Genomic DNA, 72089 nt, shown 5'->3' with positions numbered 1-72089 from the left:
ATCTCAAACCAAACTATAACCTTAACATGCTCAGTCAGCCCTATGGAATTACATGAGATCACATGGAGAAAGCGAAGTCCACTCTCATTTTAGCAATGGTATTTACATGTCTTCACCTAACAACTGCTTTTTATCGGCAAAGAAACAGATTGATGAGGAAAATATTAACAATATACTCCACAATTTAGGAGCTTACTAATTATGCTATAAATATTTGATTGCCTCACAAACTTTGTATGAAACAAAATAGACCAAGTAAGAGTGTAAAGATCTAGTAAGGAGGTCTGCATGAAAAGACATGTAGTAAAATTTCACTGTAAAATTTCCTTGAGAAGCATAAGGCAATTATTGGAAACTACTGAACAGAGGAAACATGAGGAGCTACTATTCACTGTCTCATAACAAGAGAAGGTGGGGGTTATTCTATGACATTGACAGTCAATAAATGCAAAACAGATAAATGAGTGACTCACTGGCATTAAACAGTAAGCCTTCAGCATGTGGAATTAATTTCCATAGGAAATCTATATTAAACTGAAGCACAATTGGCAGCATTGCTACAGCCATGTTGAGAGGACTGATGTACTAAAAACTACTTTTTGTTTCCAAAATGTGTTTAATATGTGTCTGTGTACTCACATACAACTTACAGCTATGCTAACTGGATCAATAGACTCCTATATCCTCTGTTAGTTGAATCAATGAGAAGGTATTTGGTATACACCAGAAAAAACTTTGGAAATTTGATACAATGGCCTACATGAAAATTTATTTTTGCCCTTATAACTGTACTTGTCTATGCCTTTTTTTTTTTTTCTCTTCCGTATTTTCCAGTTTTTTGCCTTTTAAATCAGGATCAAGAAGAGAACAATGCTGGAGATTTTCATGTTGGCTGGCTTGTACTGTTTAGCAAGTTTTTGTTTGTGTACTGAAGGAAGGGTTGGGGAATACATCACTTTATTCCTGTTATTTCCAAGACTGCTTTAGTAGCATTTGGCTGGTTGATCTTGCTGCATTTGTGTGGATAGTGGAGTGGTATGTAAGACAAGAAAAAAAAAGTTGGTAGCTGTAGAACAAATCTCCATTGATTTTAAAGGAGAATAAAAGAGAAGAGTAACCTAACACAAAGCAAATGTTGCTTGTAGTGCAGTAAAATCCAGACAAAATCTGAAATGCTCCATAAAAAGGGAGACAACATGTTTACCAATTGTTATTCCTGTGACATGGATCATTGTTTTGTTTTATTGTGTAACCTGTAATATATTACAGTGCCCATCAATCTAGTAACATCTATTATTCATATGATAGATGCATATATATTTTATATGTTAGCCAAACAGGATGAACAAATACAGCCTGACCAAGCTAGTACTCTGACTGACAAGTGCTCGGGTCTAGTGGAAAATAGGTATGAAGAGATGAAATTCCAGCACTCTTAACATTGCAGTTTGTGCCTTTATCTGCTTTTAAAAGGAGATACCAGGTTTTGTCCTAAATCTTGGGCAATGCAGAGAAGAGGATTTGAAGAACACAGGAGGTTCAGGGAATTGGATTGTTGACTAAATATTCTTTATATCTTCGAAAATGAATATAGATATGTATGTTCCAGGAATGTATGTCTATATGGAGTTTTTATACCCATTAGAAGCTGGAGTGGTGGATATTAAAGTACTGGGAAAGAGTAAGGTTAGTAGGTTGCAATGCAAGGATATGGAATATGGGTATAGAAGATATCCTCACAAAGACAGTGGAAATTCTGGGAATTACCAGAAAAAAAAGTATGCAGTGATATTTCCATTATTATAAAACCTTGTTCCTTGTTATGAATTGACCCTGTTTTTCCTGCTGAAACAGGGAAAAGTTGTCTTCCAATTTCCACGTTTCCTTTCATATATTGCACTTCAATTGTTGTCCACTGTTGGTGTCTTGCTTGGAACATGATCATCCTGCCAGGTGTGTGCATGCACAACTCTGCATGCACAGAGGGACACTGCCAGCCCATCCCTGCCCTGGTGACCTGATGATCTCTGTGTGTTTGAGTGCATAGTCAAGATCAGGAAACAAAAAAGAAATAGTATGCTTTAAAAAGAAGGAAGGATAAAAGCAGAATTTCAAAGCACTGGAGATTCTGCAGGTTCCATGGTGACAGTGCCCACCTGGAAACCTGTGCTGCAAATCCTGTGTTTCTGCTGGCCATTCAGCCCTTCCCTGTGTCATGGTGGGCAGTGGACAATGTGTGAGATGAGACAGAGAACAGTGGAAGCTTCAAACTGCTGTCAGGACTCCCTGAAGAGGAAGGAAAACTCTTCACATCAGAAAAAACTTTTCTCTATGATTTCTGCTATTTCCAGTTGTTTCAGGTCTGGGTGCATAAGCCTTCCAGTGTGATGCACTGGAAGGATCTAACATACACAAGTCTACCTAGGCAGAAAGAATATACATATTATGTGGGTTTCACACCAGCTCACTCTGGGATTGTCCCTGGGCAATAAATTTTTTGATTGGAAGACAGAGGCACACATGAATCACCCAGATACCATCTTTGCTTCCTGCCCTTCACACCCTATCTTACTGCGTATTTCCCACATTTGTCACTAACCATAATCATATTTTGGTGTGGGTCTTGCAACTCATTTAGCCCTATGCATGTTTAAATATGCTTGTCTAACTCTCCATATAGGAAGAAAATGGTTAAAAAAAGGACTTTTAGCATATATGTCACATTATTTAGTTATATAAGAATGTCATCCTGCAAAAGTGGCCCAGAGTCCACCAAGTCCAACAGGTGCCCCCAGATGGCTTCAGAAAAAGATGCAAGAAACATGACCTTTGAGGCAGTGCAGAGCATGGGCTGAGTTATCACTTTGTTACCAAAGTTTGGCTGTGTGATTTTAATGGGTAATGGCCATGAATTGTAATTGGCCACTGCCAATTACACCACCTGGAAGAGGCTGTTAAAGAAACCAGAGAGTGTCCTTTGGAACTAAAAGTAAGAACGACTGGCCAGCCATCCCTGTAGCAATTCCTTTGTGGGTCAGGATGGTATTTGGGTTTGTATTTAACTGTATTGGTTAAAAATGTAATGAACGAATTTAGCTTTTTTATTCTGGACGCTGTGCAAGCAGTTTCTAGAAAGAGACAGAGCCTGCAAGATTACGATAGTGCTCACGTGGCTTTTTGAGTGGGCAGCTGAAACGTTTTAAGTAACCAAAAATAATAGTAGGGGACATATGATAGTTTTTTGTTATGTTTTCTATTCCGTAGGACTGTCTTTAGATAGTTATTCATGCTGAAATTCATTACTTTCATGACTCACAAATACATTTTATGACTATCTAACAGCTTGTCTGCATACTGGAACACAACCATACAAATATCAGCACACAAGCATTTGCAAAATTAATTTAATTAGTATTCTGTCAGCTCTGGAGCTTAACTACTGTGAATAGGTGTTGCACAGGCAGTATAGTTTAATGGTTCCTGGAGTATTTTAACTCAGGACTCCATAACATACTTCTTCAGCCTTTATGCTTGTGGAAAGAGGGTCACAAAATCTTTCAAGCTGCCCAGCTGTTAAATGGTATGCTTATATTTAGGTAGCCTAGCTAAAATTGGTAGGATGCATTGAAGTATTTGGATGAAAGCTGCTCTACAGTGTAAGCATAAAGTATTATTATTAGAAACATTATTACATTATCAGCAGTGTGACTTACAATGAAAACTCAGGAACTTCTGGCTTTAGGAGATGTGTTTTTTTTTCTTTAACAGAAGTATTCAAGAAATATAAAGCAGACAAAATAAGGACATAGGTGTAAAACAACAGTGATGTTAACTTTATTAAAAAGCTTCATTGTGGTATCAGGCAGGAAGTGAAACTGCTTTCAAACTGCAAATATTTCTCAATCATTTCATGCACCAGCAATCTTTGTAATAGGTTTTCTGTTGTTTTTTGCAAAATGTTCAGATGAGCAGATAAAAGTTCAGACTCAAGGGGAAAGGCAGTCATTTTTCTTGGATTTCACTAGCCATGTATTTCACTTCGTGTTTCAAAGTGACCTTAGAGTGTGTCTCAAAGAGCAGATGTGCATGCTGAAGGTTTGAGCCCTAACTATTTTTATAGGGTCATTCCTTTTTATAAACCAGCAGAGCTGTATGCTGGCAGCCTTCTAACCGGCTTTGGGTGTTGACTCATGCTTAGTGAGAGTTCAGTCAGAGGCAGCTGAAGTAGAAACGGCTCCCAGCTCCCCTCCCTCCCCACCCTGTGCCTTGCCATGAGCTGGTGGGATGTGATGTGTGCCTGCACCCTGGCCAGGGAGCTGAGAGCTTGCTGTCCTCCTGTGGGCTTCTGCTGACTTCAGGCTGTAAACCCTGCTGGCTCAAGAGGGGATGGATACTTGTTCTGCTAAAGCCTCCCTGGGATGGTGGCTTCCAAAAGAGGGACTGAGATGACAGCTGGCAATGGTGAATGCTTCATCCATCCCAGTTAAATCTTCTAGTGAGTGTGCACCAACACTTTTAGGTTTTGTGCTACTTATAACTACTTTTCTGCCTCTGAGTATCATGTTATGTTCATCCCAGAGGGTCAAGTACAAAAGTATTGAGCACTTAGAGACACTAAATACCCTTACTGAGTGAATTAATGGGCCTTGTGAGTACTTGGCAATGGGACTGCTCAAAAAAAAAAAAAAAAAACTTTCATTAAACTCTTGCTTGACAGAAGAACAGTTATTTCATTAAAAACAGAAAGCTAGAAAACTGAAACTGCAGCTATCATATTCATTTCTGCACCTGGGTCAGATGCAGAAGGTCAGATGCAGACTAAGTGCTAATTAGGTATCTCTTGACTCAGTAATTCTTGCTAAAAGTGCTGTGTGTGGGGCATCTAGAAGAGCAACAGGTGTTGTGGTAGATTTTACTTGTCTAATCTTGTAGTTTCTAGACGCCATGACCCCAGCCTTTGCATCTTTTCAACCAGCAATGGTTTATTCTTGTACGAAAATAGAAATAAAAAGGACATGAAATTTAAAATTTCCAAGGTAATCCCACTTCACAGTGTTCAAAAGTGATCTAGTTTGAGCACTTATTGTGTTAATTTCAGTCAAATGTTTGTCTAAATTTTGAAAAATTGAAATCTTGGTAAATTGAGAGAAGAGAAAGTGTTTTAGAAAATCTTTGCAGACCTGTTCTGAAGATGAAAACACCTTAATTTTTGCAAGAAAATATATGTTAACCACGTCTACCAGGTCTAGATAATGGTCTGGGATTTAGGAGAACTGGATTCAGTTCTCTGTTCATTGTATGGTTTTCAACATACCACTTAGTTTTCCAGTGCCTCACTTCTGAGTCTGTAAAACAGGGGTGCTGTATTTGCCTTGCAGAGGCGTTGCAGAGATGAGTACTTTGAAGAGTGTGATGTTACTGTGTTATAGGACAGTGAAAAGTTTGAAGCCTATACTTTTGTTGTTTCCTAGATTCCTATTCTTAACATTTTGCTTTGCCAAACAGGGGAAAATCACAAAGCTCTCCAAAATCATAGCAATCTGCTGTTCCTGCTCTGTTTGCTTGTTCCAAAGCCTGTAAAGTTTTATTAGAATCTTTGCAGTGACTTCATATTCTTTGTGTTGGACTTTAATGACCTTGGGACCCATATGGACCAGTGCATTTATTGTTGTGTGCTGAATGTCCTCACATTTCAGAGGCTGATCTCAAGACTGCTGAGAGCTTGCCAAAGTCTTTCATTAGATACTATATGCTTGTTTGATATTGACAGATTTCACAAGTGTGACATTAACAGGAATAAAAGCATTAGTACCTAGAACAGGTTGCTGCATTTGCTCTGCTTGCTCCTCAAAACTTTTAGGCAGGTAATGATAGTAAAGCCAAATGATGCTGTGCTGGAGGGTAAACAGGCCCCTCAATATCATAGGCAACTCATAAAGACACAGAACTAAAACAGCTAAAGGGATGGGATAGAGCCTCTCCAAGCATTACAGGGAATGGGTGTCTGCAGGATGTGGTCTGGATGTTCCAGGAGCCTTGATTCATTATCATTAGTGCACTGTTTGCACAGCATTTGTAAATGTTGTAGAAAGGTTTATAAACAAGTGTCAGATAAGAGAATTACTTGATGAAATCTCCAGTCACACAAACTGCAAATAGATGGGCACTGATGATGATGATAAGCTGAATGATTTCTAACACAATTTAAAGGAGCTGCAAGGGGGTGGTGTGGTTTGAATCTGAATGAGTTAATCTGCTCCAAATGGTTCAGTTCTTAAATCTGTGTATGGTGGAGCAGGCAGAAAATTTTAAGATCATAAGATCATTCAGGTTAGAAGGGACCTTAGAAAGCCTGATGTGAAACCTTTTGCTCAAAATGGGGTCAACTAAAAGATCAGACCAGGTTGCTCTGGACTTTGTCCGGTCAGGTACTGAAAGCCCCCAGGAATGAAGATTGCATAACCTCTTTGGACATCCTGTAACCCTGCTTGATTTCAAAGACTTTTATTGTGAAAAAAATATTTTCCTCAAATCCAGTCTGAACCCTGCTTGCAACTTATGTTCGCTGCCCTCCCACTATATACCACTGTGAAGAACATGCCTCCATCTCCTTGCTGGTTATCCTCATAAACCCTGGGGGGTTGCTGTTTTTCTAAACACAAAACATCTCTTCAAGCTGGACAAGGCCACCTCCCTCAGCCCCTGTACATTGGGCAAGTGCTCCAGGGCTGGTGGACTTCTGCTGAACTCACTGTGGTTTATTGATAAGTTGTTTTGCAGTCATACAGATTTACAGGAAGTCACCTAATTCCTTCAAAAGCAAAAACTTCTATTGGAAATGTGTGTTTCCCCTGTAGAAAACTTTTCCAGTTCAGATGTGGCCCCAGCAGCCAGCTGATGGGCTGTGGGGCTCCTGGCCTTGCTGGCTCTGCAGTGCTGCAGCCACAGTTGGGGCAGATTGTCAGCTGGCATTGCCAAGGGTCTCAGTCTGTTCCAGCACTGCTGAAGTATTACCCTGGAGTTTCCAAAATGAGATACTGTGTACTTTTAGGGAGGAGAATTTCCAAAAACACAACATTTTCTTCTCTGAATTGATTTCCCTGTTAGTTCCCCTTTTTCCTTCCCCCTCCAAGCAATTTTCTTCAGAATCGACTTTATGTAAGGCACAGGCTGAACCGACAGATCCTTTTTTTTTTTTTTAAATTATCCAGAGGATTGTGGGAAATGGGCAGGAGACCCCGTCATTAGTAAGGTGTTTGTTTAACAGAACAAAACTATTTCCCTCTTTACTGTAGACTTCAGATTCTGAACAATTATTAACTTGTTGCCTTCCCTCTTCCTTCCTTCCTTTTCTCTTTATAGTTGGACCTGAGGTTTTGTTTCTCTCTTATCTGCTGCTTTCAACATGTTAAAAGTAAATTTTTGTGGGATTGCAGAGGCAGAAAGCAAGGGATGTTCTAGAAGGGAGGCTGAAGAAACGATAATATAAGTAATTTATTTCTTATTAGTAATTGTACCATTATAGATATAATCTTAATTTTGCATGTTAGGCAAACTCAGGGTGCGTAAGCAAACTTGAGAAGACATTGTGCTGCTAGTCCTGATGCACCTTTTCAATTATGTGCTTTCCTCCTCTTAACCTCCCTTCTCTATCACCCAGCCAACATCCATGTGGACTTGGAGGTGACTGCCTGAGGTGGGCGACGTCATCAAAAAAGCTATAGATTTCTGCCTGGCACAGTGTTGTATTAAGAAAGTGAGGCAAAAGGGCCAGTAAATTTTATTCATCCACTGAAGGTGCCTCACCGTGTGAAGCTGAGCTGGTGGACTTCTGAGCCACAGGAGGCTGTAAATTTGAATGCCATGCTGGATTGAAAAGGGCCTAGAAAACGTTATGAACAGTTGTAACATTTGAAGTAATAATACAGGCTTAATTAAATCTCATATTTGAGCACATTGGCTAGTCTCTGTAGGGATCAGGAAGGATTTTCCCTTATCCATATACAGCATTTTTTAATTGGTAAGGTGCATTATGGGGTTATTGTATTTCTTGAAATCCGAGGCAGTGATTAAATGCTTCTGCTAGAGTGGGATGCTGGACATGAACGGTTGGCCTGGTGTGGCATTGCAGATTTGGTCTTCCTTTGGATTGTTGGTTGTTTTCCCTTGTGATTTGCTTTTTGATTCTTGTAATATTTGACATTTTTCTAGCTCCCGAAATGAAGGTAATGTCAATGAGGATCTTGGCTACCACTAGGATACTAACTTTTTAACCTATCTTATCAGTACAATAAAGGTTGGAAGCACGACCCAAACCTCTGAAATAGAAGAAAGCTCAGGCCATCTTTTACTGTATTGTATAATGTATTGGTTGCTAATACTGTATTTGCATATTCCAGCTTAGAGCAACTACGTAATCCATAAATTTTTTCTATAGAGAAAACAAATTAATCAGGTGTAAAAGCACTTCTGACCTTTGAAGTGCTCTGGGAGATGAATAAGAAGGTGTTTTTTATGCTTGTGTGTTTGTCATCCCTGCAGTAGTTGTGACTACAAAACTATTTCTACACAGACATCCAGTGTTTGTGTAGCTGGGAGCCTGGAAAGATTTAGTCTTCTGAGAGGGTTGAGAAGAGTATCTAAGCCAAAGCTAGATGTTCATGTGTGCCTGCTTAACTCCTGCCTTTTATGTGACCCAGCTTCCTGGAGACTGACATAGCTGCAAAGGTCTCCTACATTCTTGAAGTCCTAAGCATGCACTTCATGCATGCATGCTGAAGTAATCATGCAAAGGGCAGAGGCACCCGAAATGGTGGTGCAGGGCAGATGTGAGATGTCAGATCTTGACCAGGATGTGTCTGCAGATGTATTCTGTTATCCTGGTGGGAAATGCCAGGGGTAGCAGCTCAGAGCTTTGTACCACTGAGTATAAAATGCATAACGCAGGCACACTACGTGTTTCTGACTGCTGTGTGCAGATGAGCAACCTAGTAGAGTTCTGTAATGGAAGAGCATCCACCAGTTGTACCCATCTGCTGACCTTTCTCAGTGGGAAAGGTCATTTTACTGGGGCTGGAGAGTGTGGAAGAGACTCAGAGAAAACTTGACCAGCCTGTTCTGTCTTGCCTGATTGAAGAAGGCACATTAAAAACAACCCAATTCCTATGCTATATTTCTATAGAGAGGCCAAGATTACTTTAATTAAAAGACCTCTCTCTAAAATACTTTATAAAAGATTTATAAACCATTAAGACTGCTATTAATTGTCACTGATCACTGTTTACAATGAAGTAGGAGTGAAATTATATATGGTACTGACCATTTCTTAAACAAGGAAGGGCCATCCCTACCCTAAATTGCTTACAGTTATTGCCCAGAATACGTATTGAGGGATGCAAGGAGTATGAAACTGATCCCCAGTGAGTTTAGTGTGGAAGTTTCTGATAATGTTTTAATAATACTCATGCAAGAATTTAGCTTTCTTCTCAATAATTAATGCTTGTGAAAAGTTTAATATGTATTGATTTGGTATGTTGTGATACTGGCACATGAGCAGAATAATGAGTTATATATGCATGGAAGGGTTTTCACCTGCGTGTTGACTTTTAATTCTTTTTATAAATGCTGAACAATAAGGTTTATTTTAATTAGAAGAAGAAGATGGGTTATTCCTCCAGAGTGATTTTGGTTAAAAATTTAATTTGTGTTGTGTTAATTTCCTCTTAACTGTTTGCAAGAAAATGACATGGTGAAACATGGCCCTGTGCAAAAATGAAAAGCAAATTATGTCTGCAGTATATGAAAAAATTCTTTGCAAAATTTCAGAAGCCTGTCTGGTGAGCATATGCATCTGTGTATTGGTCAAATTATATGCTTTTAAATGAAAGTAAGTGAAGAAAAATTACTAATGACACCCAGAGCAAATGCAAAATGGTTTCAGTTTCTTGAACGGGGCACCAAGATGTGAATCATCATATTTTCACTGTCAGAAAAACCTGAGTGGTTTTTCCTCAGGGCAACAAAGGTACATGTCAACTGTCTGAATAAGAAATCTCAGTGAAGGCAACACACATTAGTTTTACCATGAGGTAAACTCCCTCAGGTCAACCCCAGGCAGGGTACAATACTCATCTTGGCAAGTCACCTCATGGTAAAACTTGTAGTGCCTCATTGTCACTGTTATTTTACCTCGACATGCATGTTGGCTACCCTGAGGTAAAAATGCTGCCTCTTTATCAGCAGGCACCAGCCCTCAGTGTAAGTGCAGGCCAACACCATGCTCCTTGGCAGTCCCCAGGTGTGACAGTCAGCCTGTGCCTTTGCCTACCCCATCTCTTTTAGCATCTCCAGCACTCTTCACGCCTCAGAGGAAGTCCAGCGTCTCTCATGAATTTACTTCAACCCACTTCACCAAATCTGTTACATAAAAACTTCTCAGGCTGGCAGGGGGACCCTGTTAACTAGTTCTAGAAAATTGTAATAATATTGAAAATCATCATGTAGTGTGTATTCTGCAGCCCTGAATATGGCACTGAGACCTCCCTGCACCATGTTTTTCCCCTGGGGGGGTCTCTCCAGGCTCCTCTACTATCTACTGTTTCTTCAAACATTTCTGCTGGTTGCAGGTTTGCCTTCGTGTGCTCAGTGTATCCCCTCTTCCATCTCTACCAGAAAATAGGGCCTCCTTATCTCTCTCTCTCATCTCTCTCTCATTTGCTGAAGGTCCCTTATTTGTTCATGTGCTAGGAGCTGGGAATATAATTTTCCTTCCCACCAGTCTTATCTCCCAGGCAAAGCAAAATGAAGTAAATTATTCAGTTGACTACATTTTACCTGTAATGCGTTGAGAAGCAGATGGTTAATAGCCATTGTTATTTTTCTTTTCAGTATATAAACCATTGCAGGGGGAAATAAAGGTATTGGTTTGACTGGGGTGAGGCAAGGGATTGCATGCATCCTGCACTTTTCTCTTTGGGTGAGCGGGTTGTCATCAAAATCATATGGTCTTTGCTTTGATTTGTAGAACTTTTCCTGAACATTGGGCTTGCCTGGAGATGACATTGAAAAGTTCCCTTATTACAGGCAGACAGCTGAATGCCCTCAAGCTGAAAGTAAGACCTTGCTTGACTTAGAAAATGAATGTCATTTTTCTGGTATTGTTATTGAAGGTAGTGTTATACTCCTGTGTATCTGAACACGGCAGCAGTTACAGCATGGGTAAGTGCTTATAATCAGCTGTGATAGTGTTTATTTTAGAAGTCAAGTGAATCACTAGAAACCTCCTTGCTTAATGATTTTATTGGGGAAAATGATTGTCTTGCAGCTGTGTAAACTCACAAACAACCAGAAAATTATGTGGGACCAAGTTATCACAACACCTTAGATGCATTCTGTGTTGTAGGTATAGAGGTCTTCTTAGCTTAGCAGGTTGTATTTGAGAGTACTATTTGTCAATTATTCTTTTTGATTTCTGTCCTAGTTTGCCTTCCTCTAGTGAGGAATTGTGTTTTCCCATCTCTTCTTCCCAACAACTTAAAATGTCTAGTATTCTGATATACCTCTGTCAACACTCTACATTCCTGTTAACTTCAACATTGTCTTCTCCTATCAGGAAGCTGTAGCAGCAAAGGGCCACAGTATTCATGTGTGTTTGACTCCCTAGATTTGATTCTAAGCTCTGCTAAACCCACCCAAGGTCAAACTCTTGATTTATTTGAGAGTTCAAACTTCTTATCCCAAGTCCTGTGAGTGATCTGTTCATGTGGGTGGCCTGTGTGCTAAAAGGTTGGGCCTTGCATTTTTCTAGCCAAGTCACATGTGGGCCTCTGGAATCTCAGAAATTTTCCACTTGACAGAAGAAGGGGACTTCAGAAGCACTGCTATAACTACTTAGAAAGATAGGCTAAGAAAATATTTCAGTATGCTGATACCCTACTCTCCTTCTCACTTTTGCAAAAATGGTGGCATATTTCTTTAAAACTGCAGTTTGGCATAGTTGTGGGTATAGGCTGGTTTTGACCAGGATTTGCTTGTCTGTCTGCAGAAGTGGCACGAGGGCTCAGAAAGCTGCAAGATCCAACATCAGTTACATCGGTATGTTTTATCTTCATTGAATTTTAAATTGGTCCTGATGTCATGATGAGAGCTTCCTGAGCTTCAGGATGCTGTGAAAAAATGCAGCTCCTCAGAAAACAGCATGTTAAAGGTTCAGCAGATGTGTCAAAGATGTATCTTTGGAGTTCCTGTGTTTAAGATGCAAGTCACCGGTTTTGACTAAGTACAGGTTTACACTATTAGAGAATGGTCTCAGCAGAGGCAAATTACCATTTACAGGTTTCCTTTGCCTTTAAGGTGAATATTTTCAGTTTTTCCCAAGTAGATATGAGCTTACAGTTCTTTCACACAAATGACTTAACTGTGAAGTCTTCTGTAAGCAATATGGTGGGTCATTAATGGCCTGCAGAGGAGGCAGTAAGTGGCGACAAGTATCTGCAGGTGAAAGCCAAGTAGATAAATATAAGGTACTTTGGAACCTGTTTCCTTATCTAACCTTTTAAGGTTGTCATTAACAGTTTCCTGTTTATCCTTCAGTTGAAATCTCTGCTCACCTTGAAGAAGCCGATTGTTCGATGGGAAGACTCATTAGGAGCTGTATCTTGCTCCATCTCAGCAATCGGGCATACGCTCTGAGATTTTATTCCCAGTTCAGGATTAGAAGGCTGCTTTAAGTAACAAAGTGTTCCTGAAGTCTTTTGTCTTTGGTTATCAGAATTTACTTGCTTTAAAGATAAATGTTGTGTAGTTCTAATTTTTTTTTTGTGTATATCTTTTTTTGGGGCCATTTTGAGACTGAAACCAAGAGGTATCTCAGGGGGGTTATGGTTAGCTCATGCTATGCAGAATTACACGCAGTAGGAAATCTGGGGATTTCTCTCTCTTGCTTCAGTGACTCCAGCAGCTTGCCCAGCAATCCTATAGCGACACGTTGTAAGGATCATGGTTTTGGAGCAAAGCCAACACTAGTGTTAGCAAGCAGAATTCCTTATTACTCCACTTTTTTTTTTTTTTTTTTTTTTTTTTCCTGTTGGCCCAACACAAGCAGAAAAAGTAACATGTCTGAACCTGTTTCCCTGTCTGTTCTGGTGGTTACCCACTTTCTTCTCCCTGGGTTCAGGGAAAGTGGAGAAAAAAGGTTTGCCTTTGCCCAGCAGCACTGCAGGTGTCTGTCCCTCTGAAACAGTCCCAGTGGTGTGGGCGTGCTGGAAAGAAAAATCCCCAGTGACTTCACCCAGCTTGGCTTGTGGTGGTTACTCACAATGAGGTAACATTTTTTTTTTCTAATTTTTTTCTTCCTTTTCTTTTTTTTTTTTTTTTTTTTTAAGCTCTGCATGTTTAATGTCACATCTGAGTTTTTGCATATGAGTGAAACTGCAGCTCCGGGACGATTCAGGGAGTTTTCTCTGCAGAGTAATTTTGGTGAGTAAACACAGATAAGAGGAAGCTGGGTTAATCCAATAACTCCTCCCTCAAGGGCAGGTGCAGCAATGTGGCTCAAGGTACAGAACAGAGGAAATGCCTTGTTGACACAGGTGATCAGAGTAAAGTGGCCAAAATTGATATAATGATATGAGTTTGCAATGCAAAGCTCTGCTTTCTCAGGGCTGCTATTTGCAGCCCTCCATATCACATCTCTGGTCTTTCACCTCTGTTTGGTCAGGCATCCTTTTGTGGGTGACTTCCTAGCTCCTCTTCATGATTTCTCAGTAGCTGCATTGCTACAGTGTAGCTTGGACTGTGTTGTGTTAACCTGAGAGGATTATTAAAATAAACTCTGAGTCATATTTGAGCTGTACATGGGATAAGATGGTTATCAAGGTTTATTTATTCTTATAATTAGGTCTCTTAAATATTGCCTCATTATATATCTTCAGTGACTGTTGGAAAAGTCCTCAGGGGACTAGGGCTTGTTTGTTTTCAAGGGAAATTCACGTGATAAATACAGAAACTTGCAACTCTGTTTAGGGTTTTTTTTATTAATGACAACTAATAAATTTTTCTTTAATCCTAGGTTCTTGTCCTGATTTCTCTCCAGCCTTTCCACTGCTATTACAGCTCTGGTATCCTATAGCAAGTAAGAACATAACATTACAACAGTTCACACGTGGGAGATGGAGGAACTGCATTAAGAGCCCATCAGATAGGAAAGTAAGAGGCTGCTTAGGTTTGTATGGAGCCACTTCCAAGTTTGGCAAACTAGGCTGGAGTGCCTTGGCCCAGGCTGAACTCTGCACTGCTAGGTTTGTAATGGCTCTAAGCAATTCTTTTCTACCCTGTCTTTAAATGTTTATCACCCAGGGGTTCAGGCATGGCCTGCTTTGTTTCTGTGTTATTCCTCCCCTTTCTCCATGCTTAAGGGGCAGCCTGGGAAATTGCAGCATATGCTTTCCCCTGCTCTGCAGTAGCCTGAGCTTTCATGTTGCCAGTCCTTTGCCCTCCATTGCTCACATGGCTGTCAGCTGGCTCACATCCATCTCTCAGTGCCTCTATCTGATAAGATTGGTGCTGTTTAGATACATTTTGGGAAGTGTCTGAAAATATCCAAGGAGATGTAATTCTTTTTTCAGTCATCTTTTCTTCTAATCTCAGTCAGGAAATCTTGATCTTCAAATTCTGCTTCTCCAGCAGTCACCACCACTTTTGCCTCCTCCTATCTCTCCCTTCATTTCCCCTTCAAAAACAGGAATAACTGGCTTAATGCTCCTACTTAGAGCTCGTGGTCCAATGGGCATGTGGAATACCACACATTAAGTAGGAACTGCTCTGAGGAAAAAAGAAAGGATGTTGCTGGCCCTTTGAGGGAGACCTCTGCCTTTCTGCTTTCCTCTGGTGAATTATCTCTAACTGCCACAAGTTTTAGGTGAGGTGGTTATATAGAACTAACTGCATAATATGATCTCTCCAATGATAGCTTTTACAGTCAAAGGTTGCAAGGTTTTTTCTGTTTCTTTCTTCATTTCTTCTTTATATTCTCCAGTTCATTTTCATTTGCTAATACTGGAATATCTAAGAGGTATTTTCATAAAAACTGGTGAATCTGGAATGCTCACAAATTTTAGTAGAAATGCCTTTTTATTTTTCTGCAATGCTGTGTGCATACATTATTTGATGCTTGTCAGTATTCTCCTCAGTTCAAGAATTTCAACCAGGTAGTCAGGGACAAGGAGGAAATAACATGTGGTAGAAATGATCACTCTTATATCAGGAGCAATGAGTTGTGAGCAAAGACCATGAGGCTGGGACTTGTTTCTCTGCATGTTTTGATGGATTGATCTGTGATTAATCTGCAAACAAGAAGAAAAAGGGGATAATTAACAACAAACATAAAATTTGTTGTTAATAAAATTTGGAATAAATAATCTGATGAATCAGAGGCATAGATTAACTGTATTTTACATTTAGGGACTATTTGGAAAGGTTAAATCTAGGAGGAGTTCTGGAATAGGCTGCATCAGCAAACTGGTACATTATTTACTCTGGCAAGGTTTTCAGTGGTAGGGAAGGCTATTCCAGGAGGTGTTAGTCTGGGCATGGTCAGCACTGGCTCAGAGTTTGTGTAAAATGCAGATTCAGGAGATTACTGGGCATGGAAGCAGACTTTAGGAGTTGTAAGGCGCCTCGGAACATCAGCCCAGTAGACTACTGGATCTGCTGAGACATTCTGTTCTCCTCTCTGGAAAAGAGGAATTGGCTCATTCTGTGGAATGACTAACAAATTGTCCCTGAGGACTGGCCAGTTAGGTAGGAAAATGTTATTTACCTTAAAAAAACCACAACGTTTTTACGCATATTCAAGATGCTAATAATAAACCACCAGTGGAGCTCTGCCCTTTGCTCATAGCTGTGGTCATTGCTTCTCCACAGTATGACTGAGTGCTAGCATTTGTCATTTCACCCAAACTACTCATACACTAAAACTAATAATCTGGCCATCACATCTCTCCTGGGAGGTTTGGACGTGAATCATAGAAGAGGGTTTGGGTCTGTGCCACAAGTCATGGGAATTGTGGAAGGAAATTATTATATGCTAGATTTGTTTTATAGTAAACCACATACTGTCCTAGAATTAGATCCCTATTTGAAAATATATTTTCAAGAGCCAATTCAAAGAATCCTAACTCTGATTAAATTCCTCTCATACTTGGAAAGTTTGTCCCAAACATAATTTAGGTTTTAGTTTTACTTCGTTTACAATTTTTTTTCCTTTCTTATACATTTTCTCTTTTGATTCAGGCTTGTTTTATCACATGAAAAAGCCTGCCTTGATTCCTTGAGTGGCCGGTCAGTACTTTTCTTTTTTTACTTATTTCTCTTCTCTTTTAGATAGCTAAAAATATTTGGCAGAACATCCTCACTTCAATTCTGGTCCATACATTTTTTTTCTCCTGCAGAATCTCACAGGTGAGGTGAGGGTTATGAATGTCTTTCTGGAGATGGCAGACAGTTGGGTTAGACCCCATTTAAAGCTGGGTTTTAGTAAATGCTGCCCCAGGAGCTAAGTGCATTCAGTACAATACACACATAAGCCAGACAAAGATCCAGTGAACTCAGCTGCAGCAGAACATTCATTTGCTATCTGGTTGTCCACTCTGAGTAACTCAGTGGTGGAAAAAGTAGACTGATAAACCCAGTGCACAGACTGTAGCAATTTCCCTGGCATGCCTTAAAAGCAATCAGAAACTTCTACCCCTAAAATATCTAACCCCCCAAAAACCCCCAAACCCCAGGCATAACCCCCAAACACTGCGGAAAGGAAAGCAAAACTTCTGAAGAGAAACTGGTTTAATTCTGCCAGAAGTGTGTTGTCTGCAATATCTCAGGTCAGGTCTTCTGCAGGAAACCAAAATAGTTGGTGGGAAGCACTCTTAAACCAACCTTGTAGAATCCACATGACATTCTATTATTTTGTAGAACTTGCTTTTATATATGAAAAATAATTAAAAGGAGAATACAATTAAATGGAAATTAACTAAGGCTAGATAGATTTACCATAGGCAGTGATGATATCTGGAGTTTAACAAAAACCAACCTGTCATGCACATCTAAATGGTATTTTGAGATATATACTGAGCTTAAAAGAACTAGTATTTCAATTGAAAAGAATAAAAGATACTATTTTGGAGTTTATTCTTTTCTGAGGCAGAGCTGAAGGGTGAAACCAAGCTTTTCCATACAGATGTATGAGACAGAATTCATACTCCACCAAATGAGACCTTTATGCTTCCACCTGCATATTATGGCTCTAATAAACACGTTATCAGCTCATGAAAATGATGGTAAACAGGTGACTGGAGGATTTGATAAGTCAGCAGCAAAGATTAACAGATTTTTCTCAGGGAAAAGGTACGAGAGATTCCTTTATTTAAAACAATTGCAGCATGTGAATTGACTGTACTTAAATCATTACTGGCAATTAGTATGTGTCAGAAAGGTTGCAGCTGGCTCCAATTACAAGGTAGAACTTTTAGAAGCTGAACTTAATTGTATGTGTGATAGTGAGAGGCTGAGCAAATGCATACCAGGGTAAATTTGCTCTCAGAAAGGAGGGCAAGATCTTATGAACTGGGACATGATTATGGTAACTAGCCCTTGTTCCTGCCTCCTAGGAAATAGATCTTGAAGGGGGAAATTGATGGGAACACAGCAGTTCACCTTGCTGAGCTTCTTTGGGTGGCAGGAGAGCTTAAAAGCTATATGTAACTTGTCCCACTGTGGTAGGTTTGCCCAGTTTAAACTCTTGCCAGTCATATCCAGTTTGGGCTGTATAATCAACGCACTTGGCTCAAGGCCAGCAACCTGCCCCTTCAATGGCACTGCAGCTGTAGGCAGGGAGTGATTTGCAGACTGCCTGGGTATTTTGATGGGCACTCCTTCTTGTATGATTGTCATATGTGAAAAACTCTTTCCTTCTATGATGGCAGTATGTTGCACTCTGTGGTATAAAGACTCTTGGATTTATAGCTGTGTGCTTGGGATGTTTCTGCTGTAGGCACAATTATCAGGATCTCTCTTAGCTGGGTTACAGGCTATGGCCATGTGCCTTCTCCCTGGTCATGGACCAAGGTGACCTTTTTGTCATTTCACTTCTCTTTCTGGTTGTGTATGTGTTTCTTGTCATGTGGCAAAAGAGTGATGTTTTGAATAGAAGAATAGTATGTGTCTGATCATATGTTAAGAGTTGGGATTACAGCATGTTGACTGCTTTTCATACTTCCATAGAATTGATGTGATCCACCTTGCCAGAGAAATTTATCTTTAGGCTCTTGAAGTTGTACCAATGATTGGTATCTCCTGATGAGCCATATTGCTTTGCCCAGCTCCTGTGCCCTGTTAAAGCCTTAAAGAATAGAAGATAAGTATTAATATTCCCATTTAGGGGTTGAGTACTGCATGTAAACCTAATGTGGATCCTTGTGTCAAGATGATGCCCTCAGGTGGAGCCTAGGCTTACTGCTGGCTTCTGGAGGGGCTTGTGTGCATATAGTGGAAGAAGGGAGAGCATGGAAATAATTCTATCTTTTTGTCTCTTTCCTTCTGTCTCTTGTATGTCTGCTGGAGGAGAGAGGCTTAACCTTTGTCATCTGTGTACCAGTGACTTTTAGCTTCTGTTCTCCAATGAAAAGGTGTATCCAGACTACTATATTTTTGAAAGTTTTTTTATAACAATTTCAAAAGGTTGTTACTACTTCATCTGAACTTATTAATGAACTGTGGTGTGACTGTATTTGTGTCTCCCTGTTCATTAGCCAGCACACAGTGCCTGTGTGGGCAGAAGCCTTTCTGCAGTGTGCCTGGGCTTGGGCTGATGCACAGGCTCAGGCACCCTATCAGTTCCTTGTATTGCTCATAAACCATGGCTGAGCAGCGGGACAGCCACCATGAAACTCATTAGAGCTGCTATTTTGGGAAAGTGGGGTGATGTTTCACATAACATGTGCTAATGTGCAAAGGCTGCCATGCTTGTAAAACTAAACTGGAACTTTGTTGGAGAAGCATTAAGCAGTCCAGCAGTGAACACAGACCAAGTTTCAAGTAATTCTGCTGAAGTCTTCCCTGTGACCGCTTTTCTACTTAGATCCAACTTCCACAAATGTTGCTCTAATCTTGATAATATGTTTTAAATCCCCAGCTCTTTCTCTGGGATTTTGAGATGAAAATAGTAATCAGGTAGCAACTGGGAGCTGGGGAAAGAGAATCTGGGATTCCCCAACTCTCCCTATGTTATTGTAGTTTTCTTTGTATCAGCATCAACAAAGGTGCTTGCTGTGTAGTCAGCTAAGGTAGTTCTGTGGAGGTAATATAATTTTTGTGTGTGAGACCTTTGCAAGCAAACATTGCTCTCTCCATATGATTTGTTTAAAAACAGCACACCCATTTTTGATACAAGTATATGGTGCCTCTACAAGAAATAATTTGTCATAGGTTTTGTAGTTAATGATCTGTTCTGCCACATTTATTAGAGTTCACAGGGTGCCCACAGTGCTGTGGGGCCTGTGGATGCAGTTCCTAAGCAGCACTGTGCTGCAAATTTGTAATTTTCATAATGCAAGGGCACATCCAGCATCACTTCAGTTGGGCTGTGTGTTCTTTGTTGCTGTCAGTTCCTGAGCACAGAATTGCCAACACAGGAGATGACCTTCCAAAAGAAACTTTGAATATGTTAAAACAACGTATGGTACATCCCGTTCCACTTTGTCTCAGTGTCTCAAGGCAAAGGCCTGTTCTGTGAGTGAGAGGAATGCCATCGTGTTCAGTGGTGTGCAGCTTGCTGGGAAATTTGGAGGTGAACTGTTTTATCCATTATTGATGCTAAACCTGATATTTTATTCTGTTTAATTGTACTCAAAGATATGAACTTCTGCATTACCAGGCCCAGACAGGAGCTGTAGAATATGGGAAAAATAAGGAATAATGCTTGTTGGCACTGCATTCCTTCTCACAGCCTCTTTGGAGACCACTGCTCAGGGCAGGGCTGTCTGAGATATTGCAGGGCCATGTGGCTGTTCTGTTGTCACCTCTCCAAGAGTGCCCTGCTGGCATTGTCTTAGGCCTGTGAGCTGCCTTGAGCCTCTTTGGTAGATTGAGTGTCGCAAGCTCTGTGTAGACCCTGCAGCTCTTGACACACACCAGAGACAGCTCCTTTTATTTTTTTTTAAATGAAAGCAGAGATGCTCATCTAGTAAAGTAATTGCTGGGAGGTTTTTGCCTTCTAAGAAACAAAGTATTTCTGTTCTTAATGCAAATTTAAACAAAATGCAATACTGCTCTTAGTGGAAACTGCCATGGGGTATGCAAGAAAGTTCATGTCATGAGAAAACCAGGCTGCTAATGGGCTGTCCTGGGTCTTGCTGGCCACATCTTCTCTTTGAGAACTCCAAGAACTGCAGAGATGTCTTTCAGTTATGCTTCCACAGCTGAATACTCTGCTTACTTTGTGGGAACAACCTCCATGTTAGGCAATTCACTGTGAAGAATGAATGCTGCAAATAGATTCCTCTTCCTTGAAGTGGATTTACTTCATGTGAGAAGGTTCTTGGGGAGTAAAGTTTTGGGGAAGTAAATCCAACCTCACAGACGGGATATATTCTTTCATAATTTGTTCTCTCACTGCTCAAGTGTTAGAACTTAGGAGATGAACAAGAGACTTAGAAATACAACATTAGAGTACTTAATAAGGAAAGTCTCTGTCTTTCTTTAGTGTTGAATTTTTCTTCAATGTTTTCTTTTGTCTTTAGTTATTATAGTCATATCACTTACCAGCATTGCCTGTATAGATGTCTTAGGGATTTTGGTGTGACCTGGGGCTTGGGAGGAGGAATTTTGTGGTCCTGTTAGTTGCTCTATGTTCTGGGGCATAGCATTTTGGCATTCAGGACTCCTGTACAGGATGCCATAAAACAGCTCTAGGAGTAATTACAAAGAGAGGTGTAGTGACATATGAGAAAGGCAAATATATAAAATCACTTCTAAGTTCTTTGATTAAAAGCACTGTCTAACTGTAAATTATATTTATTATTATTATTGTTTTCAATTATAATTCATTTATGGTTCTGGACAGTGTAAACCAACAAGAGAGCTTTGCTTCCCTTCAACAATCCTAGTTCTGTGAAGTTACTCTCAGCTTCAGAGACTCAAATTTCCTTACATGGCTTTTCTTCCTCTCTCTCACCTACTCCCAACTGAGACTGTCTAAAATGACTATTTCTAACAGTTTTCATTATATACATGGTTATAGCTTATGGGTGGGGAAAAAAAGGCTTTAGAACATGGTGTCGTTGAACTGCAGTTCTCTGAGAAATGAGAGCTCTGGTGACAAGGCCTGAGGACCCTGATGCTCTGGGAACAACACTGGCTATTGCAGAACTTGGGATGAAAATGGGAAGCCAGCAATACTTGAGGTCACCTTATTATCTTTTTTTTTTCTCCTCGGAACTGATTCTTACTTGAAAAGAACTGTCCTTGTGTTTCCATTTTACTTTCAATAACCTGCCCTCTTGTCTCCCCCAATGCCTCAAGCTGTGCTAGCATGGAGATCACTTATGGCCCAGGTAGCATTTTGAAAGTCATGGGATATGTTCTTCTTCCTTAAAAATCTGTCTAGTGAAAAAGCACTTCCTTATTTTTACAGGCATTTTTGTTGTTCCCCTGTGTGGGAGGCAGTCCCTATTTTGTTTCTTCCACTGCCATTCTCATCTCCCATATTTCCTTCACAATGTCTTCTCTATGTTTGGGCATCAATAGCTGGGCTTCACCCTCCTCAGGGCTCTGACTGCTGGGGATTTGCCTTAACAGCCAGTCCTTTTGTAGCAGGGCTTTTTCTAAGACCTCTCACTCCACTGGGACAAGCTGTCAGCCCACACAGCTTGTCATGAGCAAGGCAATATTTGAAGGTTTTACTTAACTCACTTGCACATTTTCTTCACAGATTAGTATTTTTTTAGACTCTATTATGTTGTTTTAATTGAGTCTTGCCACTAAAACAAATGAACATTGTGTCACCACATCTCAGTTCCTTTATACAGCCGTGGCTAAGAGAGTTTGGAGATGGTGCTACCTGCAGAAATGTTGAAGTCAATGCTATGTATAATCATGATGAATTACACTCAAACTACTCCTTACATAAATCTGGTCACACCAGAACATGAACTGTGGGAAGTGTGTAACGTTAATGTATACTCATTACATTCCTCCTTTCACAGGCTCCAAGGCTGTCAGGTTGGCCATGGGCTGGGAAACTTGAAGTAATGAGGAGCATTTTACTAGAAAGCATTGCAGTTCTTCATTGGAAGGGGGATGTCCTTTAAGAAACAGGGCTTTTGTGGTGGACAATGGCTGTTGAAGAGTAATGAGTTCTATGTTTGTTTTTTTTTTTATTGGTGGCAAAGAAGCTTGTCCCATTTCACAAGTTTATTGAAACAGGCAGGAGTTTAAAAACCCTAACACCTTGAAAACTCAAATTTATAGTGTAGCTTTCTACTCTCTTTGAAACCAAAGACAGATTTCCTACTGATTTTATCAGGAGCAATATAAAGGTCTGCAAAGATAAGTAATGTTCTTTCTCTCTTATGTGAAAAATTGTCATTGGGTTCCTCCCTGGATAGTTTTGGCTGTATCATTGCAAACATACACCAAGGACTGAATGTGGCCTCGCAATGAAAAACATTTTGTTTATTCAATTTGCAAACCTCAGAATAAAGGCCCTGCTGGCCATGAAATGGGAAGGAGGAATACTGAGCAGGCAGCCATGCAAGGTGGGGTGATTCCTTCCATGAATAGAGGCCATCCAGAGGAGGAAGTCAGTACCCAGAGAGATAATTTTGAGCTGCAGTGTCTCATGTTTGCCCTTACATCTGTCACATGGCTTGTCCTCAGAGTTGCTGAGTGATAAGTGCCCTGAAAAATCCTTTTCTCTATTGCAGGGGAACTAGTGTGGATTCAGTCATCTACCTTAACTCCCAGATCTGAAACTTCTGCTGAGAAGCTTTGTTGGTTTGGGTGAAAGATGTCATTGAGTGTTTTTCAGAGAAGAGTGGCACTTTAACAGCCAGCTCAAAAGGAGGGAATTTCCTCTCCAGGCAGAATGAGCAGGCAGGTCTTTTGTTGATCACAAAGTCTGTGGTTTATTTAACTGGTTTTTTTTTTTTTTTTGTATGCTGAATGCCCTAGCTGGTGATAGGGCTACCAGGCTCCACTGCCAGCAGCATACTGTGGCACTAGGGCTTATATCTGACTTCCTACAGCTGCAAATGCTGACAGCACTAATATTTCACAGTGCCTGGGACACAACCACTGGGATGGAGAGAGTCTTTTAACCGAATTCATGCAGTGAGAGAGTCTAAGGAAGAGTGGCTTTCTGCAGAAGGGAAAGCTGCTCCTAGGAGAACTGCCCCCTGCTTTTAGGCTACAAAGCCCACTCTTATTGCTGAGTCCATGCTTGGTTTCTTATGCCCCAATGTGTTCCTTTCCTGACTGATTTTTTTTACTTTGTATCTTCCACTTGAATGTGACTTGGCAGAGCAATTCATGTCTCTGTTACCTTCAGACTAAATTCCTGCAAAGGAGGATGAGGATGGAGGCAAGTTTGACTTAGCTTGTGCAAAGAGCCCTATGTTAGTTAACACCATTCTTGATTTAGTACAGCTGAGCCTTCAAGGACAGATCCTGCTCATGAAAGCTCCTGTTGAATCCTTTTTGTCCTGTGGTCCATACAGCTGTATTGGCATGAAGTTACCTTCCTGCCTTTGACTTCAGTCATGGCTTGCTGGTCAGCCTTCTCTTGTTATGTTAATTGTAGACTCTGGGCCCCACCGTGCTGGAGATTGTTCTGCTGAGGTTTGGTTTTGAGAAATGCTGTCCACTCATAACTGGAGCTAAATCAAAGAACATAGTTGTACAGAAAGAGAGAGGATTTTTAATCCTGTATACATATAAATAATATTTTCAATTATGAATAAACACGGATAATTCTAGTATATTGATAAGCTTCAGCTTTTAATACTGTTTTGTTCCTTGGCTTTCAAGTTTTGTCTCCAGTCACGAATAGGTATTTTCACTGCTGAGACACTTCGGCTGCTTTCTGTTGTGAGCTCTCTCTTAGTGATTCACTTAGGTCTCCTCAGTTGGTTTGCTCAAGGTGGTGTAGCTGTTTTTATCCTTGAGAATAACACACAGGTCATGGATGATATAGATAACAAAACAGACACTGTTTAAAGAAACAGTTCTGAGAGCCAATGTTGTTAATAATCCTTGATCTCCGCTGACTGCTTATAAACTTGACAGTCTGCTTCAAGGGTAGACTGTTGGTATTTTCAGTCTTTACTAAAAGGCAGCCGTATGGTGGGATATATACTGAGATATCACTAGGATCAGAATTATTAAACTGTATTACAATCTCACCTGGGATCACATCTGAGATTTCACAGTCAACGCAGGACTCAGATCAGTAGCTGTTGAAGCTATAGTTGGCAGTCACACAAAAAACAAAGAATTTGAGATTGGGGTCAAAGTTGGTGACATGACTATTGCTAATGATGATAGATATGTCAGGGATTTACAGATATTTTGTTTTTTATTTAAAGGTAGGTCTAGATAGAAAGACTTTTTCTGAGTTTTAATTGTTCCTTGTGGTAATTGTATTAAACTCAGTTCTACAAGGTAAATTGGCATGGGAGAACCCAGGCAGATGAGAAACATAAGCAGAGCAAAGCAAATACACATCCTATTACAAGACCATATGGGCAGATTACGTGCTATCTAAATGTGGGGTGTGCACCCTTGCTGAAGTTCTGCCACAGCCCAACCAGTCCACCGTGATGGATCCTTAGTGCTGGGAAGTAAAAAAGTCCTCTTGTGCACTTTAGTGAAACTGCATCTGTAGGACAGGCTGTACTTATGTGCATGTTGGAAAAATGAGGTAAAGAAAGGAAAAGGGGTATAAACATAGAAAAATGTGTACGTTTGTTTTCAACACAACATGAGACATGTAGCACTTTCAGTGGACTGCATGACTCTAGGCTCAGTTCAAATCCTGAAATTCCAAGACAGGAGAATTTCTTTTGAACTCACCAAGAGAGAGAGACTCAATTTTGTGTGCATTTGAAGTTGATTTCAGATGTGATCCTTGCAATAAAAGCACTTGATGGATGACTGATCTGTGATGTGCTCAAGGGTATCTCTTTCTGCGGCATAAGTTAATGGGCCTAGCCAGCACATACAATGCTTGTTGTTCCTAAATCAGAACATATATGCAAGGATGGAAATGAAGCTTTAGTGTAGGGAAGTCAAACACAGTCTCAGGCTTTTCCCATAGGCATGAACCAATCTCTTGGTGCCTTTCCCTTTCTAATTTTAGTGATAGAGATGAATTCCTGCTTTTGCAGGAATTTATAATTGTGGTTGGTTTCCTCACTTAGAACTTGCATGGCTTGTTTAAACAACATTGCAGGTCTGAAGTTCTTTTGCAGCATCTTAGGAGGGCACTAAAGCTGTATAAAACAGACTAGGCCTGACCCCAGGGAAATTAAGACATGGGTTCAAAAGGTCTTATTCACTCATTTTTTCTGCAACCCAAGGACAGCAATTGTATTTTGCACCTGAAGTACTAGTTTGTCCAAGGCAAAAATTGCCCCCAAATTTTGCTTTCATGCCTTTTCATGCTTTTCTATGGCTCTGAAAGGATCTACAGGGTTTTTCCACAACTCTTCTCTGAAAAGATGCCTTTGTTTTTCCTATCACTGCCATAAATGCGTTCCTGTGGATCCTGGGATAAAGACAAGGATTGTACTTCTGAATGTGGAACATTCTTACGTAAATACTTCCCTTACAACACACTAGGTTAAAGATAACATGATGTTAATTGCCTGTTGCTTTAATATCATTGTGGGAAAACTGATATATTTCTGAAATTTTCTAAAGCATATTGCAGAAAGTCAGTACAGGTTTAATCCCGTGGTCTGACCAGACTGTCAGTGTGCCCATGAGCAGGTTATTTGGTCTCTGGGTAACTCTATTTCTTATAACTGGCAGAAGAACTCTTCTCTAATGTTATTTTATGCTGGGGTAAGAAGTGCATTAAAGACTATAAAATCCATGTAGTCTGCAGTGGTCAAACCATATAAGCCATTAAGGTAGATGTTAAAATATTTGAATACACAATCTGGCCAGAAGAGCCTGGGCTCTCCATTGCAGCCATGCTTTGACTGTCTGTGCCAGAATGCTGTACTGCCTTGTGTGTTACTGTTAATCAGCATTTCCCTTCTTGAAAGGATTTGTTGGAGAGCACCATTTTACTCCATCTCAGACAATGCAGGCTGACTGAAATATCTGGGAATGCTCATTGCAGACAGTAAGCTTTGAGGTGATGATAATGCCTCGTAAGGGACCCCCTAGCCAGAAGATCCTGCTGGTGCCCGGGTGTTAACTGAAGATGGTCAGGGCTTCTGTGGTGTCCTAGATCAACACATTTCATAGTAGTTCTCTGCATACACTATCTTGCATCAGATCTGTCTCGTTAAATCAATAGAATTATTTAAATAAATTATTTTTATTAATTTATTATATGAAAAAATTTAGAGCAAATTCCTTTGATGTCTGATATCCTAATCACACCCGTAGGGCATTAGCAAGCACAAGGCACATCTGAGTGTCTCTAATTCCCTAGTGGTGTGATTATATCTCATAATATTCACAACCCCCTGGAGCTTCTTTACTGGTATAAATAAATCAATTATTTAAGTCAAATACTTTGATCATTAGAAGCTGCCAGTGAGTGCTTGAATGCCTGAGCTGTGCAATTCACCAGGAATGATCTCACTTCTCAAAATGCTGAGCAGCCGAGCTGAGTGCTACCGGCACTTCATTTCAATCTGCTTTATAAATTAGATTAGAAGTCAGTTTCCAATGCTTCATCCTGATAGCAAGGAAGGGAGAACTTTACAGGGGTAGAATTACTGCCAACGGATCCTTTTATCATTTAACACTGCTGTCATAGGTTAAATGTGAGCTACTGTTCATATTAACTAATAGCTATTATACTGAAAACTGACACAGGGATTCCTGCTAATGCACCATGAACCTGGTTCACACACACTGCATCATATTAACTATTATTTGCACATATGGATGGAAAGAAGTTTTGAGTCACTTGGGATATATGGCAAATTAGCATTTTATATCATATTAATGAAGTGCTAATTGCTCCTTGCAACCTTTTTTTGTGCAAATTGAATGGGTCCTATTTGCATTGTCATCTAACTGCTGTATTACCTTGCAGCACTTTCATTAGGATGAGGCAGCACAGAGTTCATCAAGGAAAAATATTAGTAATTGTGAGATAATTAGTTATGAAACTGATATTGTTTAAAGTAGACTGGAAATACTGCAGTTAACTTTGGTTTAGCTTGGAAATATTTTTATTAATAGGTTTTATAAAATATCTTTCATTTTACATACATTAAACTGACATTTTTACAGACAGAGGTTCCTGCTTCAATATTTTATTTTTCAGTTCCTGTTTGTCAAGGTGCTTCACATCTTCTAATGAAACATGAAACATAGCAAAAAATAATAAATAAGGGAGGAGTTTATTGCTGGTCTCTAAATGAATTCCAAGTCTGGAGCTCTTTGAAATTGCAAAATAAGAAAATATCTCTAAAGATATTCAATTTACACGTGTCTGTGAGTCTGATCAAGCAGCAGCCAATAAAACAATTTAAAAAATGTTGAAGATGTTACAGTCATAATAATTTACAGAATCTTGTTAACTATCACAGATACTATTCTCCGTAAGTGTAAAATATAGTAAAAGTATAGTATGTGATATTTTCAGCCAGTACAGGTATTTTGGAGACGAGAGACAGGTGGAAAAGATGAGGTAAAATTGAAAGGTAATTTCATGTTAACTTGAGGATGTTTCCATGATTGGGGAGGAAGCATGATTAATTTCTGAAGCCTCTGTGGGAAAGGCACCCAGACAAAATGACATAAATCTCCATTAGAGGATTTAAATGCTTTTGCCAAGAAAAAAGTGAGCTGAACTTTAGGTACAGCCCTTTGCCAGTCAATTCATCCAGATTTAGGGCCTGCACCTTTTCTTTTTCAATGAAGTATTGGGTATGGACAGATTGCTAGTTACAGCCGAAGGCGGTGTGACAGCTTTATTGCTGTTGCATGGGCAGCTTGTTGTCTTTGATTGGGAAATAGGCTGTGGACTTCCAGAAAGGTATGTACAAAGAAATGCTTCCAGATATTTGTAGTATTAAAACAAAGGTTGTTATTAATACTGATTGACTAATACTTTCATCCTCTCTCTTTTGGCTGTGTATACTATGCATTTGTGTAAATGTAGACTTTTGTGTTTATCAAAAAGAGAATCTCATCTTAAGAGACAACTGAATGAAGAAACTGTGCATAGTACAGTCTGTCAGAGTATATTCACAAGAGTCTGCAGGGACTGAGGAGTCACACCTCAAACAGACATCCTGAGCATGGAAATAATTGCACAGGACCTTGTCCCAGGCAGGCATGAAGCAATGCAGCACGGAAAGATTTTCTTGCTGATCTATGCTTAAGACTTTTTCCAAACAAGCACAAGCAGCTCAGCAGATTTTTCAGACCTAAAATGTGGATAGGGAAATTTGCAAATTTGTTTTTGCGAATTTAAAAATAAAGTCATCCTGGCTTACCTGATGTAAAAAATGTGGATCATCTGGATTTCAGTTGTATTCTGCCTACTTGAGGACTTGAAATACTTGATTATGGTACTACTTGCATCCAGTTTATACTCAACCAAAGGAACTGTATAAGTGAACAAAACAAAACTGTCTTTATGACTTTGCAAAATGCTTTCCAACCTGTCTACATAAGCTGACTTGCTTAAGTCTCTATGGTAAAAAATTTTTTCTCCCTCTTTTTTTTTTTTCCTTAAAATACTTTGTAGTTCTTGCTATGGCATTCTGTGAGACTTCAGTAGATAGTTTTGATAACAAAAATATTATTTTATTGGTAAAGTCTGAGTGCATCAGCAAAGTCTTACCTGACAACACTGCACAAGCTTGCTGCATTGTGTATGTCAGAGTTAAAGTTTTAATGGACTGGTGAGTTATCACAACAAATGTGGACCCTGTGGGGAATTGTTTATTGTGTGTAAGACGATGAGGAGATCATGGGTGTGGGCAGGAGAAAAGGGCAATGTGGCAACCTCAAGAATTTTATGGGTTTATTTTAAACAAACAACTGCAGTAATATAGGAGGTTATCAGGAGCCTCAGGAGATTCAAGAGCAAAGCTCTGGTAGAGAGATAGAGGAATCAGATGCACAAACATTCTTCTCTGCTGACAGGTAGGACTGCTCTGGTATATTCCTCTGCTAGTCCAAATGAATCTGGAAGAGGAGCTGAGCAGAAAAGGGAACTTTTGGTAAATGAGGAAGGCTGCTTCTTGCTTCACAGGCTACTTCCTGTTACATGCTCATCTCTTTTCCAGGCATAGCTGACAGGAGTTCTTGCTGAGCTCCTGAAGCTGACACTGGGCTATGCAGCTGTTAAGATCTAGTTAGAGTGTAAGCCTAACTTAAGCTCATGGCTACCAAAAGGCAGTAATGTTTGACACAGTGTTTGGTGACCTGTGAGAAATGAATTCAACTTCACTATGATTCCCTGCAGTTACTTAGCCTGATTAGAAAATCACTCCCAATTTCCTTAGTTGGCACAGATATTTTCTTTTTTTTTTTTTTTTTTTTTTTTTTTTGCTGTGCCTTTGCCCTATGGAGGCAAAGTGCTCTGATCGTGAAGCAAAGCCAGCAAGTGTGTGCCAAGGAGGGGGGACTTCAGGTCAGGCTTGGAGACACCTTGTTGCAATGGCATGGAAGAGACTTAATTTCTGTTGCTGAGATGTGTATCTCTTATTTGTCTTAAAAAGGAAAAAAAAAAAAAAAAGAAAAGGAACACTTCCTTCTATGGGCTGATGAGTAAGAAGCTTTTCAGACACCTAAAATGAGTAATGTGAAAAATTAATAGTTTGGAGTCCAAAGCAAAGTTTGTGTGACCTCAGAAAGGGAGGGATAGAGAGAGTCTTCAAGGGAATGACAAGAATCTAAAAATATTGATTTCAATTTGCCATGGGAGGGAGCAGGAGAAACAAGCCATTGGAACAAGTTCCTGAAGCTTCCCACTAGCTGGAATGTTGAACAGCAGAGTGAAAACAAACATTTCTGTAAGTTTTGCCTTCTCAGAAAGGATTAAGTCCAGTTCCTCTTGTCTTACACTCTGTCACTGGCAGCCTCTGGTCTCTTTGAAACACCAAAGAAGGCAGAACTTTCAGTGTTGGCGGTTTGTGGAAAAAAAGAGAAAAGCTATGGAGGATGTTTCACTTTGGGCAGGGTTTTAAGGCTGCAGCAAGATCCAGCCTGTGCACTTGTGGAGGGCTGTGCTCAACCTCTGGGACTGGAGGAAGACAAGGGTACAGTCATGCTCCATGTTCATCAGAGCTCTTCTAGGAGTGCCTGCATCAGTGCCTGAATCTGCCTTTCCCCAGACTCAGAGTCCTCAACTCAGATTTCATGAGGCCACATGATTTGATTCTGCATATTGTGTGATTTCAGACCAATTGCTGTCTCAGGAATGCTGCTCCTGGATCAGTAGGCCCCAAACCCCTGCCCCAGATGGCCCACATTTCCCTTGACAGGGAAGAGCACAGTGTGCACGTATGTCTCCAACTGGCCAGACAAGAAGGAAGCTTTGATTTTTGACAAGACGTTTGCCTCTTTAGTAGGGGTCCAAGCAAAATCACAATCTCTATTGCTTCGTATCTTTAAGAAGAATGCAATAACTAAAGCAAAATGATAAATTGAAATTTGGAAATGGAACTGGCTTAAAATCAATGTATCTGAAGGTGGCTGGGCTATTAACATGAGATGAACTTTCTTGTGACCTATATGCATGCAAAGATTGACACCAATACAGGATCAAAAGAGCTTATGAAAGGCTACAGTACATGAGAGGAAATTGAAAATGTGTAGGTTGTCGATCTCAAGAGTGGCCTTTATTAGTTATTGTACATAATAAGTATTGTGTCAGAAATGAAAGGGATTAACTCTCACCCAAGGTACTGCACCTGAGCAAATATTGTCTTGCCTGGGTGAAATTTGTGCCAACACAAAGAAGACTTGGTATGAGGCTATGCACTGCTTAAGTCTCACTTAAGTCTTCAAACTGAGGATTATGCTGGAGTTTAGTGGTACAAAAATACAAGGACAATTTTCAGCCCTTATATTGCTACAGCGTATATCCCTGGGGCTTCTGGACTAGTGTAGAGTCTCACCAGGAGATATCAGAGCTGTTGGAAAGTGCTTTATCTGCTAACTGGCCACTTTCCAGATTTGGGAAGTCTTCATGTCACTGAATTGAAACTCTGAAAGGCTGTTAGAGAGAAACTAAATGGATAAGTGAGTTTTAATGGCTGAATGTTTTATTCTCTGCCATGTTTTCCAATAGCTCAAATGCTTTGGTCTATGTGAGCAAACAGAAGAATATTTTGCTGAAGTCAGTATGTTTTTCTGTGAAACACTGTAAATTTTGTAACAGCAGTTGACAGTTTGTTGTTGGAAGTATGAATAGAAAACTCAAAGTTTCAGAATAAAAGTAACAAATATTTTCAGGCCAGAAGAATAAAATTCTGTATCTGGAGAGCTAAGGAAATATTTTTCATACTGAATCCTTCTGTCTAGATATGCTTCCAGCAGATGTTACTCACCTTTCAAGCACACTCTTGCACCTGGACCCAGTTTGCACACCTCTTGCTAAATATTTTCTGGTTTGTGGAAGAATGGTGAAATGGTTTCACAAGAATGCAGACCATTGAGTTGACACCCGTTCCCATATTTAATTGCCTGTCTTTAGTGATAAGGCATGCCTATGTAAGCTGGACTGTAACCACCAGAGGGGATAGGAGTAGGATATAATCTTGTACATACGCTATTTCAGAAAAACATTTCCTAGGATTTTTTTTTTTTTTGTGTGTGTGATTCCCATATTTATTATGTCTGTCCTTTATCCTGCCACAACATAGGCTGAGAGGCAAAGAAATAGGGAACCTCATGGTGTCTTTCTGTAAAGCTGTCTCTCCTGTGTATTAACCTGTTTTCAGGGAGGTCTTGTAGCGATACCTCTGGTTTTTTTCATGTATGTTCCAAGACATGGAGATCACTAACGGGGTGCGAGAGACTTTGGGACACTGTCATAAGGAACTGTTCCTTCTGAGTGGATGTTGCTGCACTGACAATGGAATATTTTTGAGGGGCTTGTGTCACCCCCACTACTCTCCTTACAGCTTACACATAATGAGAAATGCTTCTCTTCCCTACCAAACTGATCCCTGAGCCCTTCCTGTTCCTGTATGGCTATCTTACTAGAGTTGCTGATTAGTCTGAAGGATCATTTTATGCAGTTTTGGGGTTTCCTTACCTTTTTTTTTTTCTTAAATTCTTTGTAACCCAAATATATTCTGATCTGATATTATTAGATTAATTTATGCTGTTTCTCTATTAATTTGGTATTACACATATAATTGTAAGCACTGTATTTTTTATGTTGCATTGGTGTAGTGGTTGTGTTCTGAGCAGAAGGTGATTAGTGATCTGAGGAATTCAGGCCAATGCTTCTGTAGGTAAAATGATCACACACGAATAGAACTGCTCTGCATGCCAGGAGCCCTATAATGCTTCTCTGGCATTTGAGGAGGCCATAGGGTGGTATGAGCTCCTCTGTCCTTCATCTAATACTTGTCCAGTGTAAGAACACTGGAAAGCAGATCATTGTCCTCACAGGATCCCTGTGAGGTTGGCAATACTGCTGTCGCTATTCTGCAGATGAGGAAATTTTTGGCAGAGAGAATTGAATGACATAGCCAGCATCCCTCTAACATACACCAGATAGTGATCTATAGAGGGATGAATTTGGTGTTGTCTTTTTACCTTCTTCCCAGTTTTCCCAGAAGTCTTTGTATTCTTCTGGATTTCTGTTGTAGTCAGAATTGTTCTGTTATCTGCTCCAAATTAATTTCTGTGACTTTCCATGATTTCCCAAATAAAAATATTGGATTGCATTTGTGTCATGTTTACAATGTATATGGAGGAGAGGAGAAATCTCAGAGGAGTTAGATCATGGATGTTCAAGCTTGCATTTGCATTGTTCTGTCACTGTGAGTAAGCACAGAGCAAGCAAGAACCTTTCTGTGCTAGGTGAATTTCTAGGGAGTCTTTCTTTTCAATAGTCAGCAAAAAAAATGGAAAACAGGATGATTCTACCTTGGTATGTTTTTGATATATCAAGACAAAAGTAAAGAAATATCAATTTCTTTATTATTAGGGGCAAAAATGTATTTAGATTTTTGGTTTGACCCATTTGATCCCACATGGAGGAGAAAGAGAAGGGGAGACAGAAATCAAAAGTATTTCTGTCTTAATAATTTCTAGATAAACATCACCAGTGAGCTTATTAGTATGGCATTTTCAGTGGAAATACAGTATTTCAACTGGACAAAATGCAAGAATGTTTTATCTTGTGGAATTTTGCACTCAGGAATGGAACAATCCTTCATACTGCCACGGCTGCCTCAGCTCCTAATATGGATTTAGCAAGTAGCTCAAGAATACCCATCAAAATCCAAAGACGCAGTTGTTATGGCGGTTTTTCAAAACCTTAAAGGGGTATACCAAAAATGTTAGAAAAAAAAATTGCTGTAGAAATTATTGGTTTCAAAATAGGAGGGATCCTGCATTTTCACAGAGTTACTTGACATTTGTGTTGATTTCTCTCGAAGCAGGTTTTGCCTTGAATACACTACTAAATTTGATTATGTTGTGTTTTGTGTGCACTGAGCCCAAGCAAAAGCCTTCTGTCATAATGTTAGTGCCATTTTGCTCTTAGAGATTGTAGCTTTAAGCTTGATACTTTCTTGTAATGACACTACTCTTATTCACCCTTGTTTTGAAGTTCTTTTGATATAAAGTGTGTTTTCTGAATGAATGGGTTTGCTCCTTGTTTATAATTCAAATTGCTGAAGCCTATTTTCACTGGATTTTCAATTATACAACATTTAATTCCAGAGTTCATTTGCTTTGAGAAGAATCCTCAGAAGGCTTTTAAATAACAGGGTACCACTTTTTGTTCAGGAAGTCTCTGAGTCACAAAGGGCTGCAGGAGACTTTGCTGAGGAGGTATCACTGTGTGCTTACCCTGATATCACACTGTTTCCTAAGTTTGTGTAATTGCTTAGTAATGCAGGCATGATAGATATGTGGTCTTACCTGGTACAGCTCCTTTATATCCCTATACACACAAAATGTGTGTATGTCTTCATTCCTCATGTCTTTTCTGGATCTCACTTTCTGCATTTCTTATTATATATCCAGAAATCACTTACAAAAGGGTAAACATTTAGGGTGATATCCTAGCAGAAGTCCCAGACTGTGGCTGTATAGATTCACTGGGCAGGGCCAGGAACAGTGGCATTGGTGACCTGTGGAGTTGGGTGTTAGCACACTCTGGGGCATGGTTCTGCCCATGCCAGCCAGCGCTCTCTGCAACTGGGCCTGGAGATGGGTCAAGGCAGCAGAATGAGCCAGAGACTCTTCCAAGCAGGCAGATATGGATGAGAACTCCTCTTTGGGGAGTGAGCAGGGACAGAGTTTAGCCATATGGACATGGGCTGTGCCATAAAACTTGTGCTCAGGGGCAGGGAATTGGCCCTGAACTGCTGTATTTTCTATTCCAAGGCAGGCCTGTTGATTTCTGTGCCACAGTGCCAGGCCCTAAGACAGAATGCATTTACAGCTCTCTGTATACAGGACGTAATTTTAATGCTTGGCTCCTGCTGCAAAAAATGTCACAGCAAACTTCAAGAGGATTGTTTATGTCCCTAGAACCTTAAGCTGGAATAATGACTCTAATTTATTTATGCACATTTTGACAGCTTGTTATGTTTTATTCCGTAAAGCTAAATGTGGTCTCAGCACCTTGGAGTTATTGCTACCAAGTAATGATGCCAGGGAGAATAGGGATTTTTGTCTTTGAGCAGGGAAGATCTTGTCTACTCTGTAAGGATTTAAAACTACTGTCCTTGTGTCTGTCTGTGTGTTTGAGAAGGTACAGTGAAACTGAGGGGTGATGTGTCCTAGCTGCATAACTGAGTGGGAACGGATCGACTCTACATCAACACTGAATGCTTGAATAACCCAGAAACCAATGACCTTCGTGTGGGAGCTGTCACACTCAGCAAGAGATGGGGAGCTCTCTGAGTAGAGACCTGTAAATGCTTACTTGCTCTGTAATGTGACTCAGTTTGTTTTAGATCTTCTGAATGGTACAGATTGGCTACCCCCTTAAGAGAAATTCAAGCTCTTTCTCTATGGAGGTCTGAAAGACAAACCCCCTTCTAGTCTGAAAGGGTTGTATAATTTCTGGGTGTCTTTTATGTATCCATAGTATTTTCAATGTCTAATATAATGCTTTAAGTTTGATAATATATTGACAGCCAATCAGGGTGTTCATTGGAGCATTGAATAGTTTTGTAAACAAGCAGAATATGTTATTAGTCTGTAGAAGGCTGCTTTGATGAGGAGTTTAAATGAAAACAAAACAAAAAAAACCAGTAAAACCAGAACAGAGGTCACTGGATTCTGTGTGATTTTGAGTTTCTTTTCCTGTTGTACATAGCAATATCTATACTATTAAAGAAAACTGTGAGGAACATCCACAAGCACCACATTGTCTACAATTAAGTGTTAGAAGAGTCCCTGGCAGGCTTTAGACCTGGACCAACTAGATTTCTCAAATAAGTTACAGATACCATTCAGGGATGAGCTCCAACCCAGAACCCATACTGAACAGGTACCTGACCATCTTGTCTTGGAGGTAAAGAGGGTTAAATAATATGAGTAGGAAATGTTGCAGACAGTAGTTGTAATCCCAAAGAACTGTCCCTGGCTTGTTCAATTTTCTAGTGCAGGTACAGATAATGCAAGCTTACTTCTATAGCATATGCATTGGGACGCCGGGTTGAAATGGGAAAAGGGAAGAAGAGTATGTTTGACCTAATCCAAGATATGTGGGGATGACAGAAATCACATTAACATGGACTCTTAATTCCTTCCTGAATATATTCTGTTGTCTCTTAACAGTAGTAGCACAAGAAAAATAACATTCATGATGGGCAGTGTAGATCCCTGGAGTCTCAGTAGGGACTGCTGAGAGACAAGGCTGTAAATATGTTGTGATGGACTGAAAAGGAAAAGGTATCACTCTAAGGGGGAGCTCAAAGTGTAAGTGTTGGCTCATGTTCACTAACCTGGGTGACAGGGCAGACTGATTATTGCCTTTGGACTTTAGTCTGTGTTTTAATGCAATTTTTTTTATACTTTTTCTTAATGGACTAGTCCAACAGCACAGTTTCCAGGGCCGAGTTCATTTATAGACCACATGGAGAGCATGAATAGTTACTGCTTCAGAAACAATAGGGGGATGTTACTCTGCTGCTGATACAGAAGCACTGATGAGAATTATCCTATTACCATTCAGTTACTAACTCCTTAATCAAAGCTTTAACTAGGTTTATAATCCAAGAGAAAGAGCTGTGGCCACACTGGGATTCAGATGCACAGTCATTCACCATCAAATTCTAGTGGTAGAAGTTTGGTTTTCTCACTCCTGCCCTGAGGAAATGATCAAAGTCAATCTGACAACTGACTGTCTCTGCAGTCCAAGGAAGGAGATCTGCCTGAACATGGAGAGTGAGCTGAATTCCCACTTTTTTTTTGGGTTGGCATTTCATATCAGGTTTGAATCTCGTATTGTGTATGTCTCTCAGGGATGATGAGTTTATCAGGATGGCACTTGCATATAGTTCTGTGATCACTATGACAGTTCCCTGCTCTCTAAAGTAATTTCCTGAAAAAATAATGTGAAAATCACCAGTGTTAGTCAGTGATTTTTAAGTAATCAAATGCAGCTGAAAAGATAGATATACAAGAACTTGGGCCAAATCTTGGCTATAACCTTATGTCTGAGCTGTGTAGAGTATGGCATATCCACTGTCCTTTTTGTGAGAAGGTAGAAATGGGTTCCATTTCCTGAAATTGTTGCCATTCCTGTTAGCAGAGGCAGAACTTGGAGATCATTGAAGAAATGAGCCATTGGGAGTCTGATGTAGGTTAAATTCTACCATCACTGAAGTCTGCTGTTGTCATCCACAGGCATTTTTCATTGTGGTATTTTAGCCTTGGCTCCTAGTCCTGGCCTAAAGTACCTGGGTTTTTTGTTCTGAAGTGGCTGGTCCTGACTCATAGTGAAGAATGCACAGCCTATGTCTTGCTCTGGACTCTGTTTCATCTTGTAAAATACACATAGTTAATCTCTGTCCTGTCCTCTTTTCAAACAGAAGACACTGGCAACAAGGAGTAGTTGATGGAGTTCCTGACAGCAGATGTTTTAGTTTGACTGCTATAGGGGTTTTCGATATACTAGCATGATCTTATTTCTTGTCTGTGAATTCATGTGAAAATGAATTATGGAGCTGAGGGCTGGATTGCATTAGGAAGTTGCTGTGCTTTAAATTAATTCTCTCTACAGTCAAATGGGACCTTTGGATGTTTGGAAAGTCCAACCACCAAATGCTTTCCTGTTTTATATTCTATGGATGAGAGTTCTCATCTTCATTCCTGCTCCAGAGAAATTGACCCATAGGATGAGGAGGTGGTTCGTTTTCTGTCACATAAGCAAATACATTGTGTTGTGGCAAACTTGAAATCTCATCTTCTTTTCTAACTTTCCTGTTGATTTTACAGCTAGACAGGTAAAAATAGGCTGCTTTCTAGATACTCCTAGTCTTCAAATTGTGTTCATGGGTATTCTGAGCTAAAGCCCACAATAACTCTTAGCATTTCGCAGTGTATGGACAAATGGAAGTAGGAGATTGTGACTCTTTATGACTTTTATAAGGAGTTGGCACAAGGTTATACAGTTTAATTTGGGCTATATTTTGCTAGCTTTTGCACATATGGAATAGCATCTTTCTCTGCAATAATCATACCTATATAATTCTGTCAGAATCTGTCCTACCAGCTGGAGTGAGCTATTTCATACTGTATCTGATATTGTTTCCTTTTTATCTGCTGAGGCAGAGAGCTTTGCTGTATATCCTGATATCCCATGGCTCCCCTTTTGGAGCTCTGTTCACACATCTTGATTCCATCTGTACTCTTGAAGAGGCCCACTAGGTGGAACATGTATCTGTCAAGCACATGTCCTTTCTGGACAGCAGCCCTTTACGGGTCACGCCTTGAAACATCGCTAATTTGATTTCAAAGGGAGCTATTACAAAATGCCTTTTGTGTTGTTGGGCCTCAGGAGAAGGACCTCAGTTGGACACAGTGAAACACTGCAACTACTTTAGCTGTGGTGTTCCTCGTTGGAACAGATATAAGAATCAGTCACGTCTTTGTCTTGGAGTGCTGCACCTCTTCAGAAGTCCCCTGATGTGAGAGGGAATGGCTGAATGTGTGTTAAAAGGTCCAGGGGACAGAATCTTAGTGATCCACAGCATCCATCAGATGCTCTTGAACAACCTCAGGAAATGAGTGGAAATCTGACTCTTGTTTGACTGTCCTGAGTCCCGAGAATTGCGCAGTGGGTGCAGAGGGTTGACGTACACATCTGTGCACTCCCTGGCAGTGCTTTGAAGATCTGTGTTGCAGCCTGTGGCTTTTTATGATGCAGTCATGTGCATTTTTAAGACTTAGAATTAGACACCTTTGTGCTTGAAGTTAAGCATGACTGTGACTCATTCAGCTGTCACTCTTACAGACTTGGTGTGAGAACCATATGGAAGGGAAGAAGTATCCCAGACCCAAGATGCAAGTTTATGGATTGCAAGACAGGAGGCCAAACACTGAAACAGTATCTAACAAAAGTGAGTACTTGGTAAAAAATTCCACTTCTAGCTGGTCAAATTTCCAACATAAATTAAACCATTTTCTTGAAGTAGTGGCTTTTCCCACTGGTAAGCTGTGAATCTTCCCCCACAGCTAATTCACTATTTTCAGTTAGTTACAGTCGCTCATTGGCTGCACAATCTCTGAGCACATTAGAGCCATAGTAGTAGTCTGTCTGGCATTTGTAAACAGGCAACACTTGGGACTTCGTAATACTCTAATTCAATGCACTAGTGTGCCAAAATAAAGGTCATTTCAATTTCATATTATGTCACACAGTTTTGAAGTGACATGTGTTTAATGATTTTTCTCCAGTAAATGAATGATAGCAAATATTAAACTAATACACTTTGATGATATGCCCACAAAAAAGGCAAAATCTTTTCAAAAACATTAAACTAATATTTTGCCAGAAAAAAACTCCACAACCCATAACAAAGATTCAAACTCCTACTCAAAGCTTCTGCAATGAAGAAAATCAGACGTCTTGGCCCTTTCCAGATGACAGTTTGCACAAGTTTCACTGTAATTTACTTATATGTGTCCATCACTGCAGAGTGAGGCTGATCGTTTGATAGAGGTAGAAGAGCACGAAGGTTGCAGTTTGAGCTTGTCACAGAAGCTGTATCACAAAGTTCATAACAGGACCACTAAAGGAGTAGAAAACCCAGTCCTTATGTGTATGAAGCCTACAATTGTGCATAGACATGTTTAAAGTCTTCTCATTTAGCAAAGCCTTCTTGTCTTCCAACTCTGCATAGTATTCCGGGTAGTTTCTCTCTGCCATCTTTCTAGCAGGTTATGGGCTCAAATAGGCACAAACTGGAGCACAGGAGGTGCTGTCAGAACATCAGGAAACACTTTTTCATGGTGAGTGTAGTCACTCACAGATTTCCCAGGAGGGCTGTGAAGTCTCCATCCTTGAGGTATTCAAAAGCTATCTTGACATGGTCCTGGACAACTTGCTTCAGGTAGCCCTTCTTGAGCAAGTTGGTTGGGTCAGATGACTCCCAGAGGTCCCTTCCAATGCCAACCATTCTATGACTGATTCTGTGGCTGCTTGATCTGGGCTGCTGACATGTTGTTATTCAAAGGCCTAAAGGCATTGAACAAAATCTGTTATCCAGTCTTGGTTTGGGAATGTTGCTTTTGGTGTTAGCAGTTGGTTGTGTGCCACTTTTAAGAAACAATTCCTTCAGCGCCGAGAACTGTTTTGATTCTTGGTGGTGTAGCTTTTGAGTGTGCAGGAGGAAAGGTTGTATTGAGGCTTCTCCTAGGAGGAAGTGTGAAGATTCCAGGAAGTAGGATGAACATTAGTGAATGGCTGGTAGTGTGAACACTGGGGGTGTACACCTCACAGCAGTTTCTAACAAAGCCTTTATCAGCTGGTGCTTGCAAAAGTTGATTCTTAATATTCTTTGTTGTGTTTAGTAGTCAGAGAATGAACTGTCTCTTGAGCTGGTCATACACCAAGTCGTGTCTTCTGTTTGGTCACTACTACCGTTGAAATAAAACTGATGACAAACTGTAGACCAAGATGTCAATACTGATTGCAAAATAAATTACCTGTCCCCTTGAACTCCTGTCTGACCTCACTGAGCAATAGGATTAGGAAGACATCAGGGAAAATTTGTTATTAGGCTGCAGTCCTAGGATGAGACAGCTAAATTAATCCCAATTAATTTCCTTTGGTGACACATTTTTATGAATGGCACTTTAGGTACTCAAACAGCAAAAAGTCTGCAATGTTGCATACAGATAATAAACCTTCCTGTGTTGTTCAACTGATCAATTGTGTTTTTGGGTCAGTGGTTATGTGACATTATTTAATAGAGGACAGCTAAGTCCATATAAATAATAATTTAAAAAATAGAAAGAGATTGTGTATTTGCTGTGTTGAGTCCACTGGGCCAATGATGAAACTTAATAATACAACCATTCCTTACCACTCTTAATTGTTCTTACAACCTGTCCTAAAATGTTTTACTGTCAATAATCATGACAAATATAATATGATATTCCTATTTTTCCAGTGCATGAGCATTAGCACTTGCATGAGCTACGATGATGATAATATTTGGCTTAAAAATTATTTTAATAAATTTTGAATTGTTTCTAGTCATATCAAATTCAATGCCAGAAGATAAACAAAACAGTTTCAGGAATACTTTTGATGCTGTGCTTAATGCATTCATAGTAATAGGAAACCAAAGTTGTTATCTTTTGAATGGAACTGCAAAATATCTTAAGACAACAAAATACTATGTCTTTTTGTTACTTTTTGACTGATACAATCCTAAAAAAGTTGGTAGGAGTCCTCTTGAGCAGTGATAGCCGGATAGCGCTGCACTTCTCTTCCTTTGCCATGATTTCTGTATAGGTGCACACACACCATATCACTGGTTTTAATTGTGTCTGTTGTCTGTCAGGGTAAGTTAAGCTTCAGATCCTGTTTTCCATTCCAGGTTCTGTCACGGTGCCTCTGTGCTGGGAACTGTGGCTGCTCAGCCCCCGGCACTGGTGCCGGCATGGAGAGGCGAGGAGCAGTGCGAGAGCCAGGCCAGGGGTGTCAGAGCCAGTGGCAGCCTGGCGCTGTGGGCTCGGGAACGCTCCCCGGGACTGCAGCTGTGCTGCAGGACCGAACGCAGGTTGGGTTGCGGATGTGCAGTAATGCTTCATGCACTGCTGTGCTGCCAGAGCATCATGTCTCGTGTTTCATAAGAGAATTGCATGCAGTTTTCAGGCCTTCATGACTTGTGTTTTATCCCAAGACCCATCTCTTTTTGAAAAGACATTTAAAAGGTTCTAATATGTATGTGGGTAGGAGTCTGTTCCTAGTAGGAGGAAAATTTTTCAGACCTTGCATACAAATTTTTGGAAAGAGGGAGCACACTGTTACATAAACTTGGAGCATGAGAAATGTGAATATGCTCTTTAATGATGCATTTGCTCGAATAAGTGATCACAATGAAACAATGCATCTTAATTGTTTTCTATAGAGTAATCTTGCAGTCCTACAAGAAATAATAAGAACACCATGAAAGCAGTTTCCAAACTGTATTGTTGAAGTTTAAGACTTTAATGAGAATATGTACAGACAGTTACTGTCATAAAATCAAAGCTATTGCTTCCACAATAACCATAACTTTGCCAAAAATGTAGAGATCCTAAATCTATACTAATGGCTTAAAATACTACTTGTGGAAAATGCTCTTAATTACTTTCTGGTAAAAATATGAGTCACTGGCAAAAAAAAAAAGAGTAAAGTATCTCCATTTTTACTTTTGCTGTTACATAGAACTACTACTGAGTTGGTGTTTTATTTTAAAAATTAGTTTTTTTGGAGGGGACTCCCCAGACTTTCTAGCTTGCATTAAGTCTCTGTTTCCTTCTGTGTGCATCCTCTCCTCCTTAGTGGTTCTTTTAATCTTTTAAATTCCAAGATGCTATATGCTGCCCCTGGCAGAAATGTGTATCTCCCAGCGGAACTTCCCATGCTGATAGGTTTTGAAAAAAGGCAGTGCACAATCCTTCTGACTTGATCTACATGGGAGGAATTGTGGCATTGGGATACATATCTAAGAAAATAATTCAGGTGGTATTGGAGTGTTAGAGGTGTTTTTGTTATACAGATTTGGTTTCAGTACATTATAAGAGGAAGAGACTGTTTTTAGTATTCAAGAAGGGATGACAGATTGGAAGTTATGTTTGGGATGGGCCCTTGTTGCTACTGAAAATAACTGTGGAGTCTCCAGGGAGTCTATTCAACTCTGCCATATCTATGTTAAAAGGAAAACACATCAATTGTATTGAAGAACTTGGATAACTTTCACAAAACCACTTCAGTGTGGTTTAGTTTTTTATCAGTTTTAAGGAGTGATGTACCTTTTTCAGGCAGGGTAAGGATATGAAAAATAAATAAACCATTCCTGTATCTAGAGTGAAGGGAAAAAAAAAAAAAAACCTGGATTAGGGGAAACATGGAAAAATATACTGTAAATATAAGTTTTAATGCGTGTAATATTTGCAGTGCTGGCTTTGGTAACCAGCTTTCCACTGTCCTGCTCTGTGGGCTGCAAAGTGGCTATAAAAGTCTGCTCAGAGTGACCATGTTTCAGTCTTTGCATGGATATAAATACCCATTATGTGAGACAGCAAAGACTCAGACCCAGGTATGGATTATATACAAAAAATCAGTAGACTCCCTTCTAGATGCAGGGAGTTTCCCTGCTCAGGGCAAGGATCCTCAGCCCACTAAGCAGCTGCACCACTTAATTGTTCCATACTTCTCTTGACCAAAATATTTTTCCCTGCATCAGAAAGTGCACCTTTAAGATTAACCAATGATAATGATTTTTATGATGCTTTATTTGGCCTTGACAGAAAAGCTGTCTATTGGAAGACATTGTGTCACAAAATGGGAGCTGTGGTTTAGGCTTGGTCATGCTGCCTCTAACTTTTCCCCGCATGACTGCATTGTAGCTTGAATTGATCATAGCAAGCAAACTGAAGCTGTTAGTTAATTTAATTGTCAGTTCTGTGTCTGTGCAGTAAGTTAGTCAATGATTCTTCTGAAATGACTGCTGCTACATCACACAGCTGCTCACGTGGCCAGTGGATGTGTATTGATGGGGCTAATGGAGTCACTGAGCCAAGCTTAGATCTAGCAATGTCACAGCTCTCCAGATATTGGCCATGATGGTGATTTGTTCTGCACAGGGTCCTGAAAGCCCAGGCAATATCAGAATCCACTGTACTGGTTTGGGTGATAACAGCCGCAAGGCTGAGGAGGCTGCGTGAATCTTGAAAGAAGACAATAAACAGCAAAACCAATGGTGCTGATGGTGGTGCAGGATACATAGGCTATCTTTACAGTAATTTAGATGCAGCATCACTTGGGATACCTTAAGGTGTGAATTTAGTAGTGATTTTTAGAATATTGAGCTTAACAATAATATTTTAATTAAAAAGAACTTTGCGATGAACTTTGCTGTCCATTCTGAACCTATCAAACATAGATGATTAATTTTTAATGAAACAGATGAGAGGGGAGTTTTGATGAATGTTAGAAAGACCAGCAGCAATCTTAGAAGTTAGTCTAAGGAAAATTTAATTTGCCCTGAGTGCAGCAATGGACCTGTTACTCATTTGAAAACATCTTGTACAAAACAGCTGTTAGGTCACTAGTTCACCTCATCCTGAAGATAGGATTTCTCTTAACTGTATTCTCTCTTGAGATGTTTTAATGCTATTTTGAAAGCTAATATTTATTTAAGCCTATTTTTCCTCTTTTGCATCTCTAATCCTGGTGTTAATAATCTCTGCCTCTTGGATGTTTTGCAGCATTTGCAGACTCATCACTTCTGATCACTGACTACCTTGGCTATATCTGAAGTATTGATACAGAGATGAAAATCTGTGTCTTCCACTAGTAACCCTTCTCTGCCTCCTTTGCACCTAAAGAAAATTATCTCTTTTTAATAGCTTCTTTTTCTTCCAAGATTGCTCTCTCTTTGCCAATCGTTTCCTTGAAAATGTCTTTGAGACTCATCCGAGGGACCATAATGATCATCTTAATCAAAAAAAAATAGAGCAACCTATAGCATCAGAGAATTATTTCTCACATGTACAGTTGGATAAGATGGGATTCATGCAACATCTCAGAATAATGAATTTTTTTCAGACAATTTTGATTGTTATTTATATTGAGAATCATTCCATCATTCTAAGAATTCTTCTAGAAAACAGGATTCTGTATATAAACTGAAAACTTCATATTTCTTGGGGGGAGGTTGGTGATGATACTTAGTGTTGTACAAATGAGCTGGGATAATGATAAGTAATTTGCAAACACCTGGTACTGTGTGAACAAGCCAGAGAAACGCGCCTGGGGGTATTACAGAGAAATTAGATAGTTGCATATTTTTTTATGCTGAGATCAACTATGGGGCCTTGACCAAGAATTAGTTCTTTCTCAGGATGAAAAAGATAAAAAAAAAGTGTGTTCCATTGGGCAGCACTGGAGCAGCACTTAGCTGATGAAGGTATTTTAAGTTTATAGAAATGTTGGGAGTTAGTCTTGTTTCCCTGCTGCTAACTGTGCTGAAGCAAGACCATTATAGGACCAATGCAGTGTATTCATGGGAACGTAGAACTCAGCTTTAAGAAGCTCTTACGAAAGAAACCTTTTTTTTTTTCTTTTAAAATAATATTATAAGTAGTATTTGCAGAGCTTAACGAATGGTCTAAAATTGCTACTTTATTAATGTACCTAGGGAACAATAGATATGTAATGGTACTTAAACAGGATGTTACATTTGGCTCACCCAAATCAGGGTTATTTTGTAAGAATAAGGTTTGATAATATGAATAAGTATTTTTAGGATCAGATTGCACTCTGCATTGGAAATTTCTCACAGTTAATGGTTCCTCCAGCTAGCCATTCACTGCCAGGAAAGCCCTCTTTATTGATTATTATTATATATTAATGGATCTATCAGATATTTATTTGGCAAGTTTCTTGGTTAAATTTTCTTTATTGATTTCTCCCAGGGATAAATGAGCTGCAGAAGTGGAAATAGGCAGTCCTCTTCTGCTAGATCTGGGTATTTAAATGTATTTTCAAAATATCAGCTCTATTACAGGAGCATTTGGAACAGACATTTGGATTCCAATAACACAGTGGATTTCAAGACTTTTTATTATATAAGGATTAACTCAGAAAACAGATGGATGGACTATGTCAAGAATCCTAGCATGTAGGGAATCATAGGAGGGCAAATTTCCAGCAAAATTCTAGATACCTGTCTTCAGAAATGTCTGTGAAGAAGTCAAAACTCGGTGTGCAAATTAAACTGCACATTTTCAGTTACTGCTGTTGTGTGTGCAAATGGAAGTTTAGGAAACATAAATTTAGTAATTTCCTTGAAATTGATTGAACTAATATCTGAGAGGTGATTGGATGAATCTCTCAGTGTTCTAGATATAGCTTGTAGTTCCTGCTTCACATTATAAACATTATAAGCATTATAAACAAAGCCATTAACTGAAACACAGCTACATTCACTGAAATGAAGTTCATTTATTAAAGATGTTGGGGCACATTTAATGCCTTTTTGCTTTCTGCAAAGATGGCAATACATTTTTCACTTTTGCTAATATTTAAATCAAGCTTCAAAGTTAACTCAAATGATTACTTTGATGGAGGAGCAGGTTTTATGTATTCAACCAAACCTTTTTTTTTAACATAAACATTTTTTATGGCAGGTTTTTGATAGCATCTTGTATAAAGACATTGCCTTCAGGAAGAAACATTGGAATTTGAGGATTGTTTGAAACAAATGTATATGGATATATGTCATGACTATGCAGCCTCATACGCACATGGATCAAATGGACTTAGAATAATAATGGACCAAATCTACAATAAAATTCTCTAATATTTCAGTCGACATGTTTGCATGTGAAGCTATTCAGAATGAAGTTCATGTTCCTGGACGTCTTTTCTGAATATCTGTGAGAAGATGCTTCATAAAACAAATCATAGTAGAGGACTTCTTACAGTGTAGGGAATTACACACCCAAGGCTACACAGCAAGATGTAATTCAACCTTATGCATGTGTACCAGGATTTGCATGTTTAATTTTTACTGCAGTTAAATCTGATGGTAAAACTAACTGGTGGATCAAACAATAATTGCAATGAGGGGGGAAGTTCATGCAGTGTTTTTGCTACCTTGTCCTGCAATAAGATAAAATATCAGATGGACAATATTTGCAGAGTTATTGTCACTTCTCATCGGTCTGTCATATTTTGGTTATAAACATAAGAAATTTAAACTTGAGGTAACAAATTTTGGCATTAAAAACTAGGTGTTTACATCTCAGTAATTGATCCAGAATAAAAAATAATTTGGAACTGCTAGTGAATTAAAGCAGTTGTTCAGAATGTGTGAATTCACTAACTCCTGTTTTTAAAGTACTTGTCAGAATCACTGTTTTTTACACAATCAGTTGCTACATAAAGATAAAACAGGTTCTAAAAATTAGGCTAGTTGTTACCTAGCAAGAATTGCTGCAATTGATTATCTTTATGCCCACACTATGAACTTCAGTATCCTACTTTTCATACAAGTACTTTATGCAATTTTTCAGACAATGGGCACAATAATTCAAGGCTTGCTGCCTTCATTTGAAAGTTAATTTAGATGAAAGTAAGGTTTGCATTTAAAGCATAAAAGCTCTTCCTGCATAAGTGCATGTGTGGACAGTTCTAATTCAGGAATCAAAATGTCTTCTGGTTTCACTTAATCTACTTTTAATAGTAGTGTTTAGCTTAATCCTTCATTGAACTGGAACAGTCTACATACCAGTCCAGTTCTAAATTATGTTGGAAAGGGAGTAGCTTTTCTGAATAACTACTATTAATTTTAGAAATATTTTTGCAATTATTTAGGTCGAAGTTTGATCTCAGCATGCATTGACATGTACTGCAACCTTTCAAGTCTCAAGTCTAAATTTTTCAACTCAACAAATAAGAGGCTGCAATTTAAATGCTCAGAAGACTGGTCTCCAAAACAGAATTGAAGATATATTGAGTATTTGTGACAGAAGTGTCACTTAGATTTGCGGCTTTTACCAATCTCAAGCTACAATTGGTTCTCTGTTGGTTATGGGTATTGTAATAGCAGTATTTAACTGAAAAGGAGGTTGTGGTGATAGTCATTAATTGAACAAATTGAACCATTGATTGTTTTGATACAGAGGAAATAAAGGCATGTGCACAAATCCCATCAATCTCACTTACATGGTGCTATGACTTAGGAATAATTTCTTGAGTCAAGACTTAAGGCTGTCAGCTCTAAGGAGCAAGTCCTGTTATCTCCAAGTGTCTGCACTGTGCTTAACCAGCTAGAACTGTTGTATGGTTAAGAGCTTTAAACATAATGGCAAAATATTATATAGGCATCTTTTTGGCATTTCAGTAGATTTTGAAAGTAAAAAATAAAATCTTTGCACTTAGACTTTTGGGGAATTCAAGTAATTATTTTTTAATTCTTTATTTGTTTTTAAATGATCATTTAAGCTCCTTATGCAGTTTTTAGAAAGGCTGATGTGCATACCTGGGTTACTCTGAAGGTCAAATACTCTGCATATTGAACATTTCAAGCTGCTGTCCTGCTTAAGTTCCAAATCATTAGCTTAGCAAATGGGAGCCTAAATATAAGCAAAGTCAATAGGGAGAAAAAAATCCACTGCATAGTATGTCTAATGATAGAAAAAGCTACAGAATGCAAACATAAATTTTTAATTCAACATTCTTTAATTAAAAAAAACAACAAACCCACACCACCTCCACTCCCCTCCCCCCTGACAAGCTTGCAAAAACTAGGTCTGAATTCCCAGTGGGAATAATGAGCAACAGCAAGAGTGAATGCTGGGAGAGTAGAATGCAATTGTATTAGTCTCCATCACAATGGGAGGTAAACCCAAATCATTTATAAAACGTAAATGCTGGCAGAACACAGGGAGCTCAGAGCACCACACTGCAGGTGTGATTTATGAGGCTGGGGACTGGCTATAAATCAAACCCTTTTGTTTTAAATAGTACTGCTTCAACGCAGGAGATCATTTTACATGTAGAGGAAATGATGAAAAAAATGCAGTACATTGCATCCCAAGAATATTAGAGAATCAGCTTTACAATGTGACTATCAGGACCATGCTCAGACAATGGGTATCTGATACTCAGCTTAACGAATTCTCCCACTGCTGAACAGAGTGCCCTAATCTAGCAACTCAGGTTTGTTTCAAACGTATTAATCATGGGATCTATTTTGTGAGACCAGCTGTTAAAATCGTTGCACGTGGGATCAGGAATACATTGGCTATTCCTGTTAACTAATTAGAAGTGTCCTTTCATGCCACCAAAAGCCCTGCCTGTTTCTATGCTATCCATATTTTTCCTTAATTCTAAAGGTTGATGGGCCTCATTATTTAGTGGCCTTGTCCTATGGACATGGATGAATAAAACAATTAATTCCTAAAAATTCAAACAGAGAGTAGGCATCCTGCAAAGTTCTGCTCAAGTGTAGGAAAATGCATGTCTGGCAAGGAGAAGTGCTTTTCTCCCTCTGTTGGTTATATAATTATCAAATGGAAGAGATTTTAAAGGTAATGAGCAAAGTGATTTCTTCTGCTCTGTTTTCTGGATCTGCCAGAGTTTATCTTGGCTGCATATTTTGCATTCATTTTACATGCATGCCACTAGAGCCTATGCTATATGCATAAAACCACACTTTATGTATTGTGCAATGTGGGCCAAAGAAGCACTTTAAAAAGCTGAGAGAATGAAAGGCCCACATAAAGGTACGTACAGCAGTTATATAAGTTTTCAGACAATTTTATAGTTAAACAAAAGCTGCATGTATTGCACTTGCGTGTATCCTGACCATTTGATGAGATGGCCTTATCACGGAATTGTAGAATGGCCTGGGTTGGAAGGGACCTTAAAGATCATAGAGTTCAAACTTGCCTGCAATGAGCAGGGACACCTTTAAATAAACCAGGTTGCTCAGAGCCCCATCCAACCTGACTTGAAATGCTTCCAGGAATGAGGCATCCACAATTTCCCTAGGCAAACTGTTACAATACCTCAGCCACCCTCACAGTAAAGAATCCCTTCCTCAATCTGATCTAAACCTACTTTTTTATCAGTTTGAAGGCACTCCCTCTTGTTCTGTCACTAGATGTCCTTGTAAAAAGTCCCTCTCCATCTTTCTTGTCTCTCTTCAGGTACTGTAATGTCACAATTAGATCATCCATAACCCTTGTCTTTTCCAGGCCAAACAAACCCATTTCTTTAAGCCTTTTCTCATAGCAGAGTTGCTCTATCCCTCTAGTCATCTTGGTGGCCCTTCTCTGGACTTGCTCCAACAGGTCCATGTCCTTCCTGTGCTGGGGACCCCAGAGCTGGGTGCAGCACTGGAGGTGGGGGGGGTCTCACCAGGGCAGAGGGACAGAATCCCCTCCCTCACCTGCTGCCCACACCGCCTTTAATGCAGCCCAGGACATGTTTGGCTTTCTGGGCTGCAAGGACACATGGCTGGGTCGTGTCCAGCCTCTCATCCACCAGCACCCCCAAATCCTTCTCAGCAGGGCTGCTGTGGATCTGTTCATCCCCCAGCCTGAATCGATACTGGGGGTTGCCCTGACCCAGGTGCAGCACCTCGTACTGGGTGATGTTAAACCTCATGAGATTCACTAATGATTTAGCCATGTGAATTAAAAAGTTGCACTGGTAAGTAGGGTGTCTTTATGTAAGGCAAGGAATCAAGAGACATCCTGCATTAAAATGCTTTATTACTTTCCAAGGGTCCAAACTCACACTATGGAAACACATGCACAATTTCCAGGTTCTGGTGTTGATAAAGGCAATATCAGCTATTGCTGGAGGCATTAATATCAATTGCTTGAGAGAAGAAAGTATAATTTTGCTGAAATAATTGATTTTTTTTCCCTTACTTATTATTATAAAAACATATCTAGTGGCACATTTGTGGTGCACTCCATAAAGGTAAAAACCTATACCCTGCTCAGTAGACCTTGCAGTCTAAATTAGGCCAATGTATAAAAAAGATATATTGATGATGAACAGAGAAAAGAAACAAGTGACTAAAATTGCTTTTACCAATTTCTTTCCAGCTGATAATAGGCCAGACTTTTAAAGGTATTTGGCCTTGTGTTTTCTGAAGATTAAAGTGCTTAAGTGTCTTTAAAAATACAGACATTTTACATGTAAAATCTAATGCACAACAAAAAGTACATTATGTGGGAGTTGAGCAAAAGTGGCTTTGTATTTTATAAATCTTACATTGTCCTGGACACTAGAGTCAATTTGGATACATAGTCTTGAAAGGGGCCTGCCCCAGTTATGTAGTCCTCTCAGATTGCAATGCTGTCTGTAATCTTTGTATCTTTGGTGGTGGTGGTGTGGGTTTTTTCCCCCTTTTTTTTTTGTTCTGTTTTGTTTTGTTTTGTTTTGTGTGTGAGACAAACATTCTGTCTCCTTTCTTTGTCTACTGTGGCCTGTGAGAGAAATAGTTCTGTGGGTCAGAAGTAGTGTTTTAAAACCCATTTGTGCAAACTTTTCTGCATTTTAGACAAGTAGCTCGCTCAAGCGACCTTGTTGCAACACTCAGGAAAATATATAATTAAAGCTGGTTTAAACATTGAGTTTCTTTACCATTATAAAGGTTAAATACATGAAAAAGCAAAAGAACATTTATATAGCAGAAGTGATAATGAAGGGTTTACATCTGCAGTCTCCATGAACAGGGGAGGTTGTGGCTTTTCCTATGTAGAATCATCAGGAATAGATAGTAATTACCAAGTTCAAAGCCTATTGTCTCCTCTAAAAAGCCAGCTTGTTTGTTTTGGGGTTGTTTCAGAATGACGTGATGTCTGATGGCTCTATTCCTTTTATAGGACTTCTTGATATGCATTGAATTCTGACCAGGGATGGAAAGTAATTTTTGTGAACATATTAACAGAATGATGTGTAATAGATCTAGGAAAGGTTGAAGGCTGATAATGGTGACTGCTGTAGTACCACAGAGAAAAGTAAGCTGAATATTGCTCTCTGAGGAGGCCAAGGGAGGAGTGAGGTAATAAGAGGTTTCATTGCCCAGTTGGGGTTGACAGAAGGCAAGATGATTTTGCTCCTCAAGTTATGCTCAGAGGATGGCAGACAGTGTATATTTTACATACATGTGGTAGGTGATAGGAGAGACTTGTCCAGCGATGTAGGAGGCTTTGTGATGCATACAAAGGTCTCCTGCAAAGCTGATGAATACTTTTTCCTATTGTGGGGGCTGACACATTGAATGCCTCCTACAAATCTTGTGTTCAGCCTTGATGTGTTTTGCTTGCTATATAATCTCATTAAGCTGATGGGTATGGCACTAAAGTAAAATCACAGGAGAGTTTTTTTGTGTTCTGTAGCTGACAAAAGGGAATGTTCTGGACATTTAAAATTTATTGTAATGTGGTTATAATTTCTGGTAGGTGTTGGCTTGCACAACATATTTCAAATGTCTGCTGCAATGGCTGTAAGCAGAGAATGTTCCAGGGGAGCTTACATAGATACACCTGCTGTCTGTGGGAGGGGTGTGTAGTATAAAGAGGGTGATTCATGACCTTTGCTTCTTAAACCATACCCTTCCACATAGGAAGCTCAAGTACTGAAGGGAGTACTCAAGTACTGAAGCTTCATGCACTGAAGGGAGCCAGGAAATGTACGTGCATATGCGATGTGAATCTGATAGCCTGTCTAGTAACCAGGAGTGGCCACAGATGTGCATCCCAGTTTGGCAGATGTGTTTATACATTTTCTGAGATCTTGCAGATATAAAATGTATATCAGAGCTTGCAATCTGACCTTAAAAAGTAGATGCCTTTAAAGATTGTATTCAAGTTCCTTGTGGTACAAATTAGTTTTCCAACTTAATCAGCATTTGTGACTTGATTCAACAGAGACTAAAGATGTACTTATGGCAATCACCATTCAGCAAAATTTTAAATTTTAAATACATGCTGTGGGAACACAGCTTAAAATTAAATATGGGTTTAGATGCATTGTAAAACTGGGTTTCGACTTTAAGCCTTTGAATGGGAAAACTAGTCATGAAAGTTTGGTTCATAGTGTGAGATTTCTCCTTTCTTACTCAGGAGGGAACTGGCATAAGAGGTGCTGCTGGAAACCACGGCTACCGGTGAACAGTAAGCAGGATGTTTTAGCATCCCTTCTGAAATAAAAGCTAAACATGTGAGTAGGTATAAATTAAGCAGAAAGAGGTTTTTTTTTAATATTTGGATATTAAAAGAAAATTTTTTTGAAGAGTGACATTTTAGTTTCAAAATTAAGTGAAAAATTTGTAATTCAGAAAAGTGTGCTGTCATTTGCAGCCCTCAGGGTCCATATGCCTGCAGACAGACGCTCCTTTTTTAAAGGCATTTTCCCAAGATCCTGGGTTTGTAAAACTATAAAATAAATGAACAAATAAAGGCACATGTGTTTTGATATGCTTCACTCTTTTTCTGATATTACCCTATAGGATGTAATAAAGACTTGGAATCAGACTAAAGGGATCAGAAGTATCAGAGATAAAGTTTCTCTTTTATTCCTTGTTAGAAATATAGACCTGAAGCAGCGCTTTGGAGGGTGCCCTGTTATTGGACCCTACTGTGAGATAGAAATGCCATCTTCAGCTCTGCTGTTAGTGGAATTCTGCAAAGTCTGCTCCAGAAAGTTGTTTGCAGGCTGAACACAGGACCTCATTTTGCTTCAATGTGCCATTGGCAGCAGCAGTATCTTGTTACCTCCCCTGACACCTGCAAACCAGAGTCATAACTAGCTCCTAGCCAGAAGCAAACTGGAGAGCCTGGTCATCCTTATCTGCTCTCAAAAATATGCACTGTTAAGAATGTCATAGAATTGGTAACTTGTTAAAGTGACTCAAATGCTCCATCCTGACATCTGCAGATGGCTCCTGAAATTTTAAGCATTTGTACACTTTTCTTTAGCATTGATATGTAAGGTGTTCTCTTACAAAAGAAGTTCATTAGTTGAACAGTTCTCTTTTATAGCACTGTAGTAATTAGTGCTTCAGATAAGAGCACTTTCTGGCCTGTTGCCTATCTTCAGATTTGCCAGAGAACATCACCGTGTGGCAACGGGATGATTCTTTCTAATTCTGTCTTTAGTGTACCTCTGATAAATTATTATCATAGTCCAGTGATGTATAAGGTTTAAAGTAGACTGGCTGATGGGTGAGAAGCATGGAGAATCCCACTGGACAGCCCATCTCAAGTCTTCTAAGTTGCTGGAAGTAGGTTTCAGAGTAGGAGTCTGAGTTTTTTCATAATTATGTATATACATTTTTAGTTTAATAGGTATGAAGAGTATAAGGCAAGGTAAGAAAGCTATTGCTTCAAAGGGAAGTGTTTAGAAAAAGTTTGAGAACACCTGTTCTAATTATTGTGTATGACTTTTTAATTTCTAATTAAACTCTGAGCTAGAGAATATCTTCCACATATCTGTTCTGCTGGTTACCCTCAGAGTATGGGAAAGAGCATGTTTTGCTATTTTAATATGATTTTTAAAAAAAATCCTTGTAAAATTTAATTTCTCTGTCTTTAATTCCAACCCAGGTAAGAATTTCTTTTTTAAACCTCATAAATTAGAGAAACTTCCTATTAATTCCTCAGTCATATCCCATGTTAGTGATACATAGTAATATGTATTGTGTAATTGGAGATTCATCCAATTTAGTTCTAAGTATCAGGAGAAGCAGAAGCCCCTCTAATATCCAGAGCCTGCTCCACAACTTTGTAGACTCTGTATATTCCAGTCACAAGTTTCTATCTGTGCAAAATTTGGAATAAATATATTGAAGTCAACAAAGCTGTTTTAGTTTAACATAATTTAATAATATACTGCCCTCAAACTTCATCATCCTAGCACTCATTAGGCATTCTGGTTTTGTTCATACTAGGACCCTTCATAAAGAAATTGATTTCCCTCTGTTCACTCATTCAGTTTATTGCAGGAGAAGTCCATGTTCACTTGCCCACTACACAGTGTTTTGTGGGGTGAGAAAGAAGCAAGCCAAAAGAAATCAGCAGAAGAAGTAGTTATCATGTTGGATGAGGCTCTGCTCACATTTATTTTTGGTATAAATGCAGAACAGCTCCACTTCTCCAAGAGAAATTTATTTGCATTTGGTGGGTGAGGCTAAATCCAAATTAATACTCCGAGCCCCAAAATTCACCCTTTCTACCCCTATTTGCTGCTTTGAGTTACAAAAGAAACTGCTTGGGTGATGCAGCATACATTTAATGATTTCCATTACTTCTGCAGTTCCTCCTCCTTCATTGCTAGTTGTGTTCTCCAAGCTGGGCAGCCAAATAATGTGTCCTCCATGGCTGTTAAAATTGCATTATAAATAGACTAGGAAGATATATTGTTGGAACAAAGCAATTGGCACAGTCCCTTTTCCTCTCCCCAGTGGCAAACTGTTGACCAAACACAATTGGTCTCTGTTATCTGGAGAGTGTGACCATGCCGTTATTTCTCTGTCTGGGTCCCTCGCAGCATTGCACAAAGCACAAGCATTTCAGTCAGGATGCCACCATCAGTGTGCTGAACGTTGTAGAACGGCAGTGACAGAAAACGAGAGCCCTCTTCTCGTGTGTTGCTCTGTGCTGCGAACAAAATGACGTTCTTGGTGCGGCCAAATTGGAAACTTCTGTACACTTGGCTCAGTTATGAATTTGCACTGAGGAGTGTGTTAGCTGGTAAATCTGTAAGCTGTGAATTGCGTTGAGACTTGACATGACAGTAGATTAAGTGATCCAGTAGTAGTTTTGTTTTCCTTCTGTGTCACTCATTGTCTTCCTGTTTAGCTGCCCCACATGAAATATTCCCATCTCCATCTTCAGGGCCTTACAGATGTTGCCTACACTGCCAGGTCACCTTCCTGTACTAGTTCAGCAGCTTCATATCTGTCCCCTGCCTATACCTTTATGCTTTCTCCCATGTATTTTCTATCCCTGGTTACAATTTTTCCCCAGAAAACCCTCCTACTCTTATGTTTCAGTAATTCTTTGCTCATCTACCATACCTTTTGTACATTCCTCATCTATATCACTAGGACTTTGAGTAATGAAATAGTTTATTTTGGCTTGTCATGGGTGCTATATATTTATACATGTTGGGTGGGCTAAGATCAGTACTGTTCTTGTAGCATTGTGCTTTTGAAAGCTGTGTACAGTATCCCTGTAGACCATAATAAAAAAAAAAACTCTGAATGTATCTTAATATCAATGTTATGAGGACAGGGCCTGAGACCAGTATTTTGTGGCATGATCTGCATCTAGACTAATTACAGCAGTCCTTTGCTGCTAAACATGTAGATATTGTAGATAAAGTGTTTATGCATTTGTGTGATTCTGGGACAAATATCTGTTTGGAAATTTGGAATAACAGTTTTGATTAAATTAGTGTTGCAGAGACTTTCCCTTTGGAATGATTTGTCAGTGGCTTAGAATGAATCAAGTAAGAATTTTATACAAATACAAAACTGTTATTTAAAATGTGTCACAGCATTGGTAGGGCACCTCTGAGCTGGTGCTAAACTCAGCTTTCAGACTTATGGTGAATTCCCAAGCTCCATTTTGACTGGGTGGTTAGAAACATGGTCTCTTATTTTGGCTTCCCTGGCAGTTTTCCAATAAACAGTCTGGCAGCCTGTTATGCTTTCACAGCTGTATTAGCCCCTTCGGTCTCCCCACCAAGCTCCTGACTAGTGTCAGCTCATCTTTGCTGAGAATGTTGGTCCTACTGGAAAAGTTAGTTTACAATTTTTTCTTTGGGCATGTGACAGCTGATAGCAAACAGACAAACACTCTTTGCACTCTTTGCACACTAGTCACTTATTTCCTGAAATAGCACAAGAAATAACACATGCACTCATGTACATGTAAGGATTTATAAGTGTACATGCATGTTTGTGAACACAAAAATGTGGATTTATGTACAAAACTGTGTATGTGTATATTACTAAAATGAAGAATATATATGCTCCTTGCCTTTTCTTTCCTCTGTTTCCCTACTGCTATCAGGATCTGTCTATGTCCAAGCCTTCCTGCAGTGCACAGCTCTTCATGGGCTTGGTGTCATTTGGTCCCTACTTCCTTAGCTGGCTCACTGCCCTCCCCATTTTTTGGTCTTGATATCTTTCTTACTCAGCTTGCCCTTCCCAGCTTCTTAATCTGTGAGATTTTATCAAGGCAAAGTATGTGCTCCTGTAGGACTGTATCAATGCTTCATTTCATTCTTTTGCCTGTAGGAAAATTCCCAGGCTCTAGCTCTGGCAGCCAGTACAGACATTCTGCCTTTCCTTAGATTTGAGTCTTCTCAGTGCCCTGCCCTTGTGCCCAGACAATAATCCTTACAAGAGACTTTTGCAATGATAGATTTTTTTGGCCCCACTTCCCTGCTTATTAATACAAACTGTAATGAACCAAGGTATGGTGAAGACAGATGGACATAAAAGTACAAGTGATGCCTACCCTGAAGCTAGGCTTTTGTACAGCATGTAGACACGTCCTGAATAACTCCTTAGAGACAGAGATGAAGATTTTGGAAAAAAAAGACTGATCTAGGGGAACTAAAAGGCCCAAACTAAATTAGTAACTCAGAAAAAAACCTCTGAGTTTTGAGTATTGAGCTCTCAAGTTACTAAAACCCCCAAAGTCTTAAACAATACAGCACAGGGATAGTTTTCATTTTCATGCAGTAAACAGCAGTTTCAGGAGTCACTTGGTTTCAAATGAGCTGTATCTGACAGAATAACTCAAACTGAAACCAGAGTGGACTGTCTGTGAATGCACTTGGGCTGAAACTGAAGAAAGCTTTCCATGAATCACTATAAGTGGAAACTACTGTGTTAACCTAGATGAGTGCCCTACTTCCCAGCTGGGGCACCTGTCTACTTACTCCCTGTGGACTAGCAGGATAGCAGATGACCCTGAGTAAAGGGCTCTGCCTCAGATGAGGCACTGGGAAGGAACTATCCTTCAAACACAAACCACTTTTTGCTCCTCTCCCCTGTGGGATGGAAGACAGGGGAAGTATAAACCGTTCTGAGATGAGATCTTTCTTTCCTCTGCAAGGTGTACTTGGCCTATCTTGTCCCCATCCTGCTGATGCTATTGGGTTGTGCAGCCTATGTGGGCAGCAAATTTCCATACAAGCCATTGGCTTGACCTCTCTTGGCAGACCACACATATCTTTGCCTACTTTTCTGGGAAGTACCTTCTCAAATATATTTTAGTCTCATTTAATTTTTTCACATCTTCATTTTTTAAGAAAAAGTAGTAAGGTTACAAAGTGCTTCCCACACCAGCTGATTTCTTGCAGTCTGTACCCATTCCCCAATGCACAGTCACTCTTGGATTTAAAAGTAGGGGTAGTTTAACGATGCGCAAAATCCTCACACCATCTTTATTGCCATGGTGCAAAGGAAAATTGTCTCTTGTACTGCAAGTTTATGGCATAGCAAAGGATCTTTTTTCTAAACTTATGGCAAATTTTGATTTTTATATCCCTTTCCAAAGTTGTAGAGTTACTTGATAGCTAGATATAGTTTTTATATTTTCCATTGTTGGATTGTATTTCTTTCTGCTTGAGAATCTAGCTATTTTTTTTCATGAAAGTTTGAGAACTTCTAGATCTCCAAGTGATTTCACTGTTAATTTTCATTGGAGCAGAGTCCAGTATATGTCAGTTGTTCTGATTTGTGCTGGTTGTTGCACACCAGCATCAGTGCTGACTTAATAAAATAGAAAAAGCTCAAAGACTGAAGACTGCTTTATGTGATATGTGACTGCTTTATTGCTGCCCCTCTTGCCCCCTCAAATCCCATGAAATGTACTTGAAATCAGATATCCAGCCTGTTGCTGATCAGGCTTCACCCAGGTTCTATTGGAGAAATTGTTTGAAATTTGTATGTGTTTCCATGCTACTGTCAGCAAAACCACAAAGGGAAAAACTGGGACAAAAAAAAAAAAAAAAAAAAAAAAAGTCAAATACCAGTAGTTTCTGCACACCTGGACTCCAGCCACTTCACCAGTTTTGTGACTCTTTGCAAGATGTGCACCAATATGTCTGTTTCTCTTGAACTGGTGCACCCAGGATTAGACCCAGCACATCAGGTATTTTTCACTAGTGCTGAGCAGAGAAAGATCATCTCTCTTGACCTGCTGGCAAAACTGTTCCTGATGCAGCCCAAGACATTGTTCACCTTCCTTGAGGCAAGGGTGCATTGCTGGTGTGTGTTTAATTTTATGTCCTCAGAAAGATGTTTTTCTGCCAATCTACTTTCTGTCTGGTCAGTCCCCAGCATATCTTGACACATGAGGTTGCTCTTCCTCAGCTGCAGAACTCGGAATTTACCTTTGAACATCATGACTTTCTTGTTGGCCTGTTTCTCAAGCCTGTTGAGGTCCTTCTGGATGGCAGCACATATATCTGATTATTCAACCACTCCCACTGGTTACAAACTTGCTGTGGGTGCACTGTCACTCCATCATCCAGGTCCTTAGGGATGAAATTAAACAGTACAGGTCCAGATATCAAAGCCGTAATATTCCACTAATGACTGGACTTTGTGCTACTGATCAGGGCCCTTTGATCCCAACAGTTCTGCCAGTTCTCAGTCCACCTCACTGTCCATTTAATCTAGTCAGTGCTTGATCAGTTTATCTATGAGGCTGTTACAGGAGATAGTATTAAAAGCCAGGCTAAAATCAAGAGAAAGCCTCACTATGGTCAAGACTTTCAGGTCAGATTCTGCCAGGTGAGACCTTTCTTTTCCTGAGTTATACTGCTTTTGAGGTCTTCTGTCTCGGACGAGTCACTAAGCCTCTTTCTGTGCCATGCTTTATGAAACTGGGCCTGAAGTTATATAGACAGAAGGAAGGAATGATCTTGCATAGAAAGTATTTTAATACTGCCAAGTATGACCAGTTTACATAAGATTCAAAAGCAAGAGCTAGGCATGGACAATTCATATTAAATATTTTAAATATAAAAATAAAATAAAATTGTTTATAGAATCAGGGTGGTTTGTTAAGGCTTTTGAAATTTAGTGAACTTAGCATCCACAAATATTAAACATGTAGAATTTACTTTTAAGAGGAAAGACTCTGCAGTGGGCATTTAGCTAGATTTGTACACCTACACACTGCAGATGGTTTAGTTTTATAAGAGATGAAACTGCATTTGGTGGAACTGATTAAATATAAAAACACCACCATCTGCCATTTATTCTAATATAAAAATGGTTTGGGCAGATGCTGACATCTTTTGAGATGATTGATTCATCTCTGACAAGTGAAGATTCTCAGAGGGTTCCAGCTGCCCACTGCTCACACAATACCCGCTTACGAGAGCAGGCGCCAATCACCACACTGTTGATTTGGATGTAGCAGGTGAACGAAGGGCACTTTAATAGCCAGCAGCCTGGAATTCCTAACTACAGCAGTGGTGGGGTTTTTTCCTTCCTTTTTACTCCCCCCCCATCCCCCCACCCCTTTCTGGTTTGCATTAAACTGGAGGATATTTTATGCACACAGTATACTGTATTGGAGCACAGAGATAACTGGAAGAGTGTCAATTTCTGGCACAAATAGCTCTCTTTCGTTTTTTTAGAGTGGAAAACCATCAGATATGCTCCACATATGCTATTCATTTTAAAATTATTTTTGCTAAGTGTCCATCAGGATTACATTTAAACTTCCTGGAATATTATTTATTGAGTATGTCACCAAATGCTTTGTAATAACTTAAATAACAGATGTCTATCTTGTTTTATTTGATAACATTGTCACACTCTCTACTGGGCTATTTCCTTAGGGTAGTTTGCTGTAGCATCATCTTTTTTATAGGTTTTGCTCAAATGTTTAGAACGTGCACAATGAGTTATGGAAAAATTCTTAAAATAATTCTCAGGACCAGAATGTGACATTCATACCCACACTGAATAGCTGCTTGCACCAGCAGTAAGTCCTACTGCAGACAGACTATTTCTTATGAAATAAGGTCCTGACCCAAAGCTAGATTTGTGGTAACTGCAGTGGACTTTTGGTCCATCTCCAAGTGGGAGAAAGTACAGCATAATTAGATTGTCATGCAATAAAGAAACAGATCCAGTCAGTCCTAACACTGCAAGTATATAAACTGCAGGACTTCTTCAGAATAGCTTAGAATAGGATGCTCTTTTTTGTACATGTTGAAGTGTAATCTCTGACTGTGTCCTCCACTCAGAAGTATGATGTTGAAGAGCTTCTTCACTATAAAATATTAGTTAAAAAAAGGGAAAGGGTCTGTTTATATGAAATGACATGAAAATGTGACAATTTAGCGTTGTGCTGGCGGAGGATCATATGGCACATACATATAAACTTGGTCAGAGGGATACTGAGTGATTGTACATTCATTTGAATGTATCTGGAGTAATTCCAGTGAAGTCTGGAGTAAGCCTATTGTACATGGAAGTAGTTGGTGTTACAATATGGGTAAAAAACGACTCTGTGGGGCATTTGTAAACTATTGAGAGAAGCTAAAAGCTATATAAAAAGTATAGATTATTATTTTTGGTACAGAATCTATTCTGCTCATCTATTACTGAAGGTAAGGCTACAGAGACTGTCATTTCATTGTTTAAAAAGGTAAGGAGTAAAATTAAGTCAGGCAGATTCTTATCTGGTGTAACTTGGGGTTTGAAGTCAGTGAAGCTAATCTTATTTTTTATCGGTAATACACCTAGGGCAGAGGATTCAGATTTTTTTTTTTTTACACTTCTTTTTATATTACCACTTCTTTTACTTATGATGTTTCCTTCAGATATTCCCATTTACCTCAGCCGCCTTTTTCTGCAGGCACTTTTTCTGCAGGAAGAGGCAGTACAACACTTTGCCTCAGAACAATCTTATTGGCCCTCCCTGGATACTGGTTAGTAGGAAGCACTGATGAATGCTCCCTGCTGTGAGAGGAGGACTCTCCCATCAAAGAGAGTGACCATGCTATTTCATCTAATAATCTGGGAAGCTGGGTGCTTGGAATTGCCTCTGCAGTTGGGTTTACTGCTGGGAAACAGCAATGTTTATGTTAAACTCAAAAAACAACACCTTAATTTGAATATTCCAAAGGTTTGTTTTTAAACAATGAAAGAGAATCTGGAAAAGAAGTGTATTTTGGAAGTCAAAATGAAAAAAAGAATCCTAATGAATAATGAATATAGAATTACTCAATATATGGAATGTATATCTGACTTCAGGGAAAAGACTTTTTTCCTCCAATTTGGCTCCTGTTTCTTCTGATATAGAAACATTTTACAAACCTAAAGTGTCTAATCCAAGAAGCAGGCACCAGAACCTTTATAATGCAAATGATCTGACTGTTGTATAGTGTCTTTCTTCCAAAAGGGTCCCAAAGTGCTATACAAATTACATGTGGCCACATGAATTAGTTCCCACACCACTGAATTACAGGCAGCTCTGGGGAGCAGAACATCTTCCTACTGTTACACAGAGGCATTACTCAATATTTTGTAGTGGCAAGCAGAAAATGCAAAGGAGGCAAAACAACAAAATAGGAAAAGATGAAGCAGATATTGAAATTAAAATTCAAACAGGACTGAGGAAAAGGATAAAATCAGCTCCATGTTTTTATTTGATTGCTTCAGAGCTGGTGATGCTTATTGTTGTTGATAACTATAGCTGACTTTCACAATATTTGTCAAGATCCTGGTTCCTGGGACTTGGCCAAGGGTATCTGGGCACTGCTTCTTGTTTCTGGCTCACAGACCATTTCTCTCTACAGTCCTTCCACCTGTGTCAGAGGTTCCACAAAGAGGCCTCCTAAGGATGCTGAGCTACCTATACCCCAGCCAGATGTGATTATTTCAGAGAATGCTCTTGGTTTTCCTGAAACAAGGGGTGAGTTTGACTCCTTGTGCCACCTACTCCTCTCCCAACCAACCCAGTGTCAAGCAACAGGGTTGACTTGTGGAGCTGGAGCCTGGCTTAAACTTCACTGCTGCCATTAGTAGGAGCAATCTCCTGGCTGCCACCGCTCCAGCCAGAGTCCCTCCAGAGGAGGAGGGACCAAAAAAAAAGGATGGGGAGGGAAAAAGAAGTGAGTTTCCCACAAAAACAGTTCAACAAAATAAACAAAAATCCTATATTTTTCTATTTCTTTAAACAAAATATTTTGCGTTTTTTGTAAAAGTTTAGAAAAGGATACCTTTTCTTTTCCTCAGGCTATTGGCATTGAAAGGTGAAACATGAAAAATCCCTTGATCTGTCTGATTTTTCATCAGCTGAAAATTCTGTTTGACAATGCTAAAATTTGCCATACATCTGAGTTTTGAGACAGGGTTTTATGTTTATAACACTGAAGTATTGTCATTACAACTGCTATTTCCCACCTAAATTCTGTTAAATATTGTGTTGAAAAGATGTTTAGTGGGTCTTTTCTTTTTTTTTTTTGATTTTTTTTAATGGATAGCTTGCAAATCACTCTTGTAAGACATTACGTTGGGCTAATAATTTCCAGAGTCTGTCTGAATGCAGTGATGGTGACAGTGCTGCTGTTTTGTGCACAATAGTTCCTTCATTAGTGGGAGACATGCTTGGTAATTAAAAAAGTCTGTAAACAAAAGCTGAGGTGCAGCTTCTCAGCAGAGTGATGTGGAGTGACATTGCAGTAGATGATTAGTCTTCTTGGGAGCAAAATCAATGAAAGCAGCAGTTAGTCAGATGTCTTCTGACATAATTTTTCCTGTGAGCAGATGAAGTATTTTACAGTAGTCTTAGGAGCTGTTGTTATTTTCTACTGGCCCTAAAGTCAAAATTTGCAAAAATAACTGAAGGATTTAAGTGTGCTCCCATGGGTGAAACAGTTATATGGGATTTAGACAGGTGGGAAAAATAGAAAGGGACAAAAATCTCATAATTTCTTACCACAAACTCTCACTGAAACTTCCTAGGTTTCTTTTGCTGCTGATGTCTTCTCCCTTCCCTCACATGCTGCTTATCTGGGTGAAGAATCATGGCTGGAATTTATAAATGCTTCTCTGTTGTGCAAAGGAGCTTTGATAGCATGAAATGAATAACAGGTAACGTAATAAGAAAAAGTATCTGGCTACAGCTTTGGAAATGTAAATTCTTTTATCAGTCCCCCTGCTAATTGGAATTTCTGTTTGTTGTTTCACATTTAGTGGATTTCATTATAGTTTCCTTGGTAATTAGATATTTTAACTATAAATGAAAAATACCAGACTAAAAAAACCCAAAGCAAAATAACAAAACACAACCCCAAACTATCAACAAAAAAACCTTCATTAAGATGCAGTCAAAGTTGTATATAGATATGACTTTAATTAAAATATTGTTAGAATGTACTGTTAAGGAAAACAAAGGAAACAAATGAGCCACAAAAAAATGAAATATGGGAAAAAGGACCCTATCCAGTCCTTCCCAGTCACTGCAAATGCACTTGCCATCTGCACTGTTTGGGAGGAGTCCACATCCAAGTGAGAGCTTGAACTGGGGGCCAGGTCCAGGAGGTATTTGCTTCTCTTGCTCAGTCTCCTGGTGGTGCCTCTTTTGGATTGCCTTCCTTTCATTCCGTATCAGCTCCAGGAGCAGCCAGCTCCCAGACTGATGGGGGCAACCCTGCCTTCTTTGGATACAGTAGAGAAGGTGTCAGAAGAGGATTTTTGCATCATTTGTCATATGTCCATGTGGAAAAGCCTTCCCCAAAATGATGTTGTTCCAGGCAAGTAGAGAAAGGACTTTGTAGACCTGAGGAGTTTTTTTTAAATTGAAGGACTTGTGGTTTTTTTTTTTTTTCATGCTTTAGGGATTTTTAAAAATATGCATGATAGTAAAGGTATGATGAAAGTTTTTTTTTTTTTTAATCAGTGTTCCTTTGTATAACTTATGTGAAAAATGAGTATGATGCATTGTACTCCTGTGCCCATAGCACAGAGGTGTTCACAGACCTGCCCCTTACACTTTTGTTGATACTGCAGAGCTAGGTGCTATCAAAAATGTACTTTGGAAGGCAAATGAGCCTTTCTGCATTTGCAGCTTCATGTTTAGAGCTGGGCTCAGACATGGAGGAAGGAAAACTATTTCACAAAATGTTCATTCTTTCTGAGGCTGATTTCTGTCTTATTAGCCCAAGGAAAGGAAACCCAAGGACAAAGTATCATAGAGAGATTCAGGTCCAAACTTTTCAACAAGGTTGACCTCTGCTCTGTAAGTGGGGCCTGCCAGACAGAGGCAGTAGTATCTGAAAGATTCTGAGGTCTAGATGCCAGTATGTGAAAGCAATTTGTCTTTAGACAGGTGGAAAAAAACATAATTCTGTAATCCCTCATTTGCTTCTTTGCCCTGTGGGAACTCCCTCATTTATTACGCTTTCAAACCAAGCTCTTTTTTTTTTTGAGATTACATTGCTCTGGACTGAAAATATTAGATAAATATGAAATATACTAAAATCCAAGTGAATCAAAAGGAATGACATTTTCCTCCAGCTGAAGGTCAGCAAGAACACTTGAGTGCATTGCCATGCTCCTAGAATTGCCTTCTTAATTTCTAGTGTCTCTCTGAAACTCAACCTCCTCCCTTTTTTATCACCCTTTCTATTAGTTTAGTAATATGCTGTCATCCTGATTTTTCTTAATTTCGCTTGTGATATTACTTCTCCTTTTCCCCCTCCTGTGGGAACAGATTTCTTCTGCCATATGCCCATTTAAACCTGATTGTAGTGCCTGAACATCTTGTGTGCTTAGCCACAGCATCCCTTGGGGTTCAATTGAGGCAGAGTATGTGTGTGACCTTTAAAGCCATGTCAATGTGAGACTCTCTCAGCACATGGGTCTTTAAAGCCTGGATGTCTATGCTTTATACTAACAAATTTGACCAGCATGCCTTTTTATGAGGATATCATCATTTTGGGCAAATTCCAGGTTCCATATTTTAAATCAGCATGTAGAACATTTTAAAAATCTCAATTTCCCAAAGGTCAAGTTCCAGTAGATTAAAAATGAAAAAAATCAAAGCAGTTGTTATTTTAGTTATTTATTCCAGCAAATTTGTATTAGCAACTACTTGAACATGACTAATTGGCAATTTGTAAAGTGGACTGTTCTCAGTAGCAAAGTTTTAAGTAAATCAATGCTGCAACTGTTTCTTTATTATGACAATTCTTAAAAAGTGTGACAAGGTTGTTATAGGAAACAGTGAAAAGTCCCTACATTTCTGGGGATAATAGATTTTTTATTAGTAGCCTAAGTAGTCTTTATTTTCACACTTTTTTTCTGCATACACCAGAAATAGGACTGCGCTGGGTAAACAGTGAGCTGCCCTAATAGTCCTGCCATAATAATGCTTTACTGTGCTAAAGTCTCATAAAATCTCTTTGGCTCAATGAAAGCTGTTTCACAAACATCCTTAGCTTGGATCTTGTGTCATGCCACAGCATCATTGCTGAGCTTTGCCTTCCCAGAGAGTCTCTGATAGTTCAGCACATAAATTGTCCAACTTTCAGTGCATTATTAATGTAGAAGTTCTTAAATATAAAAACTCAGGTGTGTCACCAATACATATAAACCAAATTATTATAGGGCTTGCCTTATGAGGCAACAATATGTGGGGTCTTAGGGTATTTTATTATGCAGTTTACTGGAGAGACTGACAGAAAGCAATGATTGATTTTTACTCTGAAGTAGGAAAAAATGTTAAATTTCAATTAAAATTGACAGTATGTTCTGGTAACATAAGCATAGAACACATTGTACATGCATTGAAATTAACCCTACATTACATAAGTATATAACACAGGAAATTTAATACTAAAATGAAACATTTTAGGCTATGAAAATACATAATTATGACATCCATCCAAAGGATATTAACTTTTTGCTCAATAGTGCTATATATCATGCAATTGCATTTTGACAGTTAAGCGTTTTAATTCACCAATTAAAGTTAGGCATTTCAATATTCATCTTCCAGCTTTGCTAGGTTAGTTGCTTTATAAAATATAGGTACATGACCATTTATGTTACTTTCTAATCTTTCATTATATGAGAATTCCTTACCTAAAAGTTCTCAGCTTTGAAATATTTCCAAATATAGAATTGGTCCCAAATCTAAGTTTCGTGGAGTCGAACATTTTCTGCTGAAAATGTAGTAAGGAGGAATGAATAGTATTTAAACAGAAGACAAAACCAGCAGCTGGAGTTGCAAATACTGTAAGCTGATTTTAGTCCTTTTCTTGTTTTAGCTCAATAGTGAGGCTCTAGGAAGAGTAGTAGCCTTTGTGGTGCAGATTACCAACAAAATTAAATGCTAGGGGACTTGTCTCTAATGTTCCTAAATCAGCAATCTTTTCAATGCTAATCACTTTCTGAATGTGATTGTAGCATATTTCTGTCTGATGAAGAATTCTATTGATTTTCCTCTGTGGAAGCAAATTTTTTGGGGGATTCTCAAGCAGAGGAGCTTGACCAGTGAGTGAATCTTTTGGGAGGGGTAGGTTTTGTAGATTCATAATGTGTGACAGCCAAGCTTATGTGTGGACTGTTTGCCCTATTGAGCTACTGTTAAACTCAGAATTCCTGGAAACATCACCAAGTTGGAATAAAAGTACCACTTTTCCCTGCAAACCCTATTATTTATTTTGGTTTCCTACAAAAATCTTTGAGCTGCATTTTTTTTCTTATGCATATTCATTCATAATGAACAATATTTCTTATTGCCTTGGAAAAAAAAAGGGCATCAAAGTTTGCATTTTCACAGAGAACAACTAACAGGAAAGACAAGCATCTCTTACTTTAAGAGAATACCCAGACACAAACTCACCAGAGTACAATTGCAGGTGATGTATAGGTGCGTGTAGGGGTGAGGGGTGAGTGCCTCATATTATTCATGCATTGGGGTTGCCACAGAGGGGACCCCCAGAGTGAGTGGCTCTTTTCCTTCTCAACTTGTTGGCAGAACTCAGGGGGATCCTGGGGCAAAAAGTGCTTGTGAGTGGGCAAGGTTCCCACCCCTGCATTCAAGTGATAACACAGCTGAGTGACTGCATCTGCATCAGAGGGGAATATACTTATGTGGTTGATACTGGCTCACAGCTACACTTTGATTTACTTGCTGTCTATATGATGAACTACAGTCAAGATTTTTTTTCTTCAGTGATATTATATTTTTATTTGATAGTAAATCAAAAGTATGCTGTCTTTTAATTAATATTATATTCTCCTACACATAATTTTCTGGTGTAAAGAAATGTTATCTAGAAGGGTCAAGGGCCAGAAAGAAAGATGGTATCTTGTAGCCTGAATTAATCTAAAAAAAAAGAAAATAGATTTTTAGAGAAGAGAACAGTATGAGTCTGGCCTGAACTGGATCAGGCCCAATATCCTTCTGAGGAAGAAATAGAGGGCTTGAACCTTCTCCCATTGAGAGCAATTACAAACCTGCAGTTTACTATAAAAGCTGTGTGTGATAGGGCCATAATAAATTTAAGGTCTGAGATAATCAAGAAGGACAATGTAATCTTCTGCTAATGCTTCTGAAAGATGCTCTAGTAAAATCCTAGTAGGGAGAGCCCTACAATACCCTGTTATCAGAAGAAATAAGTTTAAGCCACTTGCTTGTTGCAGTTGGCTATAACTGGTCCAGTGAGCCTGGTTTTAATTTGACAGTGATTTAGACTGAAAAAGTTTAGTAAATAAAATTTATGGAATGATGACTGTGAATGCTGTAACTGTGAGAGAGTGGGGAGTATGAGGGGAGAGGGAAGAAGTTTTGCAAAGATACCGGTTTGATTTTCTGTATAGTGCATACGAAGGTTCAAAGGCCATTTTAGACAAAGGTTCCCAGGCTGGTGTCTTGTTTTTGGCAGAGGATGACAGGAGATGCTGGTGGATGGTAAGGAGCAGGGCACTCCCACAGTGTGCAGTCCCAACCTCCAGCAATTCACAGCTGGGGCATTTCACATCAATAATGTGCTCTTCAAGGAAAGGCTACTGTTATCCACTTAAATGTCTTCCTAAAATTCACCTGATTCAGAGCATTGCTTATTCAAAGGCATTCATCAGGCATTTGCAAAATGTAAGATTCACTGAATTAGAGTGAGCTAAGTTGCTTTATAACTGTAGCTTCAATAGGATAGAAATATAAGTTCTGATCCAAAGCTCCACTGCAGCCATTACATATATATTATATATATATAATATATACATACATATGTATTACATTACATATATCATTACATTATATATCTTTCTGCTGCCTTAGGTAGGATTTGGCTCACAACCCCTATGCTCCCTATTATTATCAATTTAAGTAACTGTGACAATGGCATTTGTTTTTCCTTTTCCTAAACTGGAAAACTTGTGAAGGTGTTGCTGTAGCCTCATCTCTTTGGTTGATTGTCCCTAGTTATACCTTAGCTAAAATTTAAATTTTAGATTTCAGAAAAGAAACAACCTTTTTTTTTTTTTTTCCCTCTGTTTTGAATCCTTTAAAATATTAGTATTACTAGATTGTAGAATACTGTCAGTATATAGTATGACAGCAAAAATATTTACATCGCTTTTCTGCTATGGAAAACATATTAAGTACAATATAAATATATATGACAGAGTTACCTACCAACAATAGGAGAGTCCTTTGAAAAGAAAACTTAGTAGTTATTTTAGCAGGGGCTATATTTTCTGCTGAACAAAATTTGTTCAGAAGATACATGTGTTCAAATGCCACTGAAGACTGTTAAATTTGAGTGAGAGGGTTGCATAAATTCTTATGAATTATTTTGATATTATTTTTGAAGAAAAAAATTATTTTTATGGTCTTTGTTTTTCCCTCTTACATTTTGCAGCTTTTGTATTTCAATTGGTATAATCTGTGAACATGATAATACATGTTGGATCTCTAGTGAATAGCTGATGGATAAGAAAAAATAAAAAAAAGAGTTTCAGCTTATTCCAGATAAAGACATTGATGTCCAAAGTTAACACTGACCTAATGTGCTTTAAAATTCAAAGGTGAAACACATATGAGGTTGTATGTGGAAATGCTGCTGTGGATGCAAGCGGTATAAACAGGTTTTAACCTACAATATTAACCTATCATGTTTCATACAGGCAACTTCTGTAAACACCTGGCTAATGGGCATACACTAATCCTGCTCTCCTAATAACAATTAGATTTTGCTTTGAAAGTGAAATGAAGCATATGAAGCCATGCATTATATGTCATAAGTATATATATCAATTTGTATGTACATCAGTTTTTGAATGGTCATTTCTCATTAAATTTTCTGAAAAGATTTTGTTGATTCATACAATAGCATATGCATTTGTATGAATCCGGATTTTATCTGCAGACTGAGAGTCTCCAGTGCTTAAGGGAAATACTGACAGCTGAATGTCTAAACCTGTTTCTGGTTAAATGTTATCCTTGGTTGTCTTCAGGAGCACAGATTTTGCAGCCAATATTTTTTCTACAATTTTCCTAGTTTGTGCATCATGTTTTCCTTGTCCTTCCCTAGACACAGCAAAAATGGGCTCAGTTTTATAAGCACAGTAGTCAGCAGTTCCTAGAAATGTGAATATTTGTTTTTAAAAGGAAAATATTGCAAGTGAATTATTAAATTTCAGAAGTTTCTAATTTTCTATTAATAGCTGGAAAATTGAGGTTTTTCCATTGTCCGTGGTGTTATAACTGAGCACGGCTAGAATGTTATTTCTTTGGCACATTGCTTTGGACCTTTGGGGTATGATATAAAGCACAGAGTATTCAGAGCACTGCAGCAGCTTTCTGCTTACTGAATAACCAGGGGAAATAGCTGTAGAATGGAGTCAAGGGGAATGATGGTCAGCAATAATTCTGACCTCACAATTTTTCATTGGCAAATTTCAGATTGCTGTAACCCCAGGATGCCTTAACTGTGATGAGTTTCTGGTCACCTACCCCAGCCTGTACCCCAGACTAACCAACAGCTCAGTGCTTAGAGGTGGGCAAGAAATGTAGTTCTCTGAAGTGACCTCTGAGTCTTTTTGTCTTCTCAAAGAGAGAAGGCCTCTCACTTCCTTGAACAGAATTTTTTCTTGGGAGAAAAATAGGGACTTTATATAATGAAGAACTTCACAGTAGGTGGAAGATGATGATTTGGATTCCCTTTCCAGTTAATATGTTATTGTTTACACAAAATGAAGTTATTCCAACAAGGGAGGTGGATAGTGCTTATTCCAGAATAACCCTATACTAGCAATTCAGACATTCAAAGGATGGTAGAAGATTAAGATTCAATATCCAGCCTGTATCTGACTTTTAGATGCCTCAAATACAGTTTTACCTCTGGTGAGCTGCCTTTGTCTTTTGTTTTGTATGAAAAATATTCAATGTATATCAGTGGTGCTCAGAAATACAGAACCTGTGTTGCTTCGTGCCTGGTTTTTGGTGTCAGGTGTCTGTACAACACAGCTGCTCTTGTAGATGCCCAGATGGGCAGACCTTTTTTCTCTGATTTCCCCAGACATAACAATAAGAGAAGAAAACTGCCAGTAGTACAATTAAACAAGGAAATGTCTGCCCTGCCACCCTTGTATCTCGTATTATTTCCTGCATCACTGGGTAGTTTGCTCTGTGGTACCATTGGGGGTGTGTGGACCCCTGGCCACTGCGGGGGTGGCCAGCACCACTCCTGTATCACCTGGATCACCTTGTAGCAGATGTGCTTGACATAGAGTTTGGCCATCTCTGTCTCTTGAGGTTGTTGCCTGTCTGAGATCTGAAATAGGGCAGATTTGGACCTGCCCATCATCCTCTTCAGTGGAGATAAGCTGTCTGCTTCTCACGGCAGGTTTTTTTAGCCTTAGGTCAGGCACCTGACCTCCATATGCACTGTTTGGAAGATGCTGAAGCCCCAGACCTCTCTTTACAGAGATCAGGATATAAAGGTGGCCTCTTTCCACTTCCTCTCTCAGCCTGAGATGTTGCCTTTGGTAAATCAGGGTATGTAACTCTGAACATCTTTCCAGGTGTTTGTTTTATCTTGGGAAAACTGGCCTATTCTAATTTTTAGAAACCAGCTATCAGGAGAGATGGTGACAGGTGCTGATAGAACCCTGTAAAGACAACCAAAGCACAGGTATTGGGACCTTCTGCTTCTGTGTCCCTCCACGCACTGCTCAACTCCCACAGAGTCTGTAGGCATTAGTTTCAGCCCTGCATCCACATGAGTGAGCAGTGGGGCGCTCTTCACTTCTCTGACATGTTGAGTGTGTGTTTTGAGGACCACACTGTTCCATGTAAGGCTGTTTTGTATGTCAGGCTCCAATAGTGCAGGCTGTATAGTACCTGCACTATTGGTGCAAAGCTGGGCTGTGCTTGGCTTGCCTTTT

Source organism: Vidua chalybeata, chromosome 3 (genome assembly GCF_026979565.1).
Source record: "Vidua chalybeata isolate OUT-0048 chromosome 3, bVidCha1 merged haplotype, whole genome shotgun sequence".
In the NCBI taxonomy this organism is placed as follows: Eukaryota; Metazoa; Chordata; class Aves; order Passeriformes; family Viduidae; genus Vidua; species Vidua chalybeata.
The sequence above is the reverse complement of the archived record's forward strand: the minus strand, read 5'-3'. Positions refer to the sequence as shown.